This window comes from Lithobates pipiens, unplaced genomic scaffold (genome assembly GCF_037356315.1).
Source record: "Lithobates pipiens isolate NorthernLeopardFrog02 unplaced genomic scaffold, aLitPip1_a1.2 Scaffold_16, whole genome shotgun sequence".
Lineage (NCBI taxonomy): Eukaryota > Metazoa > Chordata > Amphibia > Anura > Ranidae > Lithobates > Lithobates pipiens.
The window spans coordinates 486,781,633-486,853,721 of NW_027507748.1; positions in this window are offsets into that span (position 1 = coordinate 486,781,633).

The following is a 72,089-nucleotide window of genomic DNA, read 5'->3' on the forward strand; positions in this document are numbered from 1 at the left end:
TAATATTCCTTTAAATTTCATAGCTGGGGGGTATCTATAGTATGCCTGTGAAGGGGCGCATGTTTCTGGTGCTTAGAACTGTCGCTGCACAAAGTGTCATTTGTGCAGGAAAAAAAGTCTTTTAAAATCACTTGCGGCTAAATTGTCGGGTCTCCGTAATACAGAGAACACTCAATGAGTGTTCTCTGTATTAGCCGACAATTCATTCATTCATTGATAAAAAAAAAAAAAAAAAAAAAAAGCGTGGGGGTTCCCCTAAATTCAATCAAAAGGCCCTTCAGGTCTGACATGGATATTAAGGGGAACCCCGTGTCAAATTAAAAAAAAAAATTGACGTGGGGGTCCCCCCAAATATCCATACCAGACCCTTCAGGTCTGATATGGATATTAAGGGGAACCCCGCATCAAATTTAAAAAAAAAATTGACGTGGGGGTCCCCCTAAATATCCACACCAGACCCTTTATCCGAGCACGCAACCTGGCAGGCCGCAGGAAAAGAGGGGGGGACGAGAGAGCGGCCCCCCCTCCCTCCTGAACCGTACCAGGCCACATACCCTCAACATTGGGAGGATGCTTTGGGGGTCTGTGACCCCTCAAAGCACCTTGTCCCCATGTTGATAAGGACAAGGGCCTCATCCTCACAACCCTGGCCGTTGGTTGTGAGGGTCTGCGGGCGGGGGGCTTATCAGAATCTGGAAGCCCCCTTTAACAAGGGGACCCCCAGATCCCGCCCCCCCCCTGTTTGAAATGGTAAGGGGGTACAAAAGTACCCCTACCATTTCACAAAGAAAGTGTCAAAATGGTTAAATAAGACAAACACACTTTTGAAAAATTCCTTTATTAAAAATAAAAAAAATAAAAAAAAAATTCCAGCGGTGCTAATCCACTCTTGCTATCCAGCGACGGGTCTCCGGGGTCCAGCGATGGATGATCATATCCAGTGACGGGGGATCTCTCAGTCCAGCGCTGTCCATACCTCCTTCTTCTGTCTCCACTGCGGAGACACTGCAGAGAGCCGAGCGCTGACATTTCTTATATTGGGAGGGCGGGGCGAGGGCGGGGCCACCCGTCACCTGACCCCGCCCCTCTGACGCAGGAGAGGGAAGCCAGGGGTTCCCCAGTGACGTGTGGGTGACCCCGCCCCCTCTGATGTAACGCAGGTTTCCGTTACATCAGAGGGGGCGGGGTCACCCACACGTCACTGGGGAACCCCTGGCTTCCCTCTCCTGCGTCAGAGGGGCGGGGTCAGGTGACGGGTGGCCCCGCCCTCCCAATATAAGAAATGACCCCCAAAGCATCCTCCCAATGTTGAGGGTATGTGGCCTGGTACGGTTCAGGAGGGAGGGGGGGCCGCTCTCTCGTCCCCCCCTCTTTTCCTGCGGCCTGCCAGGTTGCGTGTTTGGATAAAGGGTCTGGTATGGATATTTAGGGGGACCCCCACGTCAATTTTTTTTTTAATTTGATGCGGGGTTCCCCTTAATATCCATATCAGACCTGAAGGGTCTGGTATGGATATTTGGGGGGACCCCCACGTCAATTTTTTTTTTTAATTTGACACGGGGTTCCCCTTAATATCCATGTCAGACCTGAAGGGCCTTTTGATTGAATTTAGGGGAACCCCCACGCTTTTTTTTTTTTTTTTTTTAATCAATGAATGAATGAATTGTCGGCTAATACAGAGAACACTCATTGAGTGTTCTCTGTATTACGGAGACCCGACAATTTAGCCGCAAGTGATTTTAAAAGACTTTTTTTCCTGCACAAATGACACTTTGTGCAGCGACAGTTCTAAGCACCAGAAACATGTGCCCCTTGACAGGCATACTATAGATACCCCCCAGCTACGAAATTTAAAGGAATATTACACTTTTATTGTTTCACTTTAATCATTATTAAAATCACTGCTCCTGAAAAAACGGCCGTTTTTAAAACTTTTTTTTGCATTGATCCATGTCCCCTGGGGCAGGACCCAGGTCCCCAAACACTTTTTAGGACAGTAACTTTCATATTACCCTTTAAAATGAGCACTTTAGATTGTGAACGTTCGAGTCCCATAGACTTTAATAGGGTTCTAAAGTTCACACGAAGTTTAGGTCTGTTCGCAGGTTCTGGTGCGAACCGAACAGGGGGGTGTTCGGCTCATCCCTATTGGTCTATAACATACAATCCCAATAAAATACATTTGCATTTTGGTTGTAACATGGCAACATGTGGAAAATTTCAAAGGGAATGAATAGTTTTTCAAGGCACTGTATGTCAGTTAGTAAGTTAGAAATGTGAGAGGAGCCTGAAGGAGCGTGTGAGGAGTAAAAGATAAATTTGGGTGTCCTCAGCATAGAGATACTATTGAAAGCCATGAGAGGTTATCCAATGACCAATAGAGGAGATCTGAAAAGAGAAGAGGCAGGCCCAAGATTAGAGCCTTGGGGAACCCCTACCGAAAGAGGAAGTGGAGAAGAGGAGACAATATTGTAGGTAACACAGAAGGAGCACTGTGATAGATGGGGAGAACCAGAAAGGATCAAAATCTTGGAGGCTAAGGGACTGGAGTTTATTGAGAAGGAATGGGTGGCTGTTGGTTTTGGCAGTTAGTAAATTGTTAGTAAGTTTTAATAGGGCAGTTTCTGTAGAGAGCTGTGAAAGCCAGACTGTCAGGGGTCAGTAAGGTTATTTTCAGTGAGGTAGGAGCTTAGATGGTTATAGACTAAGGGGTTAATTTACTAAAGGCAAATCCACTTTGCACTACAAGTGCATTTGGAAGTGCAGTCACTGTAGATCTGAGGGGGGCATACAAGGAAAATATAAAACAGCATTTTAGCTTGCACATGATTGGATGATAAAATCAGTAGAGCTTCCCCTAATTTCAGATCTCCCCCTCAGATCTACAGTGACTGCACTTTCAAGTTCACTTGTAGTGCAAAGTGGATTTGCCCTTAGTAAATAACCCCTTAAGCAAAAGTTCAAAGATGAATGGTAGCAAGGAAAAAGGTCTTAAGTTGTTCAGGTGCATGCTTTAGAAGGGATGGAAAGGTCAATAGAAAGGGAGAGACTGAAGATGTGAATGAGAGAGCATAGGGCAAATAGGGTGACCTCCATTGCAGCTAATAAAGCAGGGACTTTGTTGGTTAGCTGCTTTGGGGCTACAGTAGCCAATGAATGACAGCTGTGAACCCAGGAGTGCAGGAAATCATTGTTAGTTCTGGGTTCATTCACCACACAGGATCTCTTCCCACTCATCCCTTAAAGCAGTTTCAATAGTCTCTGGCTCACCCATTTCCCTACAGGTCCCCCCAGTGGGGGAGTAGGCCATTCAATCTACTGTAAAAGCATAAAGAGCAAGAAAATTTCTGGATGGCCGCAACACCTTTATTGTTTAACCACTACAATACAGGGCACTTTCGCCCCCTTCCTTCCTAGCCCAATTTTCAGCTTTCATTGCTCTCGCACTTTCAATGACAATTGCGCGGTCATGTTACACTGTACCCAAATGAAATTTTTATTATTTTGTTTGCACAAATAGAGCTTTATTTTGGTGGTATTTATTCACGACTCCATTTTTTATTTTTTGCGATATAAGCGCAAAATAGTGGAAGTTTGGAAAAAAACAATATTTTCTTTTTTCTATTTAAAAGAAATCCAATAAAATCAAATTTTGTCATAAATTTAAGCCAAAATGTATTCTGCTACATGTTTTTGGTAAAAAAAAAATTACCTTAAGTGTATAATAATTGGTTTGTGTGATCACGGACATATGTATGCAAATGCTCATGTACATATGTGTGCAGGTGATCACGTACATATGTGTGCAGATAATCATTGGAACATGTGATTTTAGTGGGACATATGTGGGGGACATGTGTTTTTTTATTTGGGGACATGTCCTTTTATTATTTGGGGACATGTGTGTTTTGGGGACGTGTGGTGACATGTATTATGGTGACATGTGTGTTTACACTGTAGGTTTATACTAGACTAGTGATCACTGAGTAAAAAGCTGTAAAAACAGCTCATACTCACTGATCACCAGCCAGCTGCAGCGATCTGCTCTCCTCTCCTCAGTGATGACTTCCGCATGAGGAGAGGAGAGCCGATTGCCTAGCAACCGGCTGTTTGTTTACATCACATGATGGCCGTGATTGGACACGGCCGTTGTGTGATCAGGAGGGCCAATCACAGAGCCCTCCTGCCGATCCGAGATGTGCCGTGTCCGAGTGACATGAGCGCATCGGGATCGCGCCGCTGTGCGGGCACGCGCGATCCCCCTCCTTCTGATGGACGTTCAGGAACGTCCAGTCAGAAGGAGACGGCTCCCACCCAGCCGTATATGTACATTGGCCGGGTGGGAAGTGGTTAAAATCCAAACAGTCCATACAATTCAGGTGTAGGGGCAACATAGGGGCATGATTAAGCACTGACCTACAGGTGAAATGTGTCAGTTTAGCCCCTACACCTCTGTATTGTATGGAAACACCGTTTGTATTTTATATTGGAACAATAAAGATGTTGTATCGGTGTGCGGCCACCCAGGAATTTGCTTGCTCTTTGATCACGGGATTTCTGCCTAGAGTGGCATCACTTTCATACTGTTAAAGCTTATTTGACAGAACGAGGGTACATAACTCACCACACCATAATCAATTGGTCAAAAACATAAGCTTTATTAAAATCATATATACAGTGCTGTGAAAAAGTGTTTGCCCCCTTCCTCATTTCCTGTTCCTTTGCATGTTTGTCACACTTAAGTGTTTCGGAACATCAAACCAATTTAAACAATAGTCCAGGACAACACAAGTAAACACAAAATGCAATTTGTAAATGAAGGTGTTTATTATTAAAGGTGAAAAAAAATCCAAACCATCATGGCCCTGTGTGAAAAAGTGATTGCCCCCTAAACCTAATAACTGGTTGGGCCACCCTTAGCAGCAACAACTGCAACCAAGCGTTTGCGATAACGTGCAATGAGGCTTTTACAGCGTCCTGGAGGAATTTTGGCCCACTCATCTTTGCAGAATTGTCCTAATTCAGTTACATTAGAGGGTTTTCGAGCATGAACGGCCTTTTTAAGGTCATACCACAACATCTCAATAGGATTCAGGTCAGGACTTTGGCTAGGCCACTCCAAAGTCTTCATTTTGTTTTTCTTCAGCCATTCGGTGGTGGACTTGCTGGTGTTTTTAGGATCATTGTCCTGCTGCAGAACCCAAGTTCGTTTCAGCTTGAGTACACGAACAGATGGTCGGACATTCTCCTTCAGGATCTCTTGGTAGACAACAGAATTCATAGTTCCTTTTATCACGGCAAGTCTTCCAGGTCCTGAAGCAGCAAAACAGCCCCAGACCATCACACTACCACCACCATATTTTACTGTTGGTATAATGTTCTTTTTATGAAATGCAGTGTTCCTTCTACGCCAGATATACTTGGACACACACCTTCCAAAGAGTTCCACTTTTGTCTCATCGGTCCACAGAATGTTGTCCCAAAAGTCTTGGGGATCATCAAGATGTGTTGTGGAGAAATTGAGACGAGCTTTGATGTTCTTTTTGCTCAGCAGTGGTTTTCTCCTTGGAACTCTGCCATGCAGGCCATTTTTGCCCAGTCTTTTCCTGATGGTGGAGGCATGAACGCTGACCTTAACTGAGGCAAGTGAGGCCTGCAGTTTCTTGGACGTTGTTGTGGGGTCTTTTGTGACCTCTTGGATGAGTCGTTGCTGCGCTCTTGGGGTAATTTTGGGCGGCCGGCCACTCCTGGGAAGGTTCACCACTGTTCCATGTCTTCGCCATTTGTGGATAATGGCTCTCACTGTGGTTCGCTGGATTCCCAAAGCTTTGGAAATGGCTTTATAACCCTTTCCAGACTGATAGATCTCAATTACTTTCTTTCTCAATTGTTCCTGAATTTCTTTGGGTCTCGGCATGATGTGTAGCTTTTAAGGATCTTCTGGTGGACCTTACTGTGTCAAGCAGCTCCTATTTAAGTGATGCCTTGATTGTGAACAGGTGTGGCAATAATCAGGCCTGGGTGTGGCTATAGAAATTGAACTCAGGTGTGGACAACCACAGTTATAGTATGTTTTAACAAGGGGGGCAATCACTTTTTCACACAGGGCCATGATGGTTTGGATTTTTTTTCACCTTTAATAATAAACACCTTCATTTACAAATTGCATTTTGTGTTTACTTGTGTTGTCCTGGACTATTGTTTAAATTGGTTTGATGTTCCGAAACACTTAAGTGTGACAAACATGCAAAGGAACAGGAAATGAGGAAGGGGGCAAACACTTTTTCACACCACTGTAAAAGTGTGTAAAGGATATGTATATTATTCCACTTAAAGGGGAACCGACAAGAGGAAAAATTAGAGCACACCACCGTGGTCACTTGTCTATTTGCAGGCAGCATCCATAACTGCACTATTACTGTTAGTTATACTCTGAGCTGACCTAGGTGGTCTCATTGCAATCGTATTCTCTAATGCTCTAGAGTTCCTCACAGATAATACTTCATTAAGGTCACAATGCCTGTGTAATAAATTGTCTAGCAACAGCAATCCATATTGAGTGACTGTATTAAGCTTATAAAATTGACAGCAGGTTTACCTAGAGCCAGAATATAAGACTACCAGCATAGGCAGTGTGACTGGATTTATTGAATTGTCAGTATAGACTAAGTCATTTATTACATAGGCAGTGCGACTTCAGTGATATAGTATCTGTCAGAAACTCTATAGAATTGGCAGTAAGATTATTTAGAGCCAGAATATAAGACTACCAACATAGACAGTGTGACCTCATTGATTGAAAGCAAGCTGCAGCATTGGCAGTATAGGCTAAGCAATTTATTACATAGGCAGTGTGATCTCAATGATGTATTATCTGTCAGGAACTCTAGAGCATTGAAGAATATAAGAGTGTAATGAGACCACCTAGATAAGCTCAGAGTACAATAACAGTAACAGTGTAGTTATGGATGCTGCCTGCAAATAGACAAGTGACCACTGTGGTGTTCTCTAATTTTTCTTCTTGAGGTGTTCTCAATGGTGGAGGTGTGGAATGGTGTACATATTCTTTACAGATGTTTATATATGAGTTTAATAAAGGTTATGTTTTAGACCAATTGGTTATGGTGTGGTGGGTCATGCCCTAGGGATAAGCCAAACAACCCTGGTTCAGTTCGAGGCAGAACATGAACGTTCTCACACTAAACATGAATGGTAATAATGGCAAATAATGTGGCGCTTACTAATAAAAATCAATTAAATGCTTAATTCTCCAAGTGCATGTGCTAAAGTGCAAGGAAATATATACAATAATATTATTTACATGCAAAATAACAATCAAAAAGTGCTCATGATAATATTAAATTGATTAACATATATCCTGTAACGGTGCAAAAAAAAAAAAAAAAACTGGTAAAAAATGTATATCTGTGATGAAAAAGCTCATGTGAATTGTTGCAAACAAAAAACTTACACAGTTTATATTTAAAAAAAAAAATATTTAAATTGCTGCCAATGTCTTAAAAAATCCAATGTGCAAATAACATGCAAAATCAACGTGCAAAAAGCAAAAAAGTGCAGATAATCATCAAATTATGTCTTTAAATAATGAAGTAAACTGGTCCCATTGTGTAGTTTGGACCATCAATAATAAAGTACAAATGCCAATATCCAGGTAGTTTCCACCATTCAATGTGCGTCACACTATTTTCCCCCAGCCTCTCACCTCATGTAGCAAGATATTAAGCCTCTTTGTAGATTCTCACACTGGCTGACCGATTCCCCAAAAACTCATCAGCATGGTCACACTCACAGGGCAATAGGCTAATTTACCTCTTGGCGAAAAATGTTCTTGGAGACGGTATCTTCACAAAAGTAGACATTTAGTGATCACGGTTAATGCATTAAAAACGAACACAATTCATGATGCTCTGGACTCTAGACTGACTGTATATAAATATCAAACACACTGCCATTAACTGAATAATGTGCCTGCTTAATCTAAATCAAGCTTAGTCCCCCTGAGCCACCCTGGCTTTGGCCAATTATGGCTCTCTTAGCAAAGGATGTTGTGATTGGCCAAAGCATGCAGGTCAGGTGCATGCTTTGGCTGATTATCATACAGCAATCTCGCAGTGCATTATGTGGCATCCCGCGGTGATCTAATTTGCTGCAAACACCCCATAATGTTCGTCGAACGGGCAAGCACCCAATGTCCGAGTCAAACTTCTGTTTGACCCGGACATCAAGCACATCCCTATCATGCACCCTTGTTTTGTCAAATAAGTATTTTTTGCCAGATTTGGAGCAGTACTGTAGAAGCTGTAGAATCTTTAAATCACTTTTACATGACAGCCAAAAGTAAGCTGAACAAAAATCATTACCATGCTGCTGTAAGCTTTCTTAAAGAGTTTAAAGTACAACTCCAGTCAACACAGTCAACATTTTTTTTTGTTTTCAATATAGTGAAGCAGGGTTAGATCCTCTGTCCTTGGTGATTTTTGTTTGAAAGATTTTGTCTTGCTTCTTGACACTGTTATATGCCAGAATGAGGACATATTCTGTCTTTATAAAATATTGAAATAAAGGATTTGACACTATAAATGTTCATAAAAAACTTTGCACAAACAATAAATATGCAATGCATCAAACCTAAATGTGAACATTTAGGTTTGATGCATTGTATATTTATTCTTATTATATGAATGTGTATAACGCCAAATCCTTTATTTCAATATTTTACACAGTTTAGTGATATTGTTCACTTTTAAAGGGGCAGCTGTTTGTTATATGTTCTCATCCCCACAGGGCTCCATTATTGGTACATATTTTTCATATATCCTGTCTTTAGCAGCTCTCTCCAAAGCAGATACCTAGACATTCTCCTCACCTAATTTTTTGGCGACCACTGTCACTAGTGGGGTTTCTACTTACAGTTTGTCTACCTGACAGCTTGAATAGAGGTGAAATTTACCTTGTGTGTGTTTTGGATGGAACTCTTTTTTACCACCAGTGGGTCCTTTCTTAGGCCTCATGCAGATGGGCAGCCAGGTGGCAGTAAAAAAAGAGGCAGTTGAGTCATAGTTTTACCCCACCAACACTCACCTAAAGAAAGACATCTGGCTCCTCAGGGTTGTACACATGTACACTTTGCTTTGTGGCCATTGCAAAAGTAAACCCCTGGGCAGTATTGTCACCAAACATAACACATTAAATGGGACCCAAGTGTATGGAGCTGTGCCATAACTACCATTTAAGGACTGCTGCCTATCTGAACGATGCCTTTGGCATGCTCTGCACTAGATATCCTTAAGAAAACACATATACAAGATTATTCTGTGCACAGCACACAATTGAAATCTAGCATTTGACTTTTTTTGTAAAGGCTCAATGAAGGTTATGTTTTATATAGTTCTTCCTACTCATGAAAACAGCTTTAAAGTGACATCAAAATATATCAAATTCATTAATCACCAGCACAGTCAAGCTTTTTCTTGCTATATAGATGAACCAAAATATGTGACGCTATCAAATATTGCAGAGAAATCTCCAAATCCTAATTCAACAGTTGAACATTTTTTTCTAGCTTTTGGGCACAGTAATTGTGTAGAGCAGCATCTTAGTCATGGATCTACAAGCTGAGGTTACTTCCATGCTAAAAGTCTAGAAATGATTAACACAACTTTAAAGAAATGCTCAATATTACTGTTATGAAATGCAGTGGGTATAGAAAAGAATCACCCAACCACCACCACCACCACCACCTTAAAATATTGACATTTTGTGACTTTGAAATGAAGACAGACATAGTTTTTGTTTTAGCCACTTGTATTTACTCTGCAACTTGTAACATCCAAGTGAAAGATTATAGATGCCCCTGGACAATGTAATTATGTTACAAAACGTGTAGGACGGAGCAACGCGCTGGAGTCACCTCATGTCGGTGTTTGTGTTTCCAGAAGGACGGGTATGTCTGAGTGTATGTCGGCCGGCACACCAGACTTCAGGTGTTTTTTTCTGATTTTACATTTTAAGTATGATACTTTGCTTTACAATTCATTGCATTTTAAAGGTTTTATACTATTGGAGCATTTATATATTTTCATGCCATGCACATCCACATATGGACTGAAATCCAAGAAGGCAATCTGAGAAGTAATAGCTTTCCTTGGTGTTCTTGGAGACTGCATGATTACCACAGGCGATGTGAAGTGTTTTGGTTCCATCTGATAAGCCTTGGAGGGTATACACCATTAAAGGCTTCCCTAGATCCTCTGTAACGGGGGATCACAGGCTTCTGGTAAGAAGTAATTCTCTACTCAGTGGTGGTGGATTTAGAACAATCTTTTCTACATCAACATTGGATTTTTTTTTCCTGATGAACTTTTATTTATTTCATTTGCACAAGTGGATGTCACATATACTTCAGCCATTCATATGATTGTACATTATGTATTCTTCACTTTTATTTATGCCATTTATTCAGTCACTTGGCTCAGCTGATTTTGAATATTTATTCATTTGTGATTCAAGGTCTTTCTATGTGTTTGTATATATAAGATTTATGATTTTAGTTTATAACACAAATGGTTTGTAACTTTATGATAGATTTTGGATCACCTTCCAATCAGTGAGTTAGTGCAGGAGTTTGCACTTATTGATTATTTATTTTATGAATTTAGCGCAATTACGTTTTTTTCCTATTTTCTAGATTATAACACCAACATATCAGGAGAAAAAAAATCAAAAACATAAACATTGAGTTGGAATAAGAACCACCCTCCTCCCAAAAATGACTTTTAACTATGCCATTTGACATTTAACTGTGATCAGTTGTGGTCATTTCAAATATCTCACTATGAAAAGAGCTTTCCTGGAGCATTTCAATTCCTGGTAGTGCAACTGAAGCAAACAATCAACTATGAGTGACAAAACACTGTCAAAAGATCTCTGGGATAAAGTTGTGGACAGTCACAAGTCAGGAGATGAATTTAAAAACATTACAAAGGCTTTATCAATGCCTAGAAGTACAGTGAAGTCTATTATTAAGAAGTGAAAGGTATTTGGTACAGCACAAACCCTCCCTGGAGCAGGATGTTGCTCTATATTGGATGAAAGAGCCAGGAAGAAGGGGGTCTGAGAGGCTACCAAGAGAACTACAGCAACTCTGAAGCAGTTGCAAAAATGTATGACAAATAGTGATCATTGTGTGGCATGTGACAACAATATCAATGTGGCTTGTATGGGAGGGTTGCAAAAAAAAAGGCCAATTCTCAAGAAAGTCCACATGTAGTCACGACTGAGCTTTGTCAAAATGCACCTTGAAGATTCTGAGGCCACATGGAAAAAGGTGTTATGGTCAGATGAGATTAGAATGTAATTATTTAAATATGTCTGGTGGAAATCCAATACAGCTCACCATTCAAATAACACCAATCCTACAGTAAATTATGGAGGGGATAATATTCTGGCAAGGGGTGTTTCTCTACAGCAGGCACTGGAGCAGGCACTGGGCAGCTGTCCGGATAGAAAGATGAATGGATGGGGCAAAATACCGTTAAATTCTTGAGGAAAATCTTCTACCCTCTTCCAGAAACTTGCCGATAGGAAGAACGTTTACCTTCCAATATGACAATGACCCAAAGCACACAGCAAAAATTACCAGGCAGTGGTTGAAGAAGATCAAGGTTAATGTCCTTGCATGGCCTAGTCAGCGCCCAGACTTAAACCACATTGACAAATCTGTGGAATGACTTGAAGACTGCAGTTCCAAAAATGGACACCTTCAAATTTAACTGAACTTGAGCAGTTCTGCAAAAGGAGAGTGGGCAAATATTGCAAATGCACAAAGAGTTGAGGAACTGGGATTTTAAAGGTGCACCATATACACAAACAGACAACAATGTAAAAAAGCAATATCTAAATCATTTATTAAACATAAACAAGATAAAAGTAAGGACCACAGTTACAGTCAACATTCTGGGTATAACATACATCTCAACCCTAACTGCTAAGAGAATAGGTTTATTCTAATTTTTTTGTGGGGGGGGGGGGGGTCCTTGTCGGAGGGCAGTCGTCAGCTGTGCAATCCTTGAGCGGGATTATGTAACATTATAAGTGTATACTATATATATTTTGTTTTGTGTATTTGTTTGTTAATTTCGCTTTATGATCTCTTAGTGCTGTTTGATAGAGCTTGTGTACATATATGGTCATGGCTGTCCATATGTTAGTGGGTTTGTTTCCCCCTTTTTCTTTTTCTTCCTCCACCCATCTTTCCTGCCCCTATTCGATCTTTGTCTTTAGATACCTGGATGCCCAAGGATCTGGAACTGGACATTAACATTGCTCCAATGGGGATGCTGTCCAGTTGCAGGTCCTCTTTGAGGTTCTCAATCTTCTACGGCTTTCTGAGTTCACCTTGACCCCTAGGGGTGGGGGATTGTGTGACATCACTTGGTAGTGTCTGCATGGTATGTTTATGCTGTGAGTCACAGCCTACAGGATGTTGTCATCACTTCCAGGTAGGGGCACACTGGAAGTTGTTTGCACTTCCGTTTCCAGGTGTTATTCCGTGCTTCGGCGTCCGCATGACACCATTTTGGTGCCACAGGGAGAGATATATAAAGGGCACACATGTTGCAAGCTAGTTTAGGTGGTTTGGGGGCTGTTGAGACAAACAGACTTGGTGTAAGGTACTTTTTAATTGTTTCATTGTGGTGAATTGTGAGGAGAAATCATTGGTACTTTGATTGATCTATGGTTGTTTGCTGTTTATTCATTTAGATGGAATTCCTTTCCCTCTCTCGCTGCCTAGATTTTTTTTTTTTACCCTGCATTGGGACTTTTTGATCCTCTCTTTTTTCTGGTGTGTTCCCTCCCTATAGAGATTCTTTGTGAGGTTGGAACCACACTACAATACGATATATAGAGGTGAGAAGCATATATAACAAATGTAAGATATTTCTAGTATATTCATACACTATGATAGTGCATTTGATCTCTGTCTTATTATCCCTATTTATATTTTTTTTTAGATCCTTAGACAGTGGAGTTTGGGCCATATAGGGAGATTCAGTTAAGACTCTTTGTAGTTCACCTGTCTGTCAAGGCTGCCAGCATTGAGATTATGTGTGGTTTCCAATCAAGATATGGGTCTTTGGTTAGTATAGTCCATTTAGGAGTTGCCCTATGCATCTGGGCTCACTTTATGCCCAATCTAATTCTCATATTGATGTTGTATTATACATATTGCAGGCATTGCTGCGTTTACATTTGCCAGTGAGATCATAGTTTCATCCCTCCCTACGGGTATTCTAACACAGTTGGATCAGTTTTTGCGGGTCGGTGGGAGGGGGCGGGGAGGGCTCTGTTGTCCTTTCTCCTCTTTTCCCTCCTTCTCCTCCCTTTCTTCTCCTTTTTTTTGTATTGCTGTAGGCCATATTTGTAAATTCATTGTATTTAATATTTGAATTGTTATTCATTAACTGTTATGTTTTTCTCTTCTTTTTTCCTTCTACACACCTAAGGCTTTGAATAGCGTGTCATTTTATGTTTATTGGATATTCTTGTTCTTTTCCTTATGAAGCAGACCTGGCGAAACATGTTGAAATAGTAGGACAAGAGAATAAACCTGTATGTGATGCCAATTCTCTCGGCAGTTAGGGATGAGATGTGTGTTATACCCAGAATGTTGACTGTAACTGTGGTCCTTAATTATATCTTGTTTATGTTTAATAAATAATTGATATATTGCTTTTTTGCATTGCTGTCTGTTTGCATATATGGTGTACCTTTAAAATCCCAGTTCCTCAACTCTTTGTGCCTTATTATTATTAGGGATGTTGGTATGTTACTTTTGATAATTGCTGCTGACCTCCTTCCCATACATGTTTTGCAAATATTGCAAAGTTTAAATGTGCAAAGTCAGTATAGACATATTCCAACCGACTAAAGAGTAATACAAGCAAAAGGTGGTTCAACAAAACACAATAAGGGTAATCCTTTTTTTTTTCAACTCTGATTCTGTTTTTGAATTATTTTTATATTTTTCTGACATGTTGGTGTCATATCTTTCAGTTATGCCATGTACACACGATCAGACCAGCCCTTGTGTGGGCTCCGGCTGACTTTTTTTCCCCAAAAGTCCGGCGGACTTAGAAAGTAGTTTTCACTCAAAAATTGTCACGTCGCTGGCCCCGTCACCTGGTATGGACTTAAAGGGGAAGCCCTACACCAAAAAAACGGCTTGGGGGTCCCCCCCAAGGTCCATATAATACCCTTATCTGAGCACACAACCGAAAAGGGGGTGGGAATGAGTGAGTGCCCTTCAGCCCCCCCACCCAAAAGCACCTTGTCCCCATGTTGATGAGGACGGGAACCTCTTCCCGACAACCCTGGCCGTTGGTTGTCGGGGTCTGCGGGTGGGGGGCTTATTGGAATCCGGGAGCCCCCTTTAATAAGGGGCCCCCAGATACCGGCCCCCCACCCTATGTGAATGAGTATGGGGTACAATGTACCCCTACCCATTCACCTGGTGAAAAAAATGTAAATAAAACACAACACAAAGTTTTAAAATAATTTATTGCACAGCTCCGGGGGTCTTCTTCCATCTTGGGAGGTCTTCTCACCGGACTCCTCCGCTATCTTCTGCTCTTTTGCTAGCTCTTTTACTAGCGGAGGAGCCCAGCTTTCTTCTTCGTCACCGTCCGGGGGTCTTCTTCAGACTTCAGGGGTCTTGTCCCCCTCTTCGGGGGTCTTGTCCCCTCTTCGGTTCTTCTTGCTGGACCGCCGCTTTCTTCCTATAGTTCTTTTACTAGCGGTGGCCCGGTCTTTTGTCGCCACCGCCTCTTCTTCCGACTTCGGGGGTCTTGTCCCCCTCTACGGTACTTCTTGCCGGGCCTCCACTTTCTTCTTCCAGCTCTTTTACTAGCGGTGGCTCGGTCTTCTGTCGCTGCTGTCGCCGCCTTCTCTTCTTCTTCCTTCAGATGTTGACTCAACGCCGTCTCTGGCCACAATGACAGGGATGTGTTGCACGGTGACTTATATAGGGACAATGGGCGGAGTCACCGGGGTGATGTCCCCACCCATTATAATGTTACAGTCCCAGCATCCGCTGGGACTGTGACATCATAAAAGTCCGGATGTGTGTGGGCAGGTCTGCTCGTTCGGAAAGTCCGGCGGACTCTCCGGCGGTTTGTCCACCAGAATAAGTCTGCCGGATAGTCTGATCATGTGTACACGGCATTAGATGTTATAAGTTGCACTGAGTAAATACAGCTGGATAAAAAAAAATTGTGTCTGTCTTCATTTCAGGCTGCAAAGCAACAAAATTTGATTATTTTAAAGGGGTTGATTATTTTTTATACTCATTATACAGTATATTATTATGATAACTTAGGTGAAAGACATTGACATTCTAACTAAAATTAGACAAAAAGAAAACCAGAGCATCATATCCACATATATAGGCCCAAAACTGTCTGCTGAAGACTTAATTTGTGTTCTTATCTCTGATTTAAACTATATTAAAAACTTTTTCGATTTTAGTTTCTTTCTTGCCACCCCTTGTCACATTGGAGATTGTGATTTAGCATTGAAGTATAGCAAAGATTTAAATGCGGTAGAATTTTCTTCAGAAAATGAGAGCTTTGATTTTAAGAACACTCTATATTGCCAGATGTGAAGTTGCCAACACCTTTTGGAAGCTTTGTCAGATGATACACGATTATTCACTTTCAGCTTGCTATTCAAATAATGAAACAGAATTACACCATATATTTGACCCTTTGTCACACAGCAGGATCTTGTGAAAGAAGTTTAAGCAAGTTCAAAACTTAGTAGAACATAGTATAACATATGTGTTATAGTGTTATATGTACTGTACAGGGCAAGAAAGTATTCTTACTATTTCCAAGTATGCAATAGCACAGTAGGTTAACTTGGAATATGCAAAAACGGCAGTTTCATCTTTAAAAGCATTGAACATTTCCCTGTAATCTACATCCACTGCTGCTGTAATATCATTTGAATATCATTTTTTTTATTGTTTAATTTTAGTAGCACCAAGTAAAGTGTAAAAAAAAAATCCAAAACTGTCAAAGTAAATATGCCATTGTGTTTTTATGATTTATTGATTGCACATTTTATGATATTCATGTAGAATAAAGTAAAACAAGGCTATTGTTTGAACTTCATAGTTAGCAAAGTATATTTTACAAAAGTAATTTATACATCTATATATAAAATAATATGTGCAGCAGTTTTTTGTTTTTGAGTTGAGTTTGATTATTATTTATTGAAATACAGTATATATATTTTTATTAAATAGAGGAAAACTCTATTCAGTTGTCAGCATCCATTTAATAAACTTTTACTTGCTTAAAACTACACTAAACTCATTTTTTTAAAACCACATTAGTAAAATCAGTCTGTACATGCAGCAAATGCTTGTTATACTCAATATGGAGCCTAAGGAGTTAATAATCTGCATTGTGTAAAAAGGCTGTTTGATCCTGTTTTCTCTGATCCGCTCCTTCTTTTACTGTCTCTGATACATCTCGTGATAGAACAGAGCATTGGGAACAAGCTGCACATGCTCAAATTGGTGTGTTTTGCTAGAGAGATATTTTTTTTTCTTGGGAGGGTGCATGTGATCAGCACACGGACAATCAGCACCATCCAGACAAATGGCCAGGAGTCATGTAGCCACATATGACAATCAGGGAAGAATGAAAACTCCTCCTACAACCTTTAACCAGTGTTCTGCTGGGCACTGATAGAGGTCACAAGATTGCTATATATTGCTGAGAAGAAAAGGTATTTAGCAGTTTATATTTACTAACATAATTGCATTTCCATGTTCTATGTACTGTGGGAGACCAGGTATAGTGAATGCAGGGTCCTGGGTTTAGTAACACTTTAGGTGTCTTACTTCCAGCGCCTAGAGGCGATTCAGTTCGCATTGTGCGCTATACAAGTATTTCATTCATTCATTCATTAACTGTTGTTTCTAGGCATCTTATTGTCCTCTATGCATACTACAATTCCCGTAGCACTGAATGCATCTGAACACAGATGTGTATTTAATCTTAGGGCTGAACAGGAAAGGGTACCTACATTCACATACACAAGAGGGGTATGGAGTATCAGCGTAGTCACCCTAGTACAGGAAGTCAGGGAAGAACAGAAAAAAGCTTGAATTTGAGAGCTGAAGCAAAGGTACATTCTAATTATATTTAAACATTTTGCATGCATTTTATTTTATAAAAAATATGAATTTACCATGTTAAGGAAAGAAAATGCATTCAGAAAAATGTTGCTTGGAGTTGGGCAATGAGTGGCAGAAGGAAGGGGACACTACATCATATTTCCCTTGAGTATTTAGAGGAGTTTGCATCAAACTTTTTTCCTGTATGTCTGACCTGTTTCACCCTTCTGAGACTTGCCTCCTGCCTCCTTTGCTGAGACTTACTTGCCAAGCCTAGGTCTCAACAATGGTGTTGGATAATCTGGATATTGTTTGTATTAGCTGCACAAGCATCAAAAATGCCAAACCTGGAAGAAGTTGATGTTGCGCTAATTTGTGCACTTAACTTAATTTTATCCTGTTCTTTATTCACATGTGTGGGTAGGGAGATCTGTTGAGCGACTATTTTACCACACTTCAACTGCTCGCCTGAACCTGGGCATGACCCGCCTCAGGGCTGTGCACATGTCATGTCTATAATGCTGTGCTTTGTAGCTGATGCAACAATTAAACAGCATATTGCAATTGGTGGGCATTAATGCTGCCTAAAATGAGCAATACAAGTCTATGGGGCTGCCCTTTGATTTAGTTGTGGTGGTGCCACATTTACAGGGTTAAATCAGGCAGTGCATACAGTTTACTTTAGGGCACACTGCCAGGTTGGAATGTGTAACTTAACTTAACTTAACTTACCAACAGTTGTAATATAATGTGCATAATTTCCACTGGGTGACATAAAAAAAAAGATCCAGGTAACTTCAGCACCCGCCCAAATAAAAAAAGGTGAAATCTGACGGAAAGTCTAAAATTAGTCCATTTTATGTGATCGCAGCTGACAAATTAGTCTTCTTTATTGTGAAATAAAAGAAATGACAAGTGCTACTTACATCCATGGGAACATTCCAATACAACACTCCCACTTCCACTTCCACTCCCAACAAATGTGAAGCTGCTGGTGCAAAGAGATGACATCTGTGCTACCTGTGGCCAGGAAGGCAGAGGATGGGGCAAGCTGAAGAAGAGGTTAAGGCAAAATCAATGTTACTGTGCAACTGCATGTCATAACCAGGAAGAAACACAAGATCTTGCTAATTACAGGAAGTGATGTAACATAATGGGGTCAAGCACTCAATGGGAATGCTACTGGAAAGAATAAAACAGTTTGATGCCGCGTACACACGATCCGAATTTTCGTCGGAAAAAGCTCTGATGGTTTTCCAGACGGAATTCCAATGGAATTCCGCTCAAGCTGTCTTGCCTACACACGGTCATATAAAATTCCGATCGTTTATAATGTGGTGACGTACAACACGTACGATGAGGCTAGAAAAAGGAAGTTCAATAGCCAGTAGCCAATAGCTTCTGTCTCGTAGTTGAATCTGAGCATGCATGATTTTTGGCGTGTCGGAATTGCATACACATGATTGGAATTACCAATAGAAAGTTTTTCCGTCGGGAAAATTGAGAACATCAATTTTTGGCTGGCGGAAATTCGGACAGCTAAATTCCGATGGAACATACACACGGTCGCATTTTCCGATGAAAAGCTCTCATCTGTCTTTTTCTGGCCGGAATTCCGATCGTGTGTACGCAGCATCCCAAAGATAGAATGTGATATTTAGAAGCATTGCAGAAACCAGTCCCCCTGGTGATTTAAGATTTTATGTACAGCAAACAATAGCTTACACTGCTACTATCCACCCAGAGAAAGAAGTAATAGTAGACCAAGCTCACAGTCTCCCTAAACCCCATACCTGCCTGATAGAGTCCCAAGAGATACAGTATGATTGTCAAAATTGACTTCTTAAAAGTGAAAAATGGCTAAACCAGAGAAGGAGCCTAATTGCCCACAACATTTCAGAACCCATTCCTTATTAAATACAGATTTAAAGACCTATGCATAATTCTTTACTAGACTAGCAGCAGTCACCCCCAAAATTATTGAAGCAGACCGGGTGGGCTTTGTAAATGTCAGACAAGCCCACAATGGCATGATACATATGTATATTCTTATCAGGTTTGCTGAATACTGGAAGTTGCCCACTGTATTTCTTACTCTAGGTACAGAAAAAATCATTCAATAGAGTGCACTGAAGATATCTTCAAGCCACACTACAGTACACTAATTTGGGATCACAGGCTTTCTACTATTGGCTATCTTGGCCTGATATACTAACCCTTTTGCCTATGTATACACTTCCAAATGCTGTCAGACCACTTCCAAATTACAAACAGCAACCATAAGAGATGCCCCCTCTCACCTTTAATATTTTCCCTAATTATGGAGCCCCTGGAAGAGGTCATCAGAGCACACATCTAATCTCAGGGGTTGAGGTGGCTAAGCACTTAAGATCAGGTTATTTGTCGAAGATATGATACTAACCTAATGAACCTGGCTGGCATCATTCCAACAATGGGAGTCTGGATCCACCTGGTTCCTGGACTGACACCCGTCTCAGCCTCTCAGTGAGCTGCTGAGAGCCTTAGATGGCGGATCCCCACCCCTCCACAGTTCAGCACTACAGTGAGCGAGAAGGAACAGAGTGGAGAGCTGCTGATTGACAGTTAGCAACTCTTTGCTCAGGGATCTGTGAGAACCGAGCCATCAGTGATTTTCGATCACTCGGTTCTCAGTGCAGAGATGCCAGGGGACAGATGCAGCATCAGACCAATGCTGCATCCACCAGGGTAAGTATAAATCTGGAAAAAAACATACTTATCACTTAAGCATGATCTAGCACAACCAGAAAAAAATTAAATCTCTTGGAATTAGTATTCAAAACGCTACTCGTTTTTTTTTTTTTTTTTTTAGAACTATCCCTATAATAGTTCCCCCAAGATTTTTCACCTCTGTGTAAAGTGCTTTAAAAATTCTACATATGGAAAGGAAAGAAAGCGAGAAGTCCACATGCTATACTAATTAAACATAAATTTAAGCACTTAAGCCCCGGACCAATTTGCAGCCAAAGGACCATTCCCCTTTTTGCGATTTGGCACTGTCGCTTTAATTGACAATTGCACGTCGTGCGACGTGGCTCCCAAACAAAATTGGCTTCCTCTTTTTCTTATAAATAGAGATTTCTTTTGGTGGTATTTGATCACCTCTGCGGTTTTTATTTTTTGCTCTATAAACAAAAATATAGCGATAATTTTGAAAAAAATGCAATATTTTTTACTTTTTGCTATAATAAATATCCCCTAAAAATATATAAAAAAAACATTTTTTTCCCTCAGTTTAGGCTGATACATATTCTTCTACATATTTTTGGTAAAAAAAAATCACAATTAGCGATTATTGATTGGTTTACGCAAAAGTTATAGCGTTTACAATATAGGGGATAGTTTTATATCATGTTTTTTTTTTACTAGTAATGGCAGCGATCAGCGATTTTTATTGTGACTGGTAGACACATCGGACAGGTGCGTTCCTGAGAATTTCAGCTGTATTCCGTGGACGACTTCCCTGACACATCCGCAAAAAGGTTGATTTGAGGCAGAAACTCTGGAGACCTCAAAAATGTTCTTGTGAACCATCAGTGGTCATCACACTTGTTGGACAGGTAACTTTAATAGGGGACAATCTGCAGATTAAAAATAATTGCACCATAGACACAGATTGTATCTCACAAGGATAATACTAAGAGAGGTTTGTAAATAATAGTTATGACCCTAAGTTTGTAGACAGAGTCCATCAAGAATGTCTTATTGTCCCATCCAGGAGAAATAATAAAGAAACAATACCCCAGATGGATGTTATATTCCTTGCTCAATTCCACTACAAATATTGATAGATTCAAAGAATAATTCAGTGACATTGGGTATTTTACTCCAGGACCCTAAATTAGGCCTAGTTATTTTAAACAGACCAAGGTTTGTATGTACGATTGTACACAATATTAAAAACAAAACTGTCCTAGCAAATCCTCCTCTAACTTTCTTGTATCTCTTTTAAATCTCACAGGGAAGTACCCTTGTAAAAAGAAGACATATAAAATGTGTAATTTTGTTAGCCACCACCAAAAGGCATTATGTGAGTATAATGGAAAAACCTGCACTCTAAAATCTTTTTTCATATGTTCCCCTCAATTCCTGTTATATTGTTTTTCTTATACTAGTAGACTTCTCTATTTAGGTCATACAAACCTCCCTGTGCAATGTAGAAATGTAGAGTACAGGATGTTCATTAAGGAAGGAGGTATTGATAATTGTGACCCCAGGCATTTTACTTTGAAACATACCAAATCTACTGATGGTCTCAATGTTTGGGTTATAGAATAAATTTCTAGGTTTCAGTCCAAAATATTCAAGAAGTTATGCAATAGAGAGACCTTTGGATATTCAGGGTAAATACCCTGGCCCCAAGGGGACTCTGTGAGGAATTGGAGGTCCATGCTATATTTTAAATAAGATGTATTAGCTATTTGAGTCCTATGTTTTTAAATATATACATACTGTACATAATGTATATCTGAAACTAGTTTAAAGCACTTACAGGTCTTGAAGATTAAAAGCAGCAGTGTTTTTTGGTCAACAATTCGGTGAAGCTCAGTCCATCTTTCTCAAGAAAGATGGGCTGAGTTTCATTGAAACGTTGACCGAAAAACACTGCTGTTCTTTATCTTCGTCCTCTGCAAGACCCATGAGTGCCTTTAAATCAGTCTCGGATTTATATAAATGTCTTTGTGGATGAGCACCTGAGAATTTACTTCAAACAGAGTGTGGAGGTTACCCATTGAACTGTTTATACGTATCTCTCTCTCTCTCTCTCTCTCTCTCTCTATATATATATATATATATATATATATATATATATATATATATATATATATATATATATATATAAATTATTGTATGCTGGAGGTTACTTCATCATGAAAGTTCTGTATTTTTGCAATTACATATCAGGGGTTCAACACTTGCTGGGGGTGATATAGAGAGAGTGTGACAAGCAATTTTTAATAATGGAAGAGGAAGAGATTTCCAGTGTTGACCAAGTTCACTTCTACCCAACTTTTCAAAAAGATTTCTGGAGACAAGCCCCCAACCTACTCAGGATAGACAAGGAATTTAAAATGATAATCTGTCTGGAATGGTTTTCAAGATCATTCCGTTTCTGTTGGCAAGTATGCAATACATTTTCTAGTCTCTAGCTTCTAACTAGGGGGGAGAGTATACTTTATAGTACTTACTGTATGTGAACCTTTGCATTGGAGGTTTCTTACATAATTTCTGTATATCTTGCTCCAAGAATGAAAAATCAGTATGAACAGGCTCAATCTGTGTCAATAGAGACGTTTTACAATCAAATATAGTCTACTTAACCTGTGCTTGATTGAATGCACAGGAGTGATATAAGTGCCCTGTTTTGTGTCATTAACACAGATGCATATGCTTTACATCTACCACTGCCCTATATACTGTAACGTGTGGACAGCATCTGATGACCACTGCTTGCAATATGAGGGCTCAGATTTTCTGAGAAAATTCCTTTATGGTAGTAATGTTCTTTTCTGAGCTTATCTGAGTTTGACAAAATATTTTTTTACATGTAGCTTTTTTTATATTTCATGTACTCATTTGTACAATATGAAAATAGTACTGGTATATAAAGCACCACATTTTAGAAGCATCATACACCTCTGCATGGTAATGCTGGAAACCGTCTCCATCCATAACATATCTTGATTACAGTGGTGAATCTATAATGACACAGCTGGGATTTTTTTTTTACCTGTTTAATTGAAATACGAACCTCTGCTTTAATTACTTCTGTTAACAATTTGTGTGTGTATTTGCTTCTGTCCAACTAACCAGCAGCAAAATATGAATTCATTAAGATATAACTGTACACTACAGATCTGCAGAAACAGCTTCTCTAGGGAACTAAGTTTCACCCCTAGAGCATTTAAATTTGATTTGATTGATAGCACAATGTGAAATGCTCTAAAATGACCTACTTAAACAAGCATACATAATGACTGTAAAATATGTGATCGTAATGAGCGTCGACCCAGCTTTTCAGTTTTGCAACAAAAATTTTTAAAAAGTTGATGATAAAGCACGTGCTAAAGAAGTAAAACATTATTTTTTATTTTTTTTAAGGGATTTTTGAATGTGCTTAACTTTAAAATAGATTGTTTCCAAAATATAAATAGATATAAAATTGTGATTTATCCTTTCTCAATTAGGACATTTTCTTTCAATTTTAGATTAGTGGAGTGAAACCATTTATTGGCTAACTGTGTACAGGAAACTTTGTGTTCAAATATTTTATTGGCACAGAAAATAAAAGAGTAACAATTAAACATAGTAACTCTAAAGCCCCGTACACAGGATCAGATTTTTTCAGACGGAAATGTTGGATGTCAGGCTGTTGGTGGAAAATCCAACCGTGTGTAGGCTCCATCAGACATTTGTTGTCAGACTTTCCGGCAACAAATTTTGCCTGTTGTATTTTCTGATCGTGTGTACACAAGTCCGTCGGACAAAAGTCCAAAGTACAAACAAGCATGCTCGGAAGCAGAAAAGGTCGGTCTTGTAAACTAGCGTTTGTAATGGAGAATTAACATTTGTGATATGGCAAATTATGAAATCTCCATATGCAGTGCACAATTATCTTCTTCTTTAATGGGATAATAATGAAGCTGCTTTGCTGGTCATACTGATGAAGTTATTGCAAACACATTTCCAAAGGCTTTTTTTTTCTAGTGATATCAAGGATAATATTACTATGCTTTTTTATTTTTTATTTTTTTTGGGCAAGTTACCACAACACCATTATCCCATAGTTTTTCAGATCAAAGATACAAATATGTTGTGTCCCTTGCCAATTTTATATTGTATTTTTTTAAATGCAACTGCCTACTCCCAAATTGTCATTTAAAGTAAAACACATAGCCAAGTATTATTCTGCACAATTTTTTTATTGTGCATTAAAAAATAAAAAAAATAATTAGACATGCTATCTGCCAATAGAACTTAACCAAAAAGTGCATTCTATGCATCCAAAAATATAGAAAATGTACCAAATCAAATAATTATTCAGCCCAAAAAAATGTCAAAGCATTAACTCCAAGGCCAATAATAAATAACAGGTTTTCTCCTCCGATTCTGCAACATGTCTGGTTGACGAACGGGCGTTCAGAAACAAACTGAAAAACACAAAAAGGAAAAGCGTGAATCAACACTCACCAAACTTCTACTAACAATAAATTAACATAATTGACCAACATTTGTGTGACTGTGTGTATGCAAGTTTGAGCCAACACCCTTTGGACAAAATTTCACGGTTTTGTTGTCGGAAAGTCCGAATGTGTGTACGAGGCATTACAGAATAACTGCAAAGGGGAGGGCTGAAAAATCATGTGCACAACAGCTCATGACTTTGTAGGGATGCAGCCCAAAACAATATGGTAAGGAATGCAGCGGAAGCAAAGGTAATAAACATTTAGAGATTGTGGTTTAACTATGTAAAGGGGGTTATAGTTAACGCCAACTGTTCAGCAAGGTCCTGTATGGAGGGTGGAAGAGGGGGAAGAATCACCCTTCGTGACAGTTAAACACAAGTGCAATATTATGCAGAATAGCAGTCTAGAAACAGCGGGTAACATATGCGGAGTGCAAGTGGGGATATTGAAGTTGACAGTTTGGGGGAACCTGAAAGGCTACTGTAGGCCAAATAAGTAATGTCACCCTGTTCATACTATCATCAGGGAAGGCTGCCCCATTATAGGTTTGTCCGTAAGTAACAAGGGCTTAGTCAGCAGAGATTGAAGATAAAAGGTAAAGGGGAAAAAGGGGGGAAGAAGAAGCAAGAGGAGAAGAATGAAAAGGGGACCAAAAACGTAGGAGGTTATGTGGAGAATCAAGTAGCAGAGGGACTAAAGGGGGAGGGGGAGATGAAGAAAGAGAGGATAGATCCTGGGTACAGGAAATTTCAACCATAACAAAACACCTCTAGTATTGTAAACACAATGACAGGTTAGATACTTAAAGTGTTTGTTACCCCAACACTTCATATTCCTGATATGTGCCTGCTTGTCAGAAACCATGAAATCAGACCGAAACAGAAGTACAGTTAAATCACACTTGTTTAATAATAAAAGTAAAAAGAACAAACGTGAAAACATAGCCAAAATCCAGTAACCGGAACAGATAGTCAGCCAAGCCAGAAGTCTGGCTTGATCAGAGATCAAAGTAGTGTAGCAGCAAGCAGGATCTGGAGCCAAGAGGGATGTCAGCAAAGCCAGTCTTTAAACAGGAACGCATGAGACATAGTTTCTTGTGATGTGACCAAGGCGTAGGCAGAGCTCCTCTGGACTGGATGGCTTAAGTAGGCAGGACTGACGAGCAGGATCATCAACAGCTGAGTAATTGTGGAGAGAGATGGGAGCTGGCAATCAGCCGACAGATGAGCGGCCAGCTCAGAGAAGGGAGCCCCGCCCTGACAGTAGTCCCTCCTCAAAGACCCCTCCCAGACCAAAGGTCAACAGTATACATCAAGCATGCAGAGAGAGAAAGAAGAAAAAAATAAGGAACGAGAAACTTTTCATATAAAACTATTATAACATATAGGATTGTATCAGGACATTGAGTTGACCTGGTACTCGAGCGCCTCTTCAGAGGCTCTGCACAGTGTATTGGTACCGGTTTTCCTCTCAGGACCAGTTCTGTGGCCTTGCCACACATGCACCCCTGTTGGGATCTGACTGTGCATGCGTGGGAGGACCAACCTATCTTACTTTTAACTGTCACCTTGCCGGTCTCTTTGGTTACTACTGTGCTTACTTTTTATTATTTTTTTATTTTATAATGCTCGGCTGTACTGATACCAAGGTCCTTCTGAGGAACAGTTAAAATTGTAAACAATAATCTAATCTTATCTGGGGTATGTAATTTTTGTATTTTGGGATGTAGGATTCGTCTCAACAGTTCCCCCAAATGGGATGTGGGTGTTCTGTCCACATTTTGGTGCATTTTGGTATGGGTACCTGGATATCCTTGAGGCACTTGGCCAATTGTCATGGTTCCAACCCGCCTTAAGCCATTTTGTGGTGTTATGTCTTCATGTGTGAGGGCAGAATAGGATTTGGTGAGTGTTATTGATGTGTGGAAGAGGGCCATCTTAATCTAAGATTTTTGTGTATTAAGTGTGGATGTTATCCTAACGTTATATAATGTCTCGATGCCTTGTGGGGAGGCAGTTGCTGGACCTCTGATACTCCCTGAGAGAGGTAACTCTGGTCTGTATTTGTATGAATGTGGATGTGCTCTTAGGGAGGGAGCACAAGAACAAAGTTGGGCTGGGTAGGAATATTAGAGTGTGACAAATGCGTGGGATGCGGTAGAGGTTTCCTTTCATCCGAAGAACCCCTGTCTGGTAGGATTTGCTCGTTGGCTCTAGTGTGGGGGAATTTTGGGGAGAGGAAGTATGAAATCAGGAGAGAGAGTAGGGGTGATAGCTTATACGCATAGATGTTTATATTCATCAGTTGTCTTGACGTGCTGCCAGCAGGACCAGACTTCTTGTGTTTAGTTGGAGTAATCTTGGATTGATGGATACATTCCTCTAATTCTGCTATTTTAGTAGTGTGTTTGAGCCAGTCAGCAGTGGTTGGTGGTTTAGAAGATTTCCACAGAGTTGGGATGCACATCTTTGCCACGTTTATTAGGTGTAGGGCAAGTGAACGATGATGGACTCTTTTTGGGATGGAGGAATGGTGTAGTAGCATTTGTGGCAGGGTGAATTCTATTTGTAAAGTGGTGATGTTTGTGGTGATGCGATGGACCTCCTTCCAAAAAGGTTGAATTTATGGGCATGACCACCAAATGTGGAGTAGAGTGCCTTCTTCATCAGCACATCTCCAGCAGGTAGAAGGTATGGATGGGGAGAATTTGTGCAGTCTAGCTGGGGTTTTATACCACTTGTAGAAGACTTTGAAGCTGTTCTCCTGTGTCGACACATTGATTGAGTCCTTATGAATGTAAATATAGATATTTTCCCAGTCCTTTTCTGAAAGGTTAATCGCTAGTTCTTTCTCTCAGCTACAAGAGGCTATGCTGAATTTGGGGTTATGATCTGAGAAGAGGAGGGTATAGATTTCTGAGATCATGTGTCTTTGTGGTTCTGTTCTGGTGCAAAAATCTTCAAATGGAATGTGAGCTCTGGAATAATCTGCACGGTAGTGGTGTTGGTTCAGGAAGTGTCTAATTTGGAAGTATGTCCATTGTGGGAAGGGACATCCTGATGTTTGTGTGAGAATGTTCAAGGGAAGGAATGAGCCTCCTGAGAAGAAATGCTCTGCACGCACCTTAAAGTGGGGTCAGATATCTCTGAGGAATGCATCGGAGAACCCTGCTGGGAATTCTGGGTTATGTCGTATTGGTGTCAATGGGCTATGTGTGGAAGATATACGATGAGTTTGAAAAGCCTTTTGAAAAGTTTGTAAGGTGCTGCCTATTAAGGGGTGTAGTTTGCAGGTCTGAGGAGTCCTATTTGGAGCGATCGAGGGTAGTTGGTCAATCGGTATCGGGGAGAATGCATTTTCAATTTTTGCTCAGGCTTTCGTGTGGAGATGGACATTCCAGTCTATTATTCTAGTCAGTTGGCAGGCCCAGTGATATTTGGTGATATCTGGGAGAACTATTCCCCCTTTCGCTTTTGGTAGAGTCAGTCTTTCGAAACTGAGCCTAGGCCAGTCCTTGCCTCGAGAAAGTCGTTGCAAGTTTTTCGATACGAGGCTGAGAACGCTAATGGACGTTTAATGGGAATAGTTTGCATGATATATAATATTATTGGGAGAATATTCATTTTTTATTATGGCAGCCCTCCCGAACCAGGAAAATAATCCTGTCGATCAGGCTTTCAGGTCTTTTTGAATGCACTTGAGGATGGGGGGGGGGGGTAGTTTTTGGGATATAGATCTGCTAGGCGGGTTGCTAGTTTGATCCCGAGATATGTGATGGCGTCTCGGTTCCATTGAAACGGAAAGTTATTTTGACAGAGTATTAGTGCTTCTTTCTGCAAGGATACATTTAAGGCTTCTGATTTTGTGAAGTTAATTTGTAGATTTGAAAGTGTGTTAAACAGGGCAAAGTCTTTGAGTACATTAGGCAGCAAGACATTGGGGTCTGTCAGGAACAATAAGATATCATCTGCGAAAGCAGAAAGTTTGTGTGTTGTGTTGGCGATAGTCACTCCCTTGACGTCTGGTTTAGTTGTATTCGTTGGAGTAGGGGTTCCAGGGTAAGGACACAAATCAAAGGAGAGAGCGGGCAGTGCTGATGCGTCCCGTTCTATATGGAGAAGGCGTCCGACAGGTGACCATTGATTTGGACCTTAGCAGTGGGGGAGGCATATAGTGCCTGAATGAATTGGAGCATGAGATCCCTTATTCCGATCTTTTTGAGTACTGCGAACATGTAGTTCCAGGCCACCCTGTCAAACACCTTCTCCGCATCCAAAGAGAGAAAGAATCCTTGTTGTCGGGATGAGGTCAACCATTTATGAATATTGATGGCTTTTATTGTGTCTCTTGCCTCTCTACCCAGTATAAAGCCTACTTTATCCAACGAGATGAGATTGGGTAGTAGAGGCAAGAGTAGATTGCCCAGTATTTTAGTAGTGTATCTTCTGAATTCATGGCCTTCGCCTACTTGTCAGAAACCATGAAACCAGACCGAGACAGAAGTACAGTTAAATCACACTTGTTTAATAATAAAAGTAAAAAGAACAAACGTAGTCAAAGCAGCCAAAATTTTGTAACCGGAACGGATAGTCAGCCAAACCAAAGGGATCAAAGTAATGGAACAGCAAGCAGGATCTGGAGCCAGAAGGGATGTCAGCAAAATAATGGAACAGCAAGCAGGATCTGGAGCCAGAAGGGATGTCAGTAAAGCCAGTCTTTAAACAGGAACGCAGGAGATAATTTCTTGTGATGTGATCAAGGCGAAGGCAGAGCTCCTCTGGACTGGACAGCTTAAGTAGGCAGGACTGACAAGTAGGACTGATGAGCATCAACAGCTGAGTAACTGTTGAGAAAGATGGGAGCTGGCAATTAGCCGACAGCTGAGCGGCCAGCTCAGAGAAGGCAGGGCTGAGCCCAGCCCTAACACTGCTGTACTAAGTATCCTGTTCTCTTTGTATTGCTTCCTTTGTGTGACATCCCTGGAAGTCCTGCCAGTCCCTGTGCTTTCCTAAAAAAACTAACCACACAAAGCAGTAGAATACACCATGTGTCAGGAAGGGCACACCAGAAATCAAGATGACGACCTTAGACATCCCCCTGTTCTGCATTTCCCACTTAGAAGGGTTGTGTGGGCACATTTGCGCACACGCTTGTGCGCTATTGCAGCATGAAATCGACATTGGCACGCACGGGTGCACACGCGCATGTATGCACATCTGGTGACATTTGTGGTGCTAACAGACTATTTAAACTGCCTTACTTCCTTGGATTGGTGCTGTCTGGTCTACAGCATTACCTGAGACCCCTGATTGTCCTTTGCCTATATCCTGCTCCAGTTGATCCTACCCGGGTTGCTCCTGACTATCCCTATCCCTGTTTATCTGCCTGCATCTGACCTCGGCCTGTTTTGACTACGTTCCTGCCTGCTCCTTCTGCTACCTCGCTGCCAGCCTGTTGCTGAACCTGCCTGTACCTGAGACCACGTTCCTACCTGCTCCTTCTGCTACCTTGCTGCCTGCTTGTTGCCTAATCTGTCTGCACCTGACCCTGCTCCAGTGTCCACCTGCTTTGGACTTGTGTGCCTATGCTTCCAGTCCATCTGCCTGCACCTGGATGAGCTCCAGTTTCCTGTCTGACAGCTGTTCCTGGGTCTGTTCCAGTTCCTGCTTCAGTTCCGGTCCAGTTTGTCTACTAGTAACCTTGCCAGGCACTTGTATGACTCTGTACTCCTGCACCCCCTGTTTTCTCTATCAGGGGCCTCAAGTCAAAGGTGTAAGAGAGGCCTCGCTCTGCATACCAGACTCTACCACCAGGTACGTGACACCATGATCAGATCCCTAGCTATGATGGGAACTCAGCCTACTCTCCAATGATCAACCTTGTCCTGACACACCTTCCCTGCACAGCCTTTTACTGGGAGGATCAGTGTATTGCTCTTTCTTATCCCCATCTGTTATGTAGCTAAGAGCAGAGGGAAAGTGTTCACTTATAAAAAAGTGGGAACAAAAGTACTTTTTTTGTATCTATACCCAAATCTTTTGCCTTTCATTACTATTTTAAACTGAATGGGTTGTTTTAAAATGTGATAATTTTCAATCACTTTATTAAATAGAAAACAGTTCTGGGAGTTTATTACATAAATCTAAATGATTCTTTTGTTCTTTTCTACTAATCATTCATCATCATGAGTAACAGTTACTCCTATGTACCCCTTACTTTTTCACATGGAAGAGCTGGATATCTGGACTCTGTTATTTTAAAGGGGGCTTCTAGAATCAGATAAGTCCCCCTTAAAAACTCCACATAAACTGGGCAAGGATAAGGGAATAAGGCTCTTTTTCCTGAACCATGAAAAAGTTTGGTTAAGCTACCAGAACCTGAAGCTAATGTAATGTAATATTATCACAAAAAAAGAAAATAATAAACATACATGGAAAAAGTATTTTATTACAAAATGTTCCTCTAATGTAAATACATCATCATTTGAATTATTGTGTTATATAGATAAGCAATCACAATGAAGCATGCCCTGATGACCTATCAACAGTCAAATGGCAAATCTTCTCCCATTGCTACTTTCACTACTTCTCCTGCCTCTACTCCTATTGCAAATCACAGCTCCCTGAGGCTCGGTTCACACAGGGGCAACACGACTTTTGGAGGCAACTTGGACGTGACTTGACGTGACTTGATGTGATGTGACTTGCGGTGACTTGAGGTGACTTGACGTGACTTGGACACGACTTACAACACTACTTTAAGTCGCCCCAGGCCAGGCGACTTGCCGTGGCCAATCAGAAAATGAGCTTTCAGGGGGGAACTCCTTTTGAGAGCTGATAATTCTCTGAGAGTCGCCTCTGTATAGACGGAGATCCGACTTGGAGGCGACCTCCATTGAAATCAATGGGTGCCAGTCGCCTACAAGTCGGATTGAAGTAGTACAGGAACCTTTTCTGAAGTCGGAGCGACTTCAGTAGTGTGCATTAAGACAGCTCTCATTCACTTGCATTGATTTCTACATGTTGTGCGACCTGAGGTGACTTGGGGCGACTTGAAGTCGGATCTGAGTCGCCGCTGTGTGAACCGTCACTAACTCTCATAATATCCAAGTTTTCTAAACATGAAGAGCGAAAGCATTACTTGGTAAGAACCCAACTTGCTTGAGATTCACATATACACTATATTACCAAATGTATTGGGATCCCTGCCTTTACACACACACATGAATGGCATCCCAGTCTTAGTTTGTAAAGTAACAGAAATAGAGATATGGGAATTTAAGGGTACATACTCATACTACGAAGACACAAGTCAAATTTTTTATATAAAAATACAAATAGATCATTTATTAAGACAAACAAATAAAAGTAGTGAGCACAGTTACATGCAAGGTCATAGGTCTATATACATAATTCCTATTCCGGACCGTGACAGTACTGTATCCACATACACATAATCCTACGTCCAGCAGCTTCTACATGTTTCACCTGAACGGCTTCATCAGGGAAGGACGAGATAATTTAATTCATAAATTTAAAAAGAGAATATATAATATATTCAACCTTAGGTGTATAGACACAAAGAGATATATCAATTAATATAACATTCATTGGAAAGCCAATACAAAATTTAGTGCATCAAATATAGCCCCACAAAAATCAATCGAGGCATCCCCCAAAAAGTTTGTAGAGTTCAATATTAAGTTGACCCACCCTTTCCAGTTATAACAGCTTCAACTCTTCTGGGAAGTCTGTCAACAAGGTTTAGGAGCGTGTCTAGGGGAATATTTGATAATTTTTCCAGAAGCGCATTTGTGAGGACAGGCACTGATGTGGAGAAGGAGGCCTAGCTAGCAATCTCCACAACACTTCACCCAAAAGGTGTTCTATCGGGTTGAGGTCTGGACCCTGTCCAGGCTAGTCAAGTTCCTCTACCCCAAACTTGCCCATCCATGTCCTTATGGACCGTGTTGGTGCACTGGTGTGCAGTCATGTTAGAACAGGAAGGGGCCATCCCCAAACTATTCCAAAGTTGGGCGCATAAAATTGTCCAAAATGTCTTGGTATGCAGACACCTCAAGTTTTTCCTTCACTGGAACTTAGGGGCCAAGCCCAACCCCTGAAAAACAATCCCCCATCATAGGCCCCCCCCCACCAAATGATTTTCCGTTATCATTTTTCATAAAGAGCAGGAAAGAACTTTATCTAATTCTATATTAGAAAGTATATATGTCCTGATGCAATATTGCCTCCTAATAATCCTATTAATGCTATTACAGGGTAAGGCTGACATCTAGGGATCCCCTTGTTCTAAAGGAGGCTTCCGGATTCCCCTTGCAGGACTCCCACATTCACTGGGCCAAGAATGTGTGGATGAAGCCCTTGTCAACATGAATTTTGAAGGTCGAATATATTTTTTATTAAGTCTTTTTGATGTAAAGCAATAGAGGGTACAGAAGAAAGATATAAGGGGGGTGGGGAGCAGTGGCAAACAAATACCCCAAAACAATTGGTACACAATATCAAAACATTTAGGTGCAAAGAACAATGTTAAAAGTTGCAATCAATATCAAAATATTCTTTATGTCCATGTAGTTGGACCTATATGTTAGTAAAAACAGTGAGGAGGGGGAAGGGGGAGAAGGAAAAGAGAGAGGGGAGGATGGGGTATGGAGGAAGGCACAGATATGCATACAGCATGTCCGTAGTAGTTCTCTTTTAGTGTATCCGAAATAGGATGATTGGAAAACTGTTCACTGGAGCATGGTCATCAGCACTCTGGGATTGAACACATAGAACTTTTCGTAGCTCATCCCTGGATAGTCTGTATAGTAATCTATCCGAGGCTGAATAGTGGACACAGACATACTACAGTTTGAGGTGTTTATCCCAGATGTCTCCCTCTCTAGCCTGTGTCTCCTCCATTATCATGACGTCATTGAGGATATCAAACCACCTGTAAAGGGGGGGATTACCTCTGATTTCCAGTATTTCACAATCAGCAGACAGACTGCGGATAGAAAGAAATCTGAGGAGTTTCGTTTTCTTGGATTTGATTGGGCCTGGGGGGTTGGACAGCAGGCCCACTTTAGGGGAGAGGGGGCTAAAGAGTCATCGTACATTTCATTATATACCTCAAATATTTGTTTCTATAAGGACTCGATCACACTCCCACCAGATGTGGAAATAGGTTCCTTCTCTGTGACAGCACCACGATCTGTGGATCTGTGGATCGTGACTGGATCTCTATACCATCTAGAGATTAGATTGAAGTTCTTCTCCAGTGTAAAGCTGGAGATCGATGACTAATGCCGTGTACACACGATAAAACAATCGAGTGGAAAAGTCCGGCAAACTCAAGTCCGCCGGACAATCCCCCTGTGTGTAGCCTCCGGCGGACTTTTTTTACCTGAAAGTGCGGCGGACTTAGAAAGTATTTTTGCACTCCAATCTTCCCGCCGGACTCGCATTTCGGTGGACAATCCGGCCGTTGGTATGCCAGTCCGCCGTACTTTTGAAATGAGCGAACTTTTCCCGCGCGGAGAAAAGTCCGCTCATTTTGAGCGCGTCTCCAGGTAGACGGGGCCAGCGAAGGAGGCGTCGCTGGCCCCGTCACCTGGTATGGACTTAAAGGGGAACCCCAACGCCGAAAAAAATGGTGTGGGGTCCCCCCCAGGTCCACATCAGACCCTTATCCGAGCACGCTACCTGGCCGGGCAGGATAGGGGGAGACAAGCGAGCGCCCCCCCCTCCTGAACCGTACCAGGCCACGTGCCCTCAACATGGGGGTGCCTTGGGGAAGGGGGGACCGCCCACCCCAAAGCACCTTGTCCCCATGTTGATGAGGACAAGGGCCTCTTCCCGACAACCCTGGCCGTTGGTTGTTGGGGTCTGCGGGCAGGGGGCTTATCGGATTTCGGGAGCCCCCTTTAATAAGGGGGCCCCCGGATACTGGCCCCCCACCCTATGTGAATGGGTATGGGGTACAATGTACCCTTACCCATTCACCTGTAAAAAAAGTAAAAAAAAACAACACACAAGGGTTAAAATAGTTTATTGCACAGCTCCGGGGGTCTTCCGTCTGTAAAAGAGCTAGAAGAAGGCGCAGTGGCCCGGCAAAAAGAACCGAAAGAGGGGGACAAGACCCCCGAAGAGGGGGACAAGACCCCCGAAGTTGGAAGAAGAGGGCGGCGGCGAAGAAGAAAGCCGGGCTCCTCCGCTAGCAAAAAACCTAGCAGAAGATAGCGGAGGAGTCCGGCGAGAAGACCCCCGAAGACGGAAGACCCCCGGAGCTGTGCAATAAACTATTTTAACCCTTGTGTGTTGTGTTTTTTTTACCTTTTTCCACAGGTGAATGGGTAGGGGTACATTGTACCCCATACTCATTCACATAGGGTGGGGGCCAGTATCCGGGGCCCCCTTATTAAAAGGGGCTCCCGGATTCCGATAAGCCCCCCGCCCGCAGACCCCGACAACCAACTGCCAGGTTTGTCGGGAAGAGGCCCTTGTCCTCGTCAACATGGGGACAAGGTGCTTTGGGGTGAGGGGGCCATGCGGCCCCCCCTTCCCCAAGGCACTCCCCCATGTTGAGGGCACGTGGCCTGGTACGGCTCAGGGGGGGGGGGCGCTCGCTCGTCCCCCCTTTCCTGGCCGGCAGGGTATCGTGCTCGGATAAGGGTCTGATGTGGACCTTGTGGGGAACCCCACGCCAATTTTTTCGGCGTTGGTTTTCCCCTTTAAGTCCATACCAGGTGGCGGGGCCAGCGACGTCTCTTTCGCGGGCCCCGCCTACCTGGAGACGCGCTTAAAATGAGTGGACTTTCCTCCGCGTGTGTGAGCGAGTCCGTTCATTTCAAAAGTACGGCGGATAGTCCGGCGGACTTAGTACGCCATATTAGTCCGCTGAAAAAGTGCCGTGTGTGGGCAAGTAGCCCGTTCGGAAAGTCTGGCTGACTGTCCGCCGGATAGTCCGCTACGTGTGTACGCGGCATTAGGGGTAAATGTAAAGGAGGTTTGCCATTCCCCGGGGAGATTTCCATAGCTATGTCACTGGTCCACATTTGTGTAAAAGGAGGTATGTGTGCTTTGTATTTCTTTGTATATTAGAGATAAACAGTGTCTAGGGACCTGGGAGAGACCACACTTTTCTTCAAAAGCCATTGGGGCTCTATGTATCTGACCAGATAAATGTAGGGAAGACCAGAATTTTGTCAGGGACATCATGGGTAACCAATCTGTCATGGGGGGTTGGTGTCCCCTAAGTGGTATAAACCTGCCTGTAATTGTGTGAACAAATGAGCATACTGTTGGCCACCCCGTTCTCTCATGCCAACCCAATCATCCTGAGGCATCATAGTCGGGAAGTGTCGGGTTGTCAAAAAAAGGGATTAAGGGACTGATGTCAGTAGACAGTGCAAATGCTGTTTGTTGTTGGCACCATAAAGCTGGTGCTGCCACGGTCAATGGGTGTAGCATAGGCAAGGAGCGGTATTCGAGATTGTATACCCAAAGCAGGGCCCGTATGTCTACCTGTGCAATGTCTTGTTTGATCAGCGTGGATGTCTTCATTAGCGGGCATGGGAGCCATTCAAATAATCTAGAGAATATAGCTGAAGCATGATATATCTCAAAATCAGGGACATGAAAATGTAATGTTTTAGTCTGGAGGGGTGGTGTGGCCACACAAATTTAAATTGCTAGGGAGCGGAGAATTTGGTAGTAAGGCATTGGGAGGGTAATTGGGAGGGCCTGAAACAAGTAGAGTAGCTTGTGGCGAATATCCATCTGAAGGACATTGATGCGCCTGAGCCACGGTAGCTTAAGGTAATACCAGGACTCCAAAGATCGTCAAATTTTAGTTAGTAAATGATGGAAATTTAGGGGGTGGACATCATGGAAGTTCTGAGGGATCTCTAACCTAGATTTTTGATGGATGAAGTCTGCCATTGGAAGGGAAAGTTTTGTTGGTTAGCTATGTTCAATTTAAAGTTGCTATGGGAACCAAACCGATCAAGCTCTTGGATGAAGGAGGGGATTCTGATATGTGGTTGTGTCACATACAACAGCAGGTCATCTGCATATTGAGAGAGCTTACATTGGGCTGAGGGAGTGAGGATACCATATATTGAATCATTGTGATGAATTGCCTGGGCTAGATGTTCAATGGTTATAGCAAAAAGGAGGGAGGAAAGTGGGCAGCCTTGTCTGGTCCCATTGTTAATCTCAAATGTCTCAAATTGCTCGCTGTTAGCTGTTACTTTCGCTGAGGGGTTGGATTAGAGGGACATAATTTTAGCCAATAATTTGGCTCCTAAACCTATCTGCTGTAGTGATAAGTGGAGGAATGGCCAACTGACCCTATGGAATGCTTTTTCCGCATTGCATGCCAACAGGCAAGCAGGGATATGTTTACGCTGAACATAGGAGATCAGATGTAGAGTCTTAGTGGTGTTATCTCTGGCTTTGCTGCTCATCACAAAGCCTACTTGGTCACCGTGTATCAAATTAGGGAGCAATGGGGCAAGATGCAATGATTTTTTAAAACAATTTAGGGTCTACATTCAATAGTGATATGGGTCTATAGTTACTACAGCTTGCGTGATCTTTCCCTGGTTTGGTAATGACAACTATTTGTGCTTGAAGTGAGACGATAGTGGGTGTGTTTCTTCCACTTCTTCGAAGGCCTGTGCCATGATCGGGGCCAGCTGAGGGGCAAATATATTGTAGGATCGAGGTGTGTAACCATCAGGTCCAGGACTTTTTCCATTTTTGAGGCTTTTGATTGCCAGTAAAAAGTCAGTTGTAGAGATTGGTGCTTCAAGATCCTCAATAGCACTGGCCAAGATCATGGGTAGGGCTGTATCTTGTATGTATTTGGGCATATCAAGACCGTATAGACAGGAGATCAAACCTATTTTTGAGGGGGGGGGCAGGTTGTACAAACAGGAGTAGTAATCCCTGGAATTCGGAGACAATCTCCAAGTTCTTGTGGAGTTTATGGTTAGGATGTGCAAGGATATGGGAGATGTTTTGTCTGCGTTGCCATGGGTGGGGAAGTTGTGCTAGATGCTTGCCACATTTGTTGGCCTGAACATAGTAAAGGTGTCTTCCTTTATTGTAGGCAGCTAGGAAGCGCTCTGTCAAGAGGCAGAGTAGGTCACAACGTGCGTTGCAGAGTTCCGCTAGGGTCTTAGGTTCTAATGTGCATTACTGTGTTGCTTCAAAGGAAGTAATAAGAGCAAATAAGCTCTTAAAGTCTGCTACTCTGGATTTCTTTAGTCTAGAGCCTTGCTGAATAAAGATTCATTTCAGCATCTTCTATTTGTTCATGGCAGAGTTTTCCTCATTAACATGAGCATGTGTGAAGTCTCTAATTACCTCAGAGACCACTGTCCTGCATGCCAGGTCACACAATAGGTTATCATGTTATCATTCATTTGCCAAGTGTGTCTGTGTGTGGGTCTTGGAAGTCTGTCTAAGGTGAGGTGTATTGGGGCATAATCTGACCAAAGCCTGAGCCTAATAATACAGGAGGGGTCAAAGTCTATTAGCGATTGTGATAATAACATGTAGTCTATTCTGCTATAGGACCCGTGCACTGAGGAGAAAATGATGTAGTCTCTACCCGTCGGGTTGAGTATTCTCCAGGTATCCACCAAGGACAGGTTGGTGAAGATAGAGTGTATTTTAGTTAATGTGGATGGTGAAATGTGTGACTTAGCAATGGAGGAATCCAGTCTCGGTACAAGCGGGACGTTTAGGTCCCCACCTAAGATCAAATTGAAGGTCCCTAATGTTTCTAGGCGTGCTGCTGTCACCGAGGAGAGCAAGGTGAGTTGATCCTGGTTAAGGAGATACATTTTAGCCAATGTAAATATTGTTTAAATACATTTAATCTTCAAGAATAAGTAGTGCCCCAGTGGATCAATATATGAGTCAAGAAACTCTGGGGTGAAGGAGCTATAAAATTTAAAAGAGACTCCTTTTGATTTGGCAGAGGTATTAGTGCTATGATACCAAGTGGTAAAATATTTATTTGGGAGGGGTGGTAAAGAGTCTGTGCAGAAGTGAGCAAAAGTATCTGAGTGTCAGCCTTTTGAAAGTGGTAGAGTAGCTGTCTAAATATTTCTGGGGTGTTGAGGCCTCGACAGTTAAGCAAGGAAATTCGTAAAGCTAGGGTCAATGCCATGGGATATGGAGTATGGAGTAGCAGGCTATGAGAGAAAATCGAACACTGCATATCAGAGAAAGAGGGTGGGGGAGGGAGAGAAGAGGAAGGAGGGGGAGGGCTTAGACAATTAAAGGTACCACCAACAGTAGAGCAGTAGAGCAGTCGCTTGTTCAGATATGATGTCAATATAGAGCAAGGTTATGAGGGAGAACAGCATATTCGGCCACACTGCTGGAGTTCTGGGGACTGTGCCCATATTTGTGGGGGAACAGCGCCCTCTAGTGACCATGGGGGTGGGCATAACAATGGTCACAAGACAGTAGAAAATCTAAGGTAAGCACTGAAAACAGAGTCAGTGAAGACTCTGCAAACCCTAAGGTGGGGAACATACATAGGGCCAGCTGCCCCGACCTAAAAGTAACATAAACAGTCATGATAGCAGGTAAACTGATGTGGTCAGTCACCTCAGGGGTAAGCCGAGTGGTTCCAGAGGATGTCTCCCCTTATGGGCCCCCCCCCCCCAGCCATCCACAGAAATAACCTGATATCAAACCACTATAAGGTAAGGCATAATTGTTAAAATAAACTGTTTTAAACTAGAAATATTGCAAAAATAAAAAAAGACATAATGGTTGTCTCGGCAGCATACTCAGCAGATCCAAGAGAACCCTGTCCAAAACATAGGGTTCCTGGGGGTCAGGAGAAAAGGAAAAATATTTCTCACTGGTCAGTGGGAAGTTGGAGGAGTTCATCCTGCTGGTGATTTGGATGCATTGGAATAGGAGCGTTTCTTCTTCATGAAAGTTGTCCAGCCAATGGAAAGAGGCAGGTCAGGGGTCACTGCTTGTAGGGGCCAATCTGGGATGTGGATTTGAGGCAATTCAAAAGTTCCCAAAAAGTTAGACAGGTCTCCAAGTGTGCGAAAAATCACAGTCTTGCCATTGTAGAAAAGCTAATAGCTGAAAGGGAAAGCCCCATCTATATTTGATTTTTTTTTAGCTTGCAAGGCATCTGTGACGGGCCTAAGTGCTTTTATCCTCAACAGAGTCTGTCTGGACAAGTCAGCTAGCAACATGACTGTGGTGTCATTAACCGGTTCCCGACCGGCTCATGTCCTTTGTACGGGGGGGCAGAATAGCTCCCTTGCAAAAAACCCTGTGCAGGTACAGAGTTCCTTTAAGAGCCGCCATAAGGCATGCGCGCACCGCCACTGCACAGCGGGGGACCCGATGCACGTGGCCGGTGGCCGCAATCACCGCCGGTTACGCGTGATTGCATGCACATGTACCAGCATGAGGATTTGTGTTATTTATTCCTAGTAAGTAGGAACAGTGATATGTCTCCTCTCCTACTCAGTCCTATACCCATACAGTTAGAACACACTGAAGGAACACACATTTAACCCCGTTATTGACCCTAATGTTAACCCCTTTCCTACCAGTGTCAGTAATCAGTGCATTTTTATAGCACTGATCGCTGTATAAATGTCTATGGTCCCAAAAATGTGTCAAAAGTGTTCGATCTGTCCATCGCAATGTCGCAATACCGCTAAAAATCACAGATCACTACCATTACTAGTAAAAAAAGTAAAAGAAATGAAAAAATAATAAAAATGCCATAAATCTTTCCCATAGTTTGTAGACACTATAACTTTTGCACAAACCAATCAATATACACTAATTGAGATTTTTATTTACCAAAAATATGTAGAAATATATATATTGGCCTAAACTGATGAAGAAAAATTCTTTTTTTTAATTTTGGGGATATGTATTATAGCAAAAAGTAAATAATATTTTTGTTTTTCAAAATTGTCGCTCTTTTTTTGTGTATAACGCAAAAAATAAAAAACACAGGAGATGATAAAATAGCACCAAAAGAAAGCTCTATTTGTGGGGAAAAAGGATGAAAATTTAGTTCCATTTAAAACGAAGCAGTGCCAAATTGTAAAAAATGCTCTGGTCAGGAAGGGGGTAAAACCTTCCAGGGCGGAAGTGGTTGAAGAGAATGGTGTTCTGTGAGCATGCAGCTTGCATGATATCAGCTTTGATGTTAAAGAAATGGATTATGCAAATTACATCTCTTGGGTAGGCTGGATTTGTGTTGCGGGGTCCCAGTGATATGTGGACACAATCAATTTTGATCGTGGACTCTGTGGGTTTAGCTAGGAGTTGGTTGAATCTGGCTGTGACTGCAACTGCTAAGTCCTTAGGTTTGATCGTTTCTGTCAGACCGCGGATCCATATATTGTTGCGTCTGCTTCTGTTTTCTTGATCATCCAACCCATAAAACAGTTGTTGCATTTGTATGGTGTGTTCTTGGAGAATCTCATGTCTCAATCTCATGTTCAGTGATTTTTGTGACTGAATTCTCCACTGTGAGTTCAATGTCCTCAATGCAGTGACCTATGTCCCTGCAGTCGTCAGCTATCTCCTGTTTGTATGATCTTTCCAGCCGGTTGATATAGGATTCTATATCATTTTTGGTAGGCAGTGTTTTTATATATGCTTCCATGTCCCAGTCCTCCCTGGAGCTGTGAGATGTGGGCAAGGGGCTTCCAGAGCAGGTAGAATCATGCTCTGAGTCCTGTGGAGAGTGTTGGTGGCTGTCTGGGTTGTGATGCAGCCTGAGCTGTGGCTGCACGCGTCGCCACCATCTTGGAAGCCGGGGTGCTCCTGATGTCCGGGCTGTTTTTCTGGAAAAAAAACAGCTGATTTATTCTGTTTTTTGTGCTCCAGTGGATCGGGAAGCTGTAGTGCTGCCGCGCCTGCTTATGGGACAAGATGGGTGCCAATTGTGCCGCCAGTATAGCGATATTTGTAGAAGCCGGAGCAGGAGCTCCGAGGAGACATGTCAAGTCACACCCTCAGCATGGATTTTTAGAGGGAACCCATACATGTTTTCCATAGGTTACCCCTCAAAATCATACCAGACCCTGATCCAGTATATACAGTACATTTGGTATGGATTTTGAGTGAGATCCTGCATTCCATTTTTTAACAAAGATAAAAAAGCCAGCCAAGATCTGTCACTTAGAAGGATTATAGGACATCCCTCAAATTATTGCATTGGTACAATACATGTACCCCCATGGCAGTGGCCAGCCACCCATGCCATTTTTTATATAAAAGATTACAAATTATCCTTGAAAAGGGTCACAATAAAATTTCAATAATTCACTCCCATAAATTTTGGGTTTGTAGATTTCCTGGCTCAGTTTATTCCTAATCACTGTTGCACAGACATAGTGAAATGCTCTATATTTTTTAATCAGTTTTGGGGATAAAAATTCTATGGGAAAGAGAATGGGGGAGGGGGGCAGTATAATTAATTAGCCTTTAACATTAATTTTTGTTTTCAAAATCTGCAAGCTCGGAGCCTTATGAAAAAGTGTAGGTCTTCACACCCCTTTCAATATTACAGCAAGCAATTTATGAAAAAGGTGGTCTAATAACCAATAAAATAGAACAGAAAGAGTTGTAGTAGCAATAATAGCCATCAAAATACATTATGTACCCATGCAATTGTCAATGCATGCAATTATTCTATTACCCTAACACATATTACTTAAAACTGTGCCTCTTTTCCAGAACTACAAATCTCAGCCATATACGTTTTTAGCTGAGGAGACACTTTGAAAATATTGACACCAGAGGAAGACTGAGTTAGGCATACAAGGTTAATTTCATTGCTAGTCAGGATAACAATATGAAAGAGAAATGTTTTTTTTTTCTTTTACAGCATAGCTTACAAAAGGGAGATCTGGTAACTGGTAACATCAAAACTGAAGATGTCTTCTGAACTCTTTTTTTTGACTGGAAGTATCCTAGAAGTCAGTTTGTATCAACAATGACCTCTCTAACTCTTATAGATACTGCACTGGATTTTTTATTACCATATCTTTTCATTCATTAAAATGTTGTATGTTTAATTTGCCTCCAGACAGCATCCCAGGCTGGCCATACCATTTTCTTAATCAGTTTCATTGAGATTTACTTTCAACTATGAAGTGCAAGGGCCTGCCTGGTTGTATACAAATTAAAAGTGCTTAGATTTGACCAGGGCATCCATCAGAAAATGTTGGGCCCCTTACACAGCTTTAGGCCTGCACCCCCCCCCCCGCCCCTGAGCCTGACCACCAGCATTCCCCAGTGCCTGCCACGGGCCATCCTACCGAATCCACACACCGACCACCCCACCTGTACGAACTCAGCCCCCCCCCCCCTCCCAATCCTGTATATATGTCAGCCTCCCACACACCTGTATATATGTCAGCCCCCACACCTGTATATACAGTATCTCACAAAAGTGAGTATACCCCTCACATTTCTGTAAATATGTCATTATATCTTTTATGTGACAACACTGAAGAAATTACATTTTGCCACAATGTAAAGTAGTGAATGTACAGCTTGTATAACAGTATACATTTGCTGTCCTCTCAAAATAACTCAACACACATTTATGGCTGTGTGTTGAGTTATTTTTAGGGAACAGCAAACTTACACTGATATACAAGCTGTACACTAACTACTTTACATTGTAGCAAAGTGTAATTTATTCAGTGTTCTCACTGAAGGGCACAGGGCACTGCCAGAGCCCCGATTGGACAAAGTGATGATGACTTTGTTCAATCACGGCTCAGTGCAGATAGTCCCATCCCACACTATAAAAGGTTCCTTCCCACAGGAAACTTTTGCAGTGTGTTGTTGAAGTGGTGATAGAGCAGGGCTCAGTTTGCTACTAGAGAGTTGTCGCGTAGACACGACCAGACTTTCCTTCAGAATAAACTCTGACGGTCTTTCCGATGGAGTTCCGATGGAGTTCCACTGAAATGGACTGGCCTACACACGATCACACCAAAATCCGTTCAATTAGAACGTGATGATGTACAACAGGACTAGAAAAGGAAGTTCAATAGCCAGTAGCCAATAGCTGCCCTTGAGTCGTATTTGGTCCTTCGGAATAGCATACAGACAAAAGGTTTTCCCAACAGGAAAGCTTTAAAACATGTTCTATTTCTAGGTCCGTCAGAATAAAAAAAAAAATGTCAGATGAAGCCCACACACGATCAGAATATCCGATGAAATGATTCTGTCGGACGTTTTTGCCGGAAAGTCCAGTCATGTGCACACGGCATTAGTGTGTTCACCAATTGTGACTCTGATTGTAGAGTGTTAGTGTAATGTGAGTATAGTAGGAGTATAGTGTAGTGTGTAAGTATAATGTGTGAGTATAGTGTGAGTATAGTATAGTGTCAGTGTAGTGTGTATAGTGCAGTGTTTAACACAGCATTACATAACATTTAGTTATGTATACAGTGCTGTATACCGCCTTTTTTTTGGTTGCTCTGTGTTTTTTTGTGTCTTTTTTTGTCCCATGCCTGCCCCCCTTTTATTAATTGTCAACTGCAGTTTTTCTGACTCTAACGCTGGTGTTCCCCCTTTTTTTTTTTAAGTTGTTACATTTCTATTACATTTCTATCAGTGTCCTCAGTTTAAAGTGCACCAAACATCACTTTTCATTTAATAAAGGGCATCCAATCACACATTTCCCAGTTTCTATTAACCACTTAAGGACCAAGCCTCTTTCTGAGATTTGTTGTTTACAAGTTAAAAACAGTTTTATTTGCTAGAAAATTACTTCGCTAGAAAATATATATAATGTTTGGGGGTTCTAACACCCTGGAGAATAAAATGGCAGTCATTGCAACACTTTTTGTTACACCGTATTTGCGCAGTGGTCTTATAAGCGCACTTCTTTTGGAAAATAATATATTTTTTTAAATTAAAAAATAAGATAACAGTAAAGTTAGCACAATTTTTTTTAATATATTGTGAAAGATATCCAACGTGTCACACCTCAAAATTGTGCCTGCTCGTGGAATGGTGGAACGGCGACAAACTTTTACCCTTAAAAATCTCCATAGGTGATGTTAAAAAAATTCTACAGGTTGCATGTTTTCATTTACAGAGGAGACTAGAATTATTGCTCTCATTCTATCACAACGATACCTCACATGTGTGGTTTTAACACCGTTTTCATATGCAGGTGCTACTCACATATGCACTCGCTTCTGCACGCAAGCTCGGCAGGGTGGGGCACATTTAATTGTTTTTTTATTTTACCTTTTATTTTTTATTTTTACACTGTTCTTTTTTAAAAAATAAAAATGTGTCACTTTTCCCATGAATAGAAAAAAAGCATGACAGGACCTCTTAAATATGAGATCTGGGGTCATAAAGACCTCAGATCTCATATTTACACTTAAATGTAATAAAAAATAAGGATCCGGAATGGCCGCTTAACTGCAGAGCTCCAGCAGCTAGAGACCCAGACTTAAGTCTAGCTGAGAGAAACAGTGCCGCAACTATGGGGAAACAGAAGGGGAAGAACTCCCAATCCCGCTCCCGCTCCCCGAGGGGACCCGAAAACGGATCCGGGCGCAATATCCCGGATATGTTCAGAGCACATTCACGCGAGGCCGGGGCTCCGTCTGCGGCCTACTCGGACGAACGATCGCCCAGCAGAAGTCCCTCAGAGAGGAGAGGTACCCAGCGACAGGACAGCCCGCCCGCAGCACGCACGATCACGATGGCGGATCTAAGGTCAGTGGCTACTGATATTAAAGAATCCCTCACATTTGTGATAGCTGGCCTGAGGAGGGACGTCCAAGCCATGCACATACGCACGACGGAATTGGAGAAGGCCGCAGCCCGCCATGATACCGCCATACACCACCTGCAGCAAGCCTCCCATGTGCACAGCACACACATCAGAGAACTCCACAGACACATGGAGGACTTGGATAATCGCGGACGTCGCCACAACATCAGGGTAAGGGGCATACCTGAGTCGATTGACCAACCGCACATTACCCAAGCCACCACCCATATCTTTAACGACCTATTGGGGAGACCTCCAGAGACCCCGATTGATTTTGAGAGACTGCATAGAGCCCTTAGACCGAGGGGCAGAGACTCAGACCCCCCGAGGGATGTAATCTGCTGTGTGGTAAACTTCAAATTGAAAGAAGACATCCTGAAAAGGGCCAGAGACAGGCGCAACCTGATCTTTCAAGGTGCAGAAATAAAGCTTTTCCAAGATCTTTCCCCAATTACCCTGCAGCATAGAAGGGACCTACGCCCTCTCTTGGAGGTCCTACGCCACAAGGAAATTCAATATCGCTGGCGTCACCCATTTTGCCTCTCAGCCACAGTGGCGGGACGTACAGCACATCTCAGGGTCCCAGAAGATCTTCGAGAGTTCTGTTCTACGCTCCAAATACCCCTGATAGACTTGCCGGACTGGTATAAAGCGTACTGTACTCCGCGACTGCAGAGGTCAAATTCCATGGATACCATACCAGAAAGAGACGATTTTCAAATTCGGAGACGAAGATCCGCTTCCCCAAGACCACCGCCTCAGAGGGAGCGTAGGGAAAGGCCACATCTCAGCCCGACATCCTCCCCTGCACACAGGCGTGCACGGCTGGACAGCTCCTGAACGACCCCACATTCCATGAGTCCGCTTGGACACTTGGCTAACATGTTCCATTCGTTATTATTGCCACCCCTCACCATTACCAAAGCATACAACCCCCCTGGCTTCTACAATAGCGAGATTCCATAAAACAGTCTCTTGTGCTCTTACCCACTGGCCCCATATCCTCCTCAAGACTTACAATACAGGGCGGGCAACACGGACACCCACTACCAGCCAATCGATTTAACAGGATAATTGACTCAATGTTGACCACCTACGGTAAAGTATACATAGCCCGTTCACATTGGACGGAGAGGGATGGATACTGCTGTGGCTGTAAACCATGGTAGTCTTCCCACCTCTCCTGCGAACTTGTTGGCACCCGTCAGCAGTTTCTAAATGATGGTGCACGGATATACAGGTCAGAGGCGCTACGGTTTTTGATTCAGTCAGAGCCGCCTCTAGGGGTCTGAGAAACCCCCTCAGCCCTTTCCTGAACAAAGACAGAATGTAATTGGGGCATTGTCTGTTACCAATAGATTTGGGGGGTTGTTTACATGCTTAAAGAATTCTCCTCCTTGTTGTGTATGATTCTCTCATCATTATTGTTAATATTTGCTTGTCGGGAGAAGGAGAGCGGGAGGAGAGCCGCCTTGATCTCAGGAGACAAAAGGTCTGGGTCCTGGGGTCATAACCTCACAGTTATGCCTCCTCGACTCACTACATCGTCTTGGAGACTCGAAAGGAAGTCATTCCTTTGTTAAAGTCACCTGGCCCATAAGTATTGCACTGGCCTCCTTTCCACTATGCAAGTACTCCATTCCTACAAGGTGGAACGGCGTATCTTGCTGACACCTACTCCTTTGATGATTTCAAGATCCCAGATGCCTTATGGTGAACCGGGGCGGAGGCTTATTAGACGCCTCGCTATCCTCCTCCCGTCCCTCTACCACTCTCGCTTCCTCTACCCTTTTCTTATTTTCCAGAATATTTGGGTTACGCAGGATATTGTCTTTACACTTAGCATCTTAGAAAAGTTCAGAAGCGCGTAATTGCAGAATACTAGTTCTTACTTTGTGTTATGTAGTTACGGTTTGGCCTAGGTTTCTGTTGCTTTATACATGGCCTACCATATGTTGAGGTATTTCATTGTTTAACAAACCTCTCCTCTCCACTCTCACTCTCTATTTTCCCCCTACTACAGTATGCAATTAGCTCTTGAAAGTGAAATGTTTCATATGGTCTCGACACTGACTGGACATCGCAAGAACACATATCGGACGACCTTCCACTCCTCCACAAAACGACAAAGAATTTCTTTTTGTTGACTTACACCGGACGCCAAGGTACATTTGGGTAAGGGTACATTTGGGTCTACACACCCCCGGTATTGTATAGTGACCCATACAACCCCTATCCCTTTTACCCTTATCCCTAGTCCTTCTTTCTGATACCACCCCCCTCCCTTAACCTGTAGATATCTTAGTACACATTCCTTTTATTACCTCTCCGGCTTTCGCCGGTGGGAGAACCGTAGTTCTCTAACGGAGACTTCCATAGTCTGGCAACCGGAAAAGGGTCACACACGCTCATAGATTACGGGAGTCTCGACCATCCAAGTCACGGAGGACAGAGTGTGATTTTTCCACGCATAAACCACTTAAGCTAAACTACACGAACATGCCTACTAATATTTCCTTCACCCAAGACGTAACACTGAAGGTAATCTCTCAGAATGTTAAGGGACTTAACATCCCTGAAAAAAGGTCCCAAATCCTGAATATGCTATCGAAACTGAGATCGGATGTGGCGTTTCTTCAGGAAACGCACTTCCACTCGAACAAAATTCCTAAATTGTCCAACCACAGATTTCCCACTGCCTTCCATGCCACAAACCCACTGGCCAAAACGAAGGGGGTGTCCATTCTTTTGTCCAGAAACATTCAATGGCAGCTAGAAGATTCCCTGACGGATCCAGAAGGCAGATACATTTTTGTAAAAGGTCATATTAATGGCCATAGGTGCACATTAGCGAACATATATAATCCAAACACAGCCCAGGTTAGTTTCTTTCGCACAATAACAGAACTTTTAGCGGCATTCCAGGCGGGTATTACTATACTGGGAGGAGATTTCAATGTTGCACTCCAGCCTCTGTTAGACTCTTCATCAGGCACCTCATCGCTACCCTATAGATCTCTGAGCAATATTAAATCCCAGTTGCAAGATCTTTGTCTCCACGACTCATGGCGCATAGCACATCCGAACGAGAAAGATTACACTTTCTTTTCGGCCCCCCATACTAAATACTCACGTTTGGACTATCTCTTTCTTTCTCAAAAAGATTTACCACTCTTACAGTCAGCAACTATTGAACCTCTTATACACTCGGACCACAACCCGATCACAATTACCCTTACACTCCCACAGACGAAAACAACCACCAAAATATGGCGCTTAGACCCCACCCTGCTGTCCTCTGAGACTGACATAAATTACATAAAAACTAGTCTTACCAACTACTTTAGAGAAAACACTGATCCGGATCTCTCCCCCTTTATGGTCTGGGAAGCACATAAATGTGTGATCAGGGGCGAGTTTATGACTCTCAAAGCTATTCGGAAAAAAGCTCACACAGGGACTATCAATGACCTGATTAGTAAAATTAAAAGACTAGAACTTGCACATAAGCAATCGCATGCCCAGGAAACTCTTCTGACCCTCACGGGCACTAGAAAACAACTCCTTGAACTCCTTAATTGCAAAACCAGACGCAAATTTATCTTGACCCAGAAACTCTTCTATGAGCAAGGAAATAAAAGCGGGAGGCTATTGGCTAGGGCTATTCAATCAAAGAAAACCAACACCATAGTACACACCATAAAAGATCATGCGGGTGTCTCACACACGTCAACTATAGATATAGCAGCCCAATTCGAAAAATACTATAGGAAGCTTTATCATACATCTGGGCAACAAGACATCCTATCAGGAAACAACTCCAGAGAAGCCCTAATTCAGAAATTCTTACAAAAGTTCGGCCCTTCTCCTATATCAGATGAGACAGCCAGTGACCTTAACAAATCCATAACAGAGGAGGAACTGAAAAGGGCAATCAAACAACTGAAACCGGGCAAAAGCCCTGGCCCAGATGGTTTGTCAGCCCCGTATTATATTACTTTCTCCGATATACTCACAACCCCGCTCCTTGTAGCCCTCAACTCACTAGCCAACACTCCCACTCCACCCACTAACACGCTTGCAGCACACATAACGGTCATACATAAGGAAGGTAAAGATGCCACCTCAGTCACGAATTATAGGCCAATCTCGCTACTAATTGTAGACCTGAAGCTATTCTCAAAAATTCTAGCTAACCGTCTCCTCCCCCTCCTACCCTTATGGATTGAGAAGGACCGAGTAGGATTTGTCCCTGGCCTTGAGGCCAGGGACAACACTATCAAGGCAATTAACATTCACCACTGGTTATCTTCTAACAAGATGAAAGGCTTCTTCCTTTCCTTGGACGCGGAGAAGGCGTTTGACAGGTTGGCCTGGGACTATCTGGAAGCAACACTACGTCACCTGGGTATACCTAATCACATGTTAAACTACATCTTATCTTTATATTCCTCTCCAACGGCGAGAATTAGAGTCAACGGCCACCTGTCAGACGCCTTCCCCGTCCGGAACGGAACGAGACAGGGGTGCCCCCTATCCCCTATATTGTTCATCCTCACGCTTGAACCCCTCCTAAATAGCATAAGGGCAAACAATAACATCAAAGGGATACCCATCGCTGATCACTCATACAAGTTAGCGGCTTTTGCGGACGATATATTACTGTTCCTCAGAGACCCCCTGACCTCAATTCCCAATCTACTGAAAGAATTCGACCTATTCCATCATATTTCTAACTTAAAAATCAATTTTTCCAAATCCCATGCCCTTAATATATCTCTCCCGCAAGATGTCGTCATACTATGTCAAAATAATTTCCCATTTATCTGGAAACACGATTCAATTAAGTATCTAGGGATAAAGCTTCCCTCACACCTGTCCGACCTTTATGCGAAGAATTTCGGTCCACTTACTCAGGCAATTGCATCAGACTTGCGCAACTGGGACAAATCACATTTCTCATGGTTTGGTCGCGCAGCTATATTGAAAATGAATGTCCTTCCTCGCGTCCTATACTTATTCCAAACAATACCTATCAGACTTTCTCATTCCTTTTTTCAAGTAATGAAGAGGTTGACCCAAAAATTTCTCTGGAATCACAAACGCCCCAGAATAAGTTATACTCAACTTACTAAACCAAAACCAAAGGGGGCATCGGTCTACCAGATCTCACAAAATATTCACAGGCCAGTCACCTATGTAGAGTAGTGGACTGGGCGGTTCACGGTAGCACTAAAGACTGGGTGAAACTAGAAGACTCCCTAACGGAGCTCCAAATCAAAAGTACCCCTTGGATAGCCCCGCACCGTATCCCCAAAACACTGAAAGAACACCCACTTATAAGCGCAACATTATACAGTTTCCGAGAAGCAGTTAAACGGGGTAAGATCTCCTCAAACCCTGGACCCCTCACCCCTATAAGGCTCAACCCGGACTTCCAACCGGGAATGTCTACCCACTTCCTCAGGAATAGATGGCCGTTTACTGACATACAAGCTCACCAATTTTTTCAAAGAGGTAAATTATTAGATCGCGACGCAATACCCAAGACACCCGAAGTAGACCCCCTCCCCTATTGGGTTTACTTCCAAATCTGACACTTCCTCCAGAAAACAAACACAGACACTTCACTCGGACGCTCACTCACCCCATTCGAGAGTCTCTGCTCCCAAACCACGCCGCAACAGCATGTAATCTCAAACACATATTCACTTCTTTTTTCCTCGATATCACCGAAAGAGGGGACAGCATGCAGGGCTTGGGAGAGAGACTTGCAGATGGAATTTACAGAGGAAAACTGGGAGAAGATATTCATACTTGCACACAAAGCGTCACTCAATGTCACGACACAGGAAAACAACTATAAGACAATCTCAAGGTGGTACAGGACACCAGCACTGATCAACAAATACAACAAAGAGATCACAGACAGGTGCTGGAGATGCAACATTGAAATAGGCACATTCCTTCATGTTTGGTGGTCATGCCCCAGACTACAGACCTTTTGGATGCAAGTTCACAACATCATATCCCAAGTCACGAGTGTCCAGCTAGACTACTTGCCTGCAAGATTTCTACTTCACCACTCTGATATACCTGCTCTAGTTTATAAAAAATCACTGTATATGCACATGATTAACGCAGCCAAATTATGCGTACCAGCTCACTGGGGATCCCCGGATATCCCTTCTATATCAGAGTGGTTTAAACGTATCGAGAAGATAGCAGAAATGGAAGAATTAATCCACATTGCGAAAGATGCCCCACATAAGTTTGCCAGAACATGGGGACAATGGAACGACTTTAAAAACTCAGAGAGATATAAGCTGATCCTGAGGCCCACAAATTAAGTAGTAAAAATTGCACCATATCAAGGACTCGCATACTGATATCCGCACGCTGCATTTGGGTAACCACGTAGACAATGTCCCTCCTCCTCCTAGTCTAGGACAGAATTGGAAACACACCTTCCCCTCCTCAATGTAAGAAATGCAGAGACCCAGACAGGCTGGGCCCAAACGCCATGAACGGCGGAAGCCGGAGAGGTAATCATACCCTCTATACCCTTCCCTCCTTTACATTCCTTCTTTCTCTGTATCCCCCCTCCCTTCGCCTCCCCCACCCTCCCTTCCTCTATTTATCTACACAGATAACTCCCCTTTAATACACAGCTACTCATTTCACACTTCCAGTAGGCTATAACAATTTGGACAGTATAACAACTCGCTCACAAACAATTTCACACATGACGACCGACTTACTTTAAGACAAAACTCTATCTTGTTTACTAGACATGACAGAGGATTATCTACTTAGGCCTATCCCAGGGAGGCATGTCAAAGATACTTATGACAATTAAATGGATGGGAAGGGAATGGCAATATTGTACGCTATAGCAGAATGCTCAACCTTCCCACTGTGTTAGCTGGTTTTGTTCCAGAAGCTCAATCACAAAAACAAGATGAAGTTGGATGCATAATGAGAGTGCTTTATTTCAATATATGCTCTGTACTGTACTGTACTGTTTATGTACGCACGTTACGTGCACTGTTACTGTAACCATTATATATTTCTAATAAAAACTTAAATGGAAAAAAAAAAAAAAACTTTTTTTTGTCATTTAAAAAAGAATGTCCCTTTATGGGTGTTATGGGTGTTATGGGTGGAAGTGACGTTTTGATGTCCCTGCAATGATATGGAGATGGGTGGGGCCATCTTCCCCTCACTCATCTCCATACCAAGCAGGAGAGAGGACCCGATCACCTCCACTGCTACCAACAACGGAGGGCACTGGAGCTTGGCAGGAGGGGGGGGCCCTCTCCTGCTGCCGATAAAAGTGATCTCTTGCTGAATTTGCTGCAGAGCCTGCTTTTATCTTGAAGGAGATCGCCCTCTGAAGAAGAGGGTACCGGGGTTTGGGCTGCTGCCATAACCACAATAATTCTCTTCAAAGTTGCGGCATAAAACTGCGGCGGGCATTACATTTGGGTAATAAGCCCAACGTCATGGTTTTGGGGGTCTGCGGGTGGGGGAATTGTCGGAATCTGGAAGCCCCCTTTAACAAGGGGACCCCCAGTTTTAAATGGTAATGGGTACATTGTACCCCTACCATTTCATAAAGAAAGTGTAAAAAAATAAAAAATAAAACACCATTGGATAAGTCCTTTATTAAAAATAAAAAAAATAAAAAAAGATTCCACCACTCTCGGTATCCTGCGATGAGTGATCTCCTCTCTGGGGTCCAGAGATGGATGATCTCTCCTCTCCAAGTTCAGCGTCCAACGAAGATGTGCAGCACAACGCATCCCATCTCCACCGGAGACACAGCCCCCTCTGATGTAACGCAGGTTTCCGTTACATCAGAGGGGGCGGGGTTACCCGCACATCACTGGGGAAGCCCGGGTTTCCCCTTGCATCAGAGGGGTGGGGTCATGTGATGGGTGGCCCTGTCCTCAGCTAAGAGACCTGTCAGGCTGCCGGGATTCTTGTGATGTCTCCGTGGAGACAGGATGCGCTGTGCTGGACATCATCGTTGAACCCTGAACCTGGAGAGGAGAGATCATCCATCGCTGGACCCCGGAGAGGAGATCACCCATCGCAGGATACCAAGAGTGGATTACCACCACAGGAATCTTTTTTTTATTTTTAATAAAAGGACTTATCCCAGTGGTGTCTGTGTGTTTTTTTTAAAAAAATTACACTTTCTTTATGAAATGGTAGTGATACAATGTACCCGTTACCATTTCAAATGGGGGGGTGGGATCTGGGGGTCCCATTGTTAAAGGGGGCTTCCAGATTCCGATAAGCCCCCTGCCCGCAGACCCCCACAACCATCGGGCAAGGGTTGTGGGGATGAGGACCTTGTCCCCATCAACACGGTCACAGACCCCCCAAAGCATCCTCCCCATGTTGAAGGCATGTGGCCTGGTACGGTTCAGGAGGGGGGCACTCTCTCATTTCCCCCTCTTTTCCTGAGGCCTGCCAGGTTGTGTGCTCAAATAAATGGACTGGTATGGATTTTTTGGGGGAACTCATGCCCATCAAATTTCTGGCAAGAGCATCTGGGGATTTCCAGTGGCAAACAATTGTCAACCTAGCTGCTAAGAGGATATGTGAAGCAATACATTATAGATGGGGGTGTAAGCTATCAAGGCAATGCAAGTGCAGGAGAAGGTTTCGTATGTATTTTGGTTACTTCAAATAATAGTTGAAAAGTGTCTTTCCAGAAGGTGGACACCCAATGCGCTCTCATAGGATGTGGTACAATGTACCTATATCCCCACAGTTCCCATATTTTCCCTATTTTTTTCAGCGAGTAGTTCCATCATGAGGTTAAAGATTAGAGTGGACACCCTTGCGGTTATTGACAATGGCTTAGACATCATAGAAGAGCAATATACATAAGCCGAAGGTTGGGAATATAATGGCAATATTGCTGTGAGAATGTGGCCTTGGAAGCCATGTAAAAATGTAAAGTCTGTCAGACTTTTGCAAATCAAAAGTCCGCTGCAGCCCACACACGATCGAATGGTCTGCCGAAATAGTTCCGTCGGACCTTTGATGTTGAAAAGTCCGGTCGTGTGTACGCGGCAAAAGAAGGTGGAAATAGAGGAGGTAAAAAGGCTGGGATAGTGTGGGGTCATCCTTAAAGTTATATAAGGACTCATAGTAGGTTCTAAATGCATCTGCTATGTCCTGTGGTTAAACCAGTTCCCGACTGGCGCACGCCAATGTATGTTGGCAGAATGGCACAGGCAGGCATATTGGCGTACAGGTACGTCCATTTTTAAATGCCGCCCTGCAATCGCGTGCGCGCCGGCGGCGGCACGCTCGAGTGCCGGTCGGAACCCTCGTGAGTCTGGTCGCGGGTCCCGCGGACTCAATCGCCGCGGGGATACCCGCGATCGTCTAACGGGGTGGCTGAACGGGGAGATGCCATTGTAAACAGCGTCTCCCCATTCTGCCTAGCAACAAGTGACGCTGATTTCTGCTCCATGTGATTGGAGCAGAGATAAGTGTTCACTAACAGAAAGCCCAGCCCCCCACAGTTAGTAACACGCCCCTAGGAACACTTAACCCCTACACTGCCACCCCCTGGTTAACCCGTTCACTGCCAGTGTCATTTACACAGGAAACAATGCATTTGTATAGCATTAATTGCCGTATAAATGACAATGGTCCCAAAAATGTGTCAAAAATGTCCGATGTGTCCGCCACAATGTCAGTCACAATAAAAATCACTGATCACTGCCATTACTAGTAAAAAAAAAAATTATTAATAAAAATGCCATAAAACTATCCCCTATTTTGTAAACGCTATAACTTTTGCGCAAACCAATCAATAATCGCTTATTGCAATTTTTTTACCAAAAATATGTAGAAGAAAACGTATCGGCCTAAACTGAGGGAAAAAAATTTTTTTTATATATTTTTGGGGGATATTTATTATAACAAAAAGTAAAAAATTCATTTTTTTTTTTCAAAATTGTCGCTCTATTTTTGTTTATAGCGCAAAAAATAAAAACCGCAGGGGTGATCAAATACCACCAAAAGAAAGTTCTATTTGTGGGAAAAAAAGGACGTCAATTTTGTTTGGGAGCCACGTCGCATGACCACGCAATTGTCAGTTAAAGCGACCCAGTGCCGAATCGCAAAAAGTGGCCTGGTCTTAAGCCAGCAAAATGGTCCAGTCTGAAAGTGGTTAAGCAACTTCTCTTTTTTGCTAGAAAATTACTTAGAACCCTCAAACATTACATTTTTTTTCAGACACCCTAGAGAATAAAATGGCGGTTGTAGCAATATTTTATGTCACACCATATTCACGCAGCGGTCTTACAAACTAAATTTTTGGGGAAAAAATAACTTTTTTGAATAAAAAAAATAAGAAAACTGTTAAGTTAGCCGTTTTTTTTTATATTGTGAAAGATAATGTTACGCCGCGTAAATTGATACCCAACATGTCATGCTTCAAAATTATGCCTGCTCGTGGAATGGTGACAAACTTTGACCTTTAAAAATCTCCATAGGCGTTGTTTAAATATTTCTACAGGTTACCAGTTTTTAGTTACAGGGGAGGTATTTTACTAGAATTATCATGTTTGATAGAATGATCGTTATCACTAACGATTATGGTGATACCTCCCATGTGTGGTTTATACACCATTTACATATGCAGATGCTACGTATGCTTTCGCTTCTGCACGAGAGCACGGTGGGATGGGACACTTTACTTTTTTCTTATTTATTTGACTTTTTATTTTTATTTTTTACACTGTCCCTTTAAAAAAATTCTGGATCACTTGTATTCCTATTACAAAGAATGTAAACATCCCTTGTAATAGAAAAAGGCATGACAGGACCTCTTTAATGTAAGATCTGGGGTCAAAAAGACCTCAGATATCACATTTACACTGCAATAACATTTTTCAAAAAACTAAAATTTCCCCTTTTAGGCCATTGGGCGGAAGTGATTTGATGTTTATTCCGTCATCCAATGTCATTGAGTCAAGTGGGGGCCATCATTCCCTTACTCGAGTCATAGCCTCTGAGAGGAAAGGATTGGATCATCTCTACCACTACCAGTGGGTCTGGTAAGCGGTAGAGATTACCGTAACATGGCGGGAGGGGGGTGGGCACCTCTCCCACCACCAATAAAAGTGATATTGCAGTGAATCTGCCACAGAGACCACTTTTATCTTAAAAAGGACTGCCTGCCATTTCAGAAAATACTGGGGTTATGGCAGCTATCTGTTCCATAACTTGGTATTCTACTTCATAGTACCTATGTACAATGACAGCGGTAAGTTTGCGGTAAGTCAAGACCCTAGAGTATGCAGATAGGTTGTGAGCTTGCACAGATTCCGGGACACTGCAGATTTTTAAATGGTTGTGGTGAGACCTATCCTCAATATGTGCCAGTTTGTGTTTGATTCACTGGTTGACAGAGTGATCGTCATGTGCATCAACAAGATTGTTGACAGTAGACGCAATGGCTCCCATATTCATGTCAACATGAGAAATTCTATTCTCAAGAGTAGTAACAGGGTGGTCAAATTTTTGTAGCAAGGTGAGCATGTCTGCTTGGAGGGAGCTCCTCAGGGACATAAGCATTTATTTTAATGTATTATTAATGCCAGGTTGCCCCACAGTAGGATAGGATACTTTGGGGTCTGACTGAGAGCTCTGGGGTCCCTTATTGGCAACCCTGCTGGCTCAACTCATGGAGCTCTGACACAGGGGAGTCCAACCTGATTCTGTCTTTGGCTGGGCTGTAAGCTGCAGGAGTGCCTGGTGGATATGACAGCAGGCTGGAGTATTCATGCATATGTGGTCCGAAAGGCAAGGAAGTCCCTTACAGTGGTTGAGAGGACGAGAGGACAGTGGGGCTGAATGACATGTTGGCACCATCTTGACGGTGCTGTTCAACCGACTGATACATTAATTTGGTGAGCTTCCTCCAGCGCCTGTCCCCCTTTCTCTTCAGGGACATGTCACTGGGCAAGAGGTAGAGTGTAGGCAGGTTTAGAGTGGCATACCCCAAACCCGTCAGATGATAAAATCCCAGCCTGATAAGAGGAGCAAGTGAATTAGGCATCCATACTGTCCTTGTGCCGGCCATGCCCCCTCCCAAATTTAAATTTTTGACAGCAAGGCCAATTCTTGCTTTCATCAAGAGTACTTCTATAGGGTTATGGTGTGAAGGAATTATCAACACCCAAGACCAAGTTTTATCAACACTGTTTGACCGGGGCATCAAATTCCACTTTTTTTACAGCACAGCCAGGGCTCGAGTCCTGCGGGAATGCGTGGGTACGGCGTTCCTGCCCTTTTTTCATAGCAGGAACGCCATTCCCTTTGCAGGACTATAGCCACCTGAGCCGATCCTTCACTAAGCGGAGATGCCCATTATTGCCGCATAGTGAAGGACAGCGTCCTCCCCTCCCTCGGTCCTCCTCCTCCAGCAGCCGCGGCTATACTATACAGGACCGCGCCTGCCAATCTGCAGCGCTAGATCTCCTCTGCAATACTGTCATTGGCTGCTAGAACTGCCATTGTCCTAACAACCAGTGACATCACCTGTGCTTCCTGCCCTCATCAGCAAGTTCTTCCGCCCGGCTTTTGCCCCCCTGCAGCATGCTTCTTCGTCAAGGACTTATCCAGGTACAGGTTTTTCTACTTTATGATGGCTCAGTCACAACTCTGATGAGGAACTCTGGGGACACTCTGATGGGGGCACTCTGATGGGATTGGTGTCAGTGGGAGGAATCGTGCCCCATATTAGTCTCATTGGCCCCTCTGTGCATTTAAGGGATCCTTTACTATATGTCACAAAATGGCTGACCACAGATCACAGCGCAGATGATACTAAATCTTGTTGATAATCTTGCACGGCAAAGGCAACGTTATTCCAGTTTTTGGGATATTTTCTAATGGGCTGTGTAACATAGAATTTGCATAATAATTTGGAACAGGGTGTATTTGTGTTAGAAATTCCCTGCGAGGGAGAGATCATTACCCATTGTGGTGATTATTCTGTTAGTTTGACAAGTTAACTTATTTTGTTTTTGTAAACTGGCACTTTACAATAAATGTTGCACTATATTTTCTGTGAAATATATATGCATATGAGCGTATCATTTTTTATTTTTTTTTGGTGGGAGAGTGGATCTTGGGTGGAAGTTTCCACGCTTTTTTCCCCAGGACTTGACCCCTGAGCATGGCCAATTCTTGCTTTTATCAAGAGTACTTATATAGGATTATGGTGTGAAGGCACCAACACCCAAAGCCCAATTTTTCCACACCTGTTACTTCTATCCAAGTCTACAAGAGAGACACCAGACTATCTAAAAAAAAAATGTAATCTTGACCTGAGTGTATTATAACTTGACTTGTTCTCATCGGGCTTGCTCACTGTGGTGCAAAACATTGTTATTTAAATTGAAAGCTTTCCAAAGAGACACCAGAATGTATCCAAAAAATCTCTAATCTTGTTCTGAGTGCACTAAATTGTGGCATCATGATACAGACTGGTTCTCCAAGCCATCATTTACAAAATAAAGCTTGCAAATCAATTTAAATGTCTTTTTTTCTATATTAACATCAGTTTTACTGCAACAGGCCAACTTCTCAGTCGGTTACCAGCTCTATAGAAGGGAAAATTGCACCTAAATGAGGAGTGTGCAAATCTGTTGGGACTGAAGATAGTGGAAAAGTTAGAGGGGCTTTTAAACTAGGCAATGGGAGGGAGGGTCCAGAGGTAGAGATAGTCAGCAATGAACAAATTCCAGAGGTTATCATTGGGGGTATTAGTGGTAGGTGGACTATAGCACATAAACCCAAGGTAAGTATAGTAACAAGTCCTATTTGCAACCTCAGAACACACAAACTACGTGGCATATTCTGCAATTCCAGGAGTCTGGTGGACAAGATGGGAGAACTAGAGATACTGTTGTACGAGGAGGATTTCGATTTTGTAGGAATTTCAGACACTTGGTTTGGCAACCATTCAAGGTATTCCCTTTGTCGCAGGGATAGAGAGAGTAAAAAAAGGGTGGGGGTATGCCTGTATATCAAGAATAATGTACAAGTGAGATGACATCACTAAGGGAGCTAGGGAGGAGGTGGAATCCTAGTGGGTAGAGCTCCAAAGAGATGAAACTAAGGGGAAAGTAATACTGGGAGTATGCTTTAGGCCCCCTAACCTAAGGGAGGAAAGGGGGATGGACTTCCTATCACAATTTGGATTAGCGGCAAGGATGGGAAGTGTCATCATAATGGGTGATTTTAAATTATTCAAACATAGACTGGTCAGAAGGAACCGCACATTCGTCTAAGACTCGCCAATTCCTAAATGTCTTGCAGGATAATTTCATGGGTCAGATGGTAGAAGCACCAACTAGAAACAAAGCATTACTAGATCTGCTGATTACCAACAGTACAGACCTGATCAAGGATGTGGAAATATGGGGCAATTTAGGAGACAGCGATCACAGGTCAATTAGCTTCAGTATAGATCACACAAATAGGAAACATAAGGGGGATACAAAGATACTGAATTTCAAAAGAGCCGACTTCCCTAAACTACAAGCCTTGCTAGAAGATATTAATTGGGATAAAATCTTAGGAACAAAGAATATGGAGGAGAGATGGGTTTGGTTTAAGAGCATATTAAATAAGGACATTAGCCAGTGCACCCCATTGAGAAATAAATGTAAAAGAGCAAATAAAAGTCCTGGGTGGTTTAACTCCAATGTAAAAATGCATATAAAAGCAAAGGAGAAGGCCTTCAAAAAATACAAGGCTCAGGGATCATCATCAGCATTCAAACTTTACAAAGAATGTAACCAGAAATGCAAGGGTGCAATTAGGGCAGCTAAGATAGAACACAAATGACACATAGTGGAGGAGAGCAAAAAAAATCCCAAGAAATTATTTAAGTATATAAACAGTAAAAGAGAGAGGACAAACCATATTGGCCCCATACAAAATGAAGAAGGGAGCCTGGTTACAAAAGGATGGTAAGATGGCGAAGGAATTGAATTTATTATTTTCCTCATTCTTCACGAGGGAATCAGGGAGGCTTCAGTAACCAAAACTGCAATGTTTATCCTCATGACACATCACAGGAGCACCCGCATGGCTAACAGAGGACATAATTAGAAATAGACTTGAAAAACTTAACATTAATAAGTCACCGGACCAGATGGCTTGCACCCCGAGGGTCCTTAGGGAACCCAGTCAAGTAATTGCCAGATCATTGTTCCTAATTTTTACTGACAGTCTACTGACTGGTACCAGCTGATTGCAGAAAAGCCAATGTAGTACCAATATTTAAAAAAAGGGCCAAAGTACATCCCTGGGAATTACAGACCGGTTAGCCTAACATCAATAGCATGCAAGCTCTTGGAGGGGATGATAAGGGACTATATACAATACAGATATTTTAGTAATGAAAACAGTATCATTAGCAGTAATCAGCATGGATTCATGAAGAATCATTCTTGCCAAACCAATCTATTAACCTTCTATGAGGAGGTGAGTTGCCATCTAGATAAAGGGAGGCACATAGACGTGGTGTATCTGGATTTTGCAAAAGCATTTGATATAGTTCCCCATAGATGTTTACTGTACAAAGTAAGGTCCATTGGCATGGACCATAGGGTGAGTACATGGATTGAAAATTGGCTACAAGCAGGGGCGTAACTATAGGGGGTGCAGCAGTCGCGACCGCAACCGGGCCCTGTGATGCAGGGGGCCCATGCAGCCCCCTCTACATATGGCAGCTAGGGGTACCAGTGCACCATGCACACGGGTGGCTGGAGGTGGAGGGTGATTAGCAGAGCTCCATGCTCGACTATCGCACTGGCTGCTCGTTAGTTTTGCATTCCCCGCATGACCTGTGTCCTCAGCCGGCTCATCAGAGTACCCCTCTCCTGCTCCATGCATTGCTGCTCAGTCCGATGTCTGTTCTCCCCAGCCAGAGTCCCGCCCCCCCCCCCCCCCCGAGTCCGGCCCACACTGCACTGCATACTTCTCCCGGGTAAACAAACTTTAAGCACACAGATGCAGTGCAGCCCTATGAGAGCCCCCCGGAGGACACTGCAGGCTTGTCTGCCAGCCCCCCTCCTCCCCCGTCATACACAGATGATGAAAGGTCTTTCTGGGAGATATGCTGATTGCCTGTCCAGCCCACTGGATGGAGCCCAGGCCAACATGGATGAGTGTACGGCCTACAGCTTGGTCATGGTGAGTGAGAGGACCCCATCCCCCACATACCATTACATACCCCCTCCATCTCCCCCTGGGGACAGGGACCCCTTCTCACATGGGGACAGGGACCCCTTCTCACATGGGGACAGGGACCCCTTCTCACATGGGGACAGGGACCCCCACCTCCCCTGGGAACAGGGACCCCTTCTCACCTGGGGGCAGTAACTTCATCTGCCCTAGAGAAAAGGACCTCATCTCTTCTGGGGACGGGGACCCCATCCTGCCTAAGGACAGTCCCTCAATGGGGCACCTAAAATTAAAAAAAAAAAATAAACAAAAACTACTGATACCAGTGGTGGAACTACAGAGCTCACAAAGGTCATACCTGTGACCACGCCCTGGAGTTTCACCGCCGGACTCGGAGGGAAGGGCCCTGGTTATGGTTCAGGGGGGCCCTTCATGGTTTCTTGCATCAGGGCCCTGAAGGTTCTAGTTACGCCACTGGCTACAAGGTCTAGTTCAGAGGGTAGTGATAAATGGGGAGTACTCACAATGGTCAGGGGTGGAAAGCGGTGTCCCCCCCAGGGTTCTGTCCTGGGACCAATACTATTTAATTTGTTCATAAATGACCTGGAGGATGGGGTTATTAGTTCAATCTCTGTATTATGATACTAAGCTAAGCAGGGCAATAACTTCTCCGCAGGATTTGGAAACATTGCAAGTAGATCTGAACAAACGAATGGGGTGGCAAATGAGGTTTAATGTGTAAAAATGTAAAATAATTCATTTGGGTGGCAAAAATATGAAAGCAATCTATTCACTGGGGGGGAGAACCTCTGGGGGAATCAAGGATGGAAAGGGACCTGGGGGTCCTAGTAGATGATAGGCTCAGCAATGGCATGCAATGCCAAGCTGATGCAAACAAAGCAAACAGAATAATGGCATGCATTAAAAAGGGGATTAACTAAAGAGATAAAGCTATAATTCTCCCACTCTACTAGACTCTGGTCTGGCCACATGGGGAGTATGCTGTCCAGTTCTGGGCATCAGTCCTCATGAAGGATGTGCTGGGAATGGAGTGAGTACAGAAAAGGGCAACAAAACTAATAAAGGGATGCAAGGACATTAGTTATGAAGAAAGGTTACGAGCACTCAACTTATTCTCCCTGGATTAGAGACACTTGAGAGGGGATATCATTTCAATTTACAAATACCATACTGGTGACCCCATAATAGGGATAAAACATTTCTGCGAAAGGGAGTTTAATAAGACATTCATTAAAATTAGAAGAAAAGAGGTTTAACCTTAAACTGCATAGAGGGTTCTTTACTGTAAGAGCTGCAAGATATGGAATCCCCTTCCACAGGTGGTGGTCTCAGTGGGGAGCAGTGATATTTAAAAAAAAAAAATTAGATAAGCACCTGAACGACCACAACATACTGGGATATACAATGTAATACTGACATATAATCACACACATACATTGGACTTGGTGGGCTTTTTTTTTTTTCTCACCTACTATAACCCTATAAGAAATAAAATGGGCGGTGTTAAGCCCATCTCTACTGGAAGGTGTGAACAGGAGTTAGGTACTTTAATGCACATTTAGTAACCATGTATCTTTTTGGTTTCAGATCTGTGACTTCATATACAAGATCACTTGATTCAGTTGACATTGATTCAGTTGACACCTGAATGCTGAAAGAAAGGCGTAGTGCCCCCAGGCCCTATATACTCAGAACAGCATTATACAGGTAGTGCAAACAAGACAGCGACTGTGTAGGTTTGTTGTTAAATAGAATCTGTTTGTAATTTTGAACTGGTGCATTTTTAAAGTGTAGATCCAGTCAAAAAATCTATTTTAAGCTTTTTGGAAAATATAGGGAAGGGTTATCACCCCTGTAACATTTTTTTTTGCTGTCTGTGAACCTCTTCAGAAGATTTCACTTCCCTTTCTGTCCCAATGACAAATGTTTTTTGAAAATGTGGGTTTTTTAGTAAAACAAGGATAGAGATCATACATCAGTGGATAGGAGACACGTTTTTCCAATATCAACTCTTACAGGAGAGAATGTCCCTTCCTAGGAGTAGATTTCAACTCACTTCCTGTTGTCTCCTTCCGTTTGCAAGTAGGACACATTTGTAAGTTGGATGTTTGAAAGTAGGGGCCTGCGCTATATGCTCTGCAGAAATTTGGGCCTAAGGTGTTGGTGTTGCCACAACACTGTAAGCCCTCAAAGTAACTCTTGGTGGGCGCTGAAACACCTTGCTGTGAACTATTATATCAAGAATTGTAATTAAATGCCATTGTTGAACAGTGGTAGAAAAATTGGGCCTTTGGTGGTGGTGGTGGTGGTGCTGGTGCCATAACACTGTAAGTCCTCACAGTTACTCTTGGTGGGCGCTGGAACGGGCCCTGCTGTGAAATATTATATCAAGAATTGTAATTGCATGCATCTGTTGAACAGGGGCATAAAAATTGGGCCTTAGGCACTGGTGCCACGACACTGCAACACCTCAAAGAAACTCTAGTTGGAGAGCAGGAATGAGCCCTGCTGCAAAGTATTGGATCAAAAAATTGTAATTACACGCCCCTGTTAAACAGGGGCTGAAAAATTGGGCCTTAGGCACTGGTGCTGGTGCCACCACGCTGAAACCCCTCACAGATACTCTAGTACATCAGCATCAGGTGCTTGGTAGCTGGTGGTGATCCAAGACTGTTTCATTTTTCTGAAGGTCAGTCGATCAACCAAGTTGGTGGACAGATGCACCCTGTCAGTTATAAAGCCAGCCTCCAGCAGCACTGAATGTTTTCCCCACTCCACAACATGCCTCTATAATGTATGATCCTCTGTGTTTCCCTGTTGTGATAAGTTTGCCTGGTGGATAACAACAAAATTCTATGGTGGTCTCACTTTCAGGATAAATCCTCATTTATAACTTTTTCAGTTATAAGCCAAATAAATTCATAAGCCAGATCCAGTAATAGAAGAACAAGAAGGAACTGAATCAGAAGCAGGATCAAAATCAGGAACCTGAAGGGGTTAGCAATGTGCAGGCAGCAAGATACAAAGTCGATGGAAAGAATTTTGATCAGACGTTCAGACCAAGGTTGGTAATGGAGATCAGCAGCAAAAATAGGCAAGAAAGCTTAATCCAAAAGCAGGCCAGATGGAGGCCAAGTAATAACAAGGTTAGTAAAAGTTTCAAGATCAAAAACACAGGAGAATAGACTGAAGTACCATTTGACATTGAATCTGTGCAAAGCTCAGGTTTAAATAGCCCTGTTAATGCCAGTGGAAGTGCCCACCCACACATACATTGTGATGTGCATATGCTGTTGCATGTACATGTGTGTACCGTTGCTCATGTAGTTAGGCTTCTATGTTCGTAAACATGTGCACGCATATGCACACACACATTAGCCTGTACAGATTGGTCTAAAGATCTGCTGCTTATGATTTGCATATATTATATAACCACTTTAAATATATTCATAATAAAACAATGTTAGCCAATTGTTTTCATTGTTGGCTGGTTAGTCTCTTTATATCCACAGTCAACATGGATGATGACCATTCTGAATTTTATCCTGGCTAACTCTCATTTTCCTCATGCCATCCAAGCATACCCTTCTGAAAACAGGTTTATTCACATCTTGCTTTGCACTAGTCTCTAGTTGCATTGTTTGTAAAATTGAATATGATAGAGGTGGTAGCTGAAGACTGAGCTCCAGATGTAAGGAAATCTGAGGTATAATGCTGCATACACATGATCGAATTGTCCGGCAAACAATCCGGTAAACAATCCGCCGGACTTTATAACGAACAGACTTGGCCAAACATGGACACTCCGAAAGTCCGGCGATTTCTAACGCAATGACGTACAGCACGTACGACGGGACTAGAAAAAGGAAGTTCAATAGCCAGTAGCCAATAGCTTCCTTCTCATACTTGCTTCAGAGCATGCGTCATTCTTAGGCTGCCGGACTAGCACACTGACGAACGGATTGTTCGCTGAAAGCCAAGTCCGGCGGAGAAATTTTGAGTCAAAACTACTTTCTACTTTATGATGAAAAAGTCAGCTGGAGCCCACACACGATTGAATTGTCCGGCGTACTGTGGTCCGGAGGACCAGGTCTGGTGGACAATTCGATTGTGTGCACGCGGCATAAGAAAATAGGTATGGCATGTCTCAATGTTATCAATGCTGTAAGAAGATGGGGTAGAAAGAGGAATGTATCAACCGGGACATTTGTTATTGGTGGTGTTGGTAATGATATTGATCTAGGTATGCATGACAAATATAGAGGTGTTTATCATTTTAGTCTTCTTCACATTTGGATAGATAGTGAGTGGATTTTTTTCATGCTTCAAGAAAAGGATACTGAATTAAGAAATTATCATTCTACCCTCTGCATCCAAATGATCTTTCGTTTTTGTCAGGAAAATTGCTGAGTTCTTTTTTTGAGGATGATTTTAAATTTGATGTAAAACATTTTTGGCCACTGTACCATGCTAAAACAGCTGCTAAAAGGGATAAACTGAATTTTATCATCACCAATAGACGTGTAAAACTGTTCACCAAAATGATTAATAATTCTGAAAATAGAGATAAAATAGATTTTTTTTTCTTTTTTTCATGAAGTTAGACTGCAGCACACTTCTTTTCAGTGCTTCTTTGTAACTTTTATTCAAATTAGTGAATTGAAATAATGTAGTAAAGAAGCACTGAAGAGAGATGTGCTGTGGTTTAACCACTTAATAACCGCCCTATAGCCGAATGACGGCTTTAGGGCGGTTTCTTAACTGTGGGAGGCCGTCATATGACGTCCTCCCAGAATTCCGCTCTCGCGCGCCCCCTGGGGCGCGCACTCGAGAGCATCCGTGACCGCCGGGTGCATTGCTGGCTCATGATTGGCCAAGCATGCACTGTGACCCCGCATGCTTGGCCAATCGTAGCGCCAGCAGCGAGGAGAGCCATGATTGGCCACAGGCATCCTGCCTGTGGCCAATCATAGCTCAGGCTGTGTAGTGCACGCCCCACACTATATAAGGCCGCCTTTGAGGCAGCCTCGTGTAGTGTGTTAGCATCTGAAGCAGTGGGTGTTCTGTGTACCTTCAACACAGTACACACCAATCGTTTTTGGCTGATTTCCTATCTTGCTGCTGTGTAGTGGTTGTTGTCTGTGCCCTGACCGCAGTATACACCACTATATTCACCTCACCTATATAGCTAGTGATCTAGCTTTAACCACTTAACAACTGCCCATTGCCGATTAACGGCTTCAGGGTGGTTGTTTAACTCTGAGAGGCCGTTAATTAACGGCCTCCCAGAATTCTGCTCTCGCGCGCCCCCTGGGGCGCGCACTCGAGAGCACCCGTGACCGCCGGGTCCACAGGACCCGGCGCATCACGGATCACGGTAAACGGCCGCTCGTCGCGGCCGTTTACCACGTGATCGCTCCGTCAAATGACGGAGTGATCACTTGTAAACAAACCGGCGTCATGTTATGACGCCGGTTCCTCCCTCCCCCTCTCTGTACCGATCGGAACAGCGGAGGGGGAGGAGATCGGTGTCAGCAGCGATGTGGGCTGCATCTGCAGTGCCCACATCGCTGCTCACCGAAAATTAACCCCTCAATTCCCTGCAAAAACTCTGCAATACCCTGCCATTACTCTGCATTACTCTGCAATACCCTACAATACCCTGCATTACTCTGCATTACCCTGCATTACTCTGCATTACCCTGCATTACCCTGCATTACTCTGCATTACCCTGCATTACTCTGCAATAGTCTGCATTACACTGCAATACTCTGCAATACCCTGCCATTACTCTGCAATACCCTGCAATACCCTGCAATACTCTGCAATGCTCTGCAACACTCTGCAATGCTCTGCAACACTCTGCAATACCCTGCAACACTCTGCAATACCCTGCAACACTCTGCAATGCTCTGCAACACTCTGCAATGCTCTGCAACACCCACCAATACCCTGCAACACTCTGCAATGCTCTGCAACACCCGCCAATACCGTGCAACACTCTGCAATGCTCTGCAACACCCTCCAATATCCTGCAATGCTCTGCAACGCTCTGCAACACCCACCAATACCCTGCAACACTCTGCAATGCTCTGCAACACTCTGCAATGCTCTGCAACACCCACCAATACCCTGCAACACTCTGCAATGATCTGAAACACCCGCCAATACCGTGCAACACTCTGAAATGCTCTGCAACACCCTCCAATATCCTGCAATGCTCTGCAACGCTCTGCAACACCCGCCAATACCCTGAAACACTCTGCAATGCTCTGCAACACTCTGCAATGCTCTGCAACACCCTCCAATATCCTGCAATGCTCTGCAACGCAATACTCTGCAACGCCATACTCTGAGATACCCAGCCATACTCTGATATACCCAGCCATACCCAGCCATAGTCGGTGATACCCTGCAATACCCAGCCATAGACACCCCCCCCCCTCCCGCCGCCCTCTGGTGCTTCTACCGACTCGCCAATACTATCAAATCCAGAATCTTTTTTTTTTTTTTTTTTTTTTTAGGCTTCCCAGCTTAGACCCCACATCTCACTGTAAAGAGGACCTGTCATGCCATATTCCTATTACAAGGGATGTTTACATTCCTTGTAATAGGAATAAAAGTGATCAAAAAATTTATTTTTGGGGAAAAAAATGTCAAACTAAAATAAATAAAGTAAAATGAACAATAAATTTTTTTTTTTTTTTTAAAGCGCCCCTGTCCCCATGTGCTCGCATGCAGAAGCGAACGCATACGTAAGTCCCGCCCACATATGAAAACGGTGTTCAAACCACACATGTGAGGTATCGCTGCGTACGTTGGAGCGAGAGCAATAATTCTAGCCCTAGACCTCCTCTGTAACTCAAAACATATAACCAGTAAAAAAAAAATTAAATCGTCGCCTATGGGGATTTTTAAGTAGCGAAGTTTGGCGCCATTCCACGAGCCTGTGCAATTTTGAAGAGTGACATGTTAGGTATCAATTTACTCGGTGTAACTTCATCTTTCACATTATGCAAAAATTGGGCTAACTTTACTGTGTTTTTTTTTTTTTTTAAGCACAAAACAGTTTTTTTTCCAAAAAAAAGCATTCGAAAAATTGCTGCGCAAATACCGTGCGAGATAAAAAGTTGCAACGACCACCATTGTATTCTCCAGGGTGTTTGCTAAAAAAACATATATAATGTTTTGGGATTCGATGTAATTTTCTAGCAAATAAATGATGATTTTTACATGTAGGAGAGAAATGTCAGAATTGTCCTGGGTGCTCCAGAACGCCTGATGGCGCTCCCTGCATGTTGGGCCTCTGTATGTGGCCGCAATGTGTAAAAGTCTCACACATGTGGTATCGCCGTACACGGGAGTAATAGCAGAATGTGTTTTGGGGTGTAATTTGTGGTATGCATATGCTGTGTGAGAAATAAACTGATAATATGACAATTTTGTGAAAAAAAAAAAAAAAAGTAAAAAAAATCTTGATTTTGCAAAGAATTGTGGGAAAAAATGACAACTTCAAAAAACTCATCATGCCTCTTACTAAATACCTTGGAATGTCTTCTTTCCAAAAAGGGGTCATTTGGGGGGTATTTGTACTTTTCTGGCATGTTAGGGTCTCAAGAATTGAAATAGGCCTTCAGTACTTCAGGTGTGATCAATTTTCAGATATTGGCACCATAGCTTGTGGACTCTATAACTTTCACAAAGACCAAATAATATCCACCAATTTGTACTTATTTTTACCAAAGATATGTAGTGGTATAAATTTTGGCCAAAATTTATGAAGAAAAAATTACTAATCTGCTAAATTTTATAACAGAAATGAAGAAAAATTCATTTTTTTACAGAATTTTCTGTATTTTTTCTTTTATAGCACAAAAAATAAAAAACCCAGCGGTGATTAAATACCACCAAAAGAAAGCTCCATTTGTGTGAAAAAAAAGACAAAAATTTCAGTAATTGTCATTCAAAATGTGAGAGCACCGAAAGCTGAAAATTGGTCTGGTTATTAAGGGTGTTTAAGTGCCCAGTGGTCAAGTGGTTAAATTTATATTAAAAAAAATAAACCTAAATATCGTAAAACAATAATAAAATAGTTAAAAAAAATGTATATAGCCTTTTCTTTAGCAATGATAGGAAAGTGGTTAGAACTTTCACCTGGCAGCCCTAGGGTTGTTGGATGGAATCCCAACCACAGCACAACCTGCCTGGAGTTTTCACTTTCCACTCACACACCAAAAACCTACTGATAGGTTAATTGGTTCCTGTCTAAATTGGCCCTAGTAACCTATATGAATGAATGTGAGTTAGGGACCATAGATTGTAGGCTCCTTGAGGGCAGGGACTGATAAGAATATACAGTAAATATGTAAAGCACTACAAAATTTGTTAGTGCTATATAAGTACCTGTAATAAATAATAAATAAAATAAATCAAGGATTGATTGTTAATGAATGTTATGAATGAATGAAGATGACTGTGTTATTTTGTATGCACAATCATTTATGTTCCATTAATTGTATTGATATAGGGTATAGTTAGTGCTGCACTAGATAAAGAAAATGTTTTTAATTTTTTATATGTTTTTGATGGAGTTCATACATGACAGGAGCCAGTGGGCTAAAGAACCCCTGGATTCTATAAGTAGGAGGGAGGTTTGAGGGTGAGGGACTGTGGACACTAACTATCTTTCATGTTACTTCCTAAATAAATTTTCTTACCTTGTCCATTGATCTTTTAATTTGACCCAGAGCCACAAGAAAACACAACTTTATATAATATTTTTTTCCTTTCTTTTACATGTAATCAGATTGAAAAAAGGCCAATACTATATGTGTGTTGAAGCTCAGTATAGATCAGCTGCATAAAAACCTATGCTGGAAAAAAAAAGAAAAACTAAAAACAGGTCACTGCGGCAATTTGAGATATTTACTGTATTATCAATGTTGAATTGTAAAATTCAAGCACTTTGTTTCAGTATCCCAAACTGCATACTGAAAGTACTATTTCAAATGTTTTTATCAGATTTAATGTATTGTTAAAACACAGTATTCTTCTCATGAAAATTGAATGTGCTAATAAAGTGCTAAATATTAACCACTTATGGACCGCCACATGCCTATATACGTCCTAAATTTTAAAAGGAATATCGTTGTTATGGCAGCAGCTAGCTGCCATAACCACGGTATCATCTTCTTTGGCCGACAGTCCGCTTTCTGATAATAGGGGTCTCTGCAGGGAAATCACCACGTGCTCACTTTTTCTCCCCCCCCCCCACTGCGCTCCAATGCCCTCTGCCACTTACTGGAGCCAGTGGCAGAGATGATCGGATCTTCTCCCTTGCTGGGTATGGAGACGAGTGAGGGGAAGATGGCCCCCATCCGTCTCCATATCATTTCAGGGCGGAAGTGACGTCAAAATGTCACTTCCGCCAATAGCTCTTAAAGGGACATTTTTTTTTTAAATGACAATTTTTTTTTGTGTAAATATGAGAGCTGAGGTCTTTTTAAACCCCAGCTCTCATATTTAAGAGGTCATGTCATGCTTTTTTTATATTACAAGGGATATTTACATTCCTTGTAATATGAATAACAGTGACACATTTTTTTTAAAGAACAGTGTAAAAATAAAAAATAATAGGTAAAATAAAGAATAAAAAATGAATGTAAATTCACCCCATCCCACCAAGCTCGCATGCAGAAGCAAAAGCATATGTGAGTAGCGCCGGCCTATGAAAACTGTGTTCAAACCACACATGTGAGGTATCACCGCTATCGGTAGAGTGAGAGCAATAATTCTAGCTCTAGACCTCCTCTGTAACTTAAAACATGCAACCTGTACAATTTTTTAAACATCGTCTATGGAGATTTTTAAGGGTAAAAGTTTGTCGCCATTCCATGAGCGTGTGCAATTTTGAAGCGTGACATGTTGGGTATCAATTTACTCAGCGTAACAGTATCTTTCACAATATAAAAAAAAATTGGGCTAACTTTACTGATGTGTTATTTTTTAATTCAAAAAAGTGTATTTTTTCCCAAAAAAGTGCACTTGTAAGACCACTGCGCAAATACGGTGTGACAGAAAGTATTAGTATTAATATGAGTCTGATCTATAATTACATCTGGGATAGTCCAATAGGGATATCTCCATGGCATAAGGAAGCTTTGTTTAAAAATGACACTTGAATGATATCAATAATAATATGAAATAATCATAAGACTTTACTAATCATCATAGCATTTCACTTCTGTATATTTGATCATTCACCATACAGTCTGCACTTATTGCTCAGTAATGCTTAGAAGTGTTGCATAATTGTACTTTACTGTTCTCTTTTCTCTCTGTCTGCTCAGAGAGATTGTAAACAAAATATTTTCTTTGTATTTTTTCTTTGTAATTTAACACAGAAGTTGTTCATCAGCTGCAGTCTGATCTACCTGATATACAGATAGCTGCTTCCCTTGGAAGCTACAAATCTGTCTGTGATACACAATCATAAATACAGGGAACAGAAAGTATGTGGAAAAGGCTCATAAAAATACTGTCTGGTAGGAATTACTGTATACCC